Below are 72089 nucleotides of genomic sequence, written 5' to 3'. Positions count from 1 at the left end.
CACATCTGTGGGAGGTGTGGAGTGGAGGTACACCATGGCCATCTTGTGGCCAAACAAGAAAATGACATACCACGAACAGTAGAACTACAGGTCACAGCCAGTCTGCAGATCTGGGGTGGGCAGAGCCTTCCAACCCCCTTACACACAGTATGTCATTCCATTTACAATTGTATTATGCAGGCATATTACCACCTGTCATGACTAGGGATGAGCGAGTATACTCGTTACTACTCGGTACTCGATGAGTAATACGGTATTCGGGCTCCTCGTTACTCCGCGAGTATCCTTGTAATTACTTGTTAGGAGTAGTGAGTAGGGATGGCCAATCCCAAACTATAAAGATAGATAAATCACATTATTAAAAAAACATTTTGATCATACTTACAGATCCCACAACGCGTCCTGCAGACTCTGCCTCCCGGCGCTTATGCCTCCGCGTCCGTCCTTTCATTGCTGTGCTGCCTGGTAACCAGCACTTACTACTAAAGGACCTTTAATGACGTCATAGCCATGTGACTCAGTCACGTGTGAATGTTGTATTACCACATTGGCTACAGACTGGTCACATGACTATGACGTCTCAAAGGTCCTGGTAATTGAACCTTGACTGTCACTGTGCTAGTGTCGCGTCGGCATCACCTGCTATGGCCGCACACTCTCTTGACAGGATAAGTCGGCGCTCATGTCCGGAGAGTGTTAGTCCGTTCGGGGTGATGTCCGTTCGGGGAGACTGCATGAGTTACACGTAAGTGGAACTCCGGCCTTAGTGTCAGCCTGAATCTCACACTGTATAGACTGTGTCTGTACAGAGTGATGTACCAGAGTTGAAATTGCTCATTGCTCTCTCTGCTTCTCACACTGTATAGACTGTCTGAACAGAGTGATTAAGCAGAGTTGACATTGCTCATTGCTCTATCTGCTTCTGACACTGTAAAGACTGTCTGTATAGAGTGATGTAGCTGTAAGGATAATCCTGGGAGTGGACCCACTGGACCATGCACTGGGCTCCCCTGCGATGCCGCCTCTAGCGAACCCCCATACAGGGACTGTTGGGCATAACCGCAGAGGGCCTAGATGCATAAAAGCCAGGATCAGCAAGAGTCACTGGATGCAGGAGCCGATCTGGACCAGCTACAGGTTAACAGAATCAGGCAGAAATCAAGAACTGAGACTGGTGCAGGTTACAGGGAATAGGCTGAAGTGCAGGAGCGGAGACTGGTGCAGGTTAATGGGATTAGGCTGAAGTCCGGAGGCGGAGAATGGTGCAGGTTAATAGGATCAGGCTGAAGTCCAGAACCGCGGAGACTGGTGCAGGTTAACGGGATCAGGCTGAAGTCCAGAACCAGAGACTGGTGCAGGTTACTGGGATCAGGCTGGAGTGTGTGCTCAGAACGGTACTTGGGATCTGCAAGCAGAGACAGAGTTACACCAAGCACAGGCATAGAGGGACCTGAACAACTAGTATAAAAGACAAGCTACAGGGACACGTTGAACAAGCACTGGCCAAGGGGAGGAGCAAGTCTTAAATACCCAAAGTTACTTATTATTGATATTCTGGACAGCTGTGCTGCCCTTTAAGTCAAGGAGAGTGCACGCGCACACCCCCTAATGTGCATGTGTGAGGGCCGCAACCCGGAATTCAGAGCCAAGACCACAGGAGGAGAGGCAGGACGCTGGGGCACAGGTGGCTGCAGTGAGTGAGCGGCGTGGGGCCGGGATCGACTGGGAAAAGGTATAGATGGGGAAGCAGGAGAATGGGCTCGGCGGGGAGCGAGATGCCCAGGGGTTGGAGCGACAGTGGTGAGCGGCGCGGTCGGACCGGGAGAGTGACAGTAGCAGAGTTGACATTGCTCATTGCTCTCTCTGCTTCTCATGCTATGTAGACTCTTTTATTCTATAAACTAGTATTTTCAGAAAATAAATACAAAATTCATTGCTTGGAAATTCGCAGACATGTTGTCAGTAGTTTATAGAATAAAAGAATAATTTACATTTTACTCAAAAATATAACTATAAAGAGAAAAATCTGAAAAATTGAAAATTTTGCAGTGGTCTCTTAATTTTTGCCAGAGCCGTGTAAATATATATATATATATATATATATATATATATATATATATTCTGTAAATACACACACAAAACAGTGGAAGCTCGGTTAACGAGTGACCCAGTTAGCGAGTATTTCGCTTTTCGAGCAAAGCTTGCTGTAAATTTGTAACTCAGTTTACGAGCAAGCTTTGCCGTATGAGCAAATACTCAACGCACACACTTCCGACTTCCGGTTCTGTACTTCCACCGCGCTCTAACCCACTCTTGCAGTCCGCACAAACACACACAAACACACACAAACATGAGCACACATTATATGCTCACCTTACCTTTCATTCCCTTGCTGGCCTCCCGGTTCTTGTAGTTCGGCGCTACAGGATGTGTATCGGGTAACCATTGCGACGAGGGAGGAACTTCCGCTGTCAGCCGCTTCTCAAAGGCAGCGTGCTCACCAATCAGAGGCAAGCAGCTCTTGCCTTTGATGTCAGTGCTCTGGCAGCAGGTCTGGCATTGGTCGCGATGGTTACACGATACACATCTTGTACCGGCGAACTGCAAGAACCAGGAGGCCAGCGATGGAACGGAAGGTAAGGTGAGCATAACATGTGTGTTTGTGTGTGTTTGTGTGTTTGTGTATGTGTGGAATGGGACATTAAACAAGTTGTGGAACGAATTGTCTGCATTCCGATGATTACCTATGGGAAATCTTGCTTTGCTAGATGAATAACTTGGTTTACAAGCACACTCCCAGAACGGATTGTTCTCGTTAACCAAGGTTCCACTGTATATAGTTGTATAAAAATAAATAATTTAAAAAAATGACCTAGCAATTTGCTGTATTTTTGATTCTTAGCGCACATAAAGCAGACGGCTAGGGGCTGCCACCCACATCTGCCTTGCTTTACCTTGGCTGGCAATGAACATACAGGGAAGCCACATTTTTTATTTTTTTTTAGTTATTTAAAAAAAATAATTGAAAAAAAAATGCGTGGGCTCATGCTGCATTTACTATTGCTAAGAGTAAATCAAGCAGCTACTGGCTGTTAACCTTGGCTGCTTGGTGTTACCTTCACTGGCGATGGATAAACCAGGGAAGCCCTTTTTTTAAGTTTTTTGCCAAAAAGCTAAAAAAAAAGACGGGCTTCGCCATATTTTTGTATGCTAGTCAGGTACAGCAGGCAGGTATGGACAGCCCCCAACCCTCAGCTGCCTATTTGTACCTGGCTGGAAACCAAAAATATAGGGAAGTCATTTTTTAATGATTTTATGAAATAATTAAAAAAAAACCAATGTGGGCTTCGCCCAATTTTTGTGCCCAGCCAGGTACAACTAGGCAGCTGGGGACTGGAATCCGCAGCGCAGGGTGGCCAAGCTTTCTGGGCCCCTGCTGCGAATTGTAGTCCACAGCCGTCCCAGAAATTGGCGCTTTCATAGATCGCCATCTTCTGGCGCTTGATCCAACTTTTACAATGGTTTGGTAATAAGGGGTTTGTCACGGGGTCCTTCTCCCATATCACACAATCAAGAGAGCGAGAGATGGCAGTACAATCCAAAGAGCATTTATTCCAAGTAAATCAAGACGATCCATAACATAATCCACAAAACAGAGGGTAAAATATTGTAGAAACACGAATATAGAAAGCGTTAAATAAACGTCCAGTTTCTCTCTGAGAAGCCACAGCTTCCCTCAGAGGTTCAATCCTCTTCCATCAAGTTCTCCAAACAGACTGCCTAAATCTCCCAAGTAAGCAGAGAGTTTACAGTAGGTGGATCTCACGCCCCCTCCTCCAACTTAGGAACAAAAGGCTGGCAGGGGAGGAATTAAACCTGCAAATGGGACAATGTGCACCTAAGGAATACAGAATAGTCAGTGAACCATGCCCAAACATTAACCCACACAAAATAGTACACAATCCATAATATTCCACCATCACAACCTCTCCCTCCTTCTGAATAAGTGAGTATGCCACGAGGTCTACACAGATCTCTGGCCATCTCACTTAAGTCCATGTTTCTCAGCTGTGGACAGTCTATGGTTCTTCTTGTCGGGACAGTCCATTAGCATTCTGGTATTGGCTTCCACGCTTCTATTGGATGAAGAAGCTGTAAATAGTCCCTTGTACATCAGTAGGGTTGGAAGGACAAGCTTTCCTTTGTGTCCTCCTTCACTCAAACTGTGTTTCCTGCACCCACAAATCAACATTGTAGATCTCCCACATCATTTCCTAGGAGAATAACTGCAGGCAGGCCGCTCATCACCCCAACCACACATTGCTTAATCCCAAAGCCAAAGTCCAGATCTACAGTCGCCTTTGGGATAGTCCTCCTTTGTCCTCCAGCCAGTTCAATAACAATCCCTGGTCCATGATGTATCGCCTCTTGCCGAACCATTCGGGGATGAGCTACTGTGAGAAATGCCCCGGAGTCACAAAATCCAATGACTCTCTGTCCATCCAGCACAACCTCCTGTAAGTGCTTACTTTGATGGTAAGAGGAACTCTGGGCTGTGGCTCACACCCCAAAAAAAACCCCTAGTGGTCGACAATGAGTGTCTGAGTCATTGGGCAAGTCAACTTGAAGGGGTGACACCTCTTCCCCCATTGTATTTGGCTGTAGAGAACAAGCAGGCCAATATGGGGCAAAGTCATTCCTCATTAGACCAGCAGGGCAAGTTTTTTGCAAATGCCCAGGTTGCCCACATCGATAACATCTCCTCTGCATCGTACTCCTTCAAGTGTGCATTCTGGAGAAGGCAGTAGGAGAACCTGGTGACAAAGGCCGGAGGCCGTAAACTCCAACAGGGGCATCTATGGTGCAGGGTTCAGCGGTACACTCTGGTGGAGGTGGTGGTAACTCTTCCTCAGGCAGGATGGAATGCACAAAATGTACTGGACGAGATGGAGGTGTGTGGGGCTCCCTCCGAGTCCTTGTGGGACAACTAGATTGCAGGTGCCGAGGTTGTCCGCATCCATAACATCTCCTCTCTGTGATCCCCTCAGGGCGTGGTCGGAACTGTTGGGGCCCAGGATTGTGAGCCATGGTTGTCATCGGCCTGTGGATGGTTGGAGGGGCAGATATAACTGGAGGGGGCCAGGGAGCAGGAGCAGGCTGTGGCTTATTGTCAAGAAGCCCCCTCTATTGCGGTCGGATAGTAAGGGCCTCATCAGCCAGGGCTGCAGCTTCATCCAAGGTGCACGGCGTGCACTCTCTGACCCATTCCCGTATTTCTGAGGGACACTTGTACAGAAATTGTTCTAGAAGAAATACCTGTATAACGTCTTCCACAATGAAAGGCGTCTTCCGCTTCCAGCCATCTCCTACATGCCTGGGACATCTTATGAGCATACATGCTAAACGATCCTCCCATGGTGCATGGGAGGTCTTGGAATTGTGCCCTATGTGAGTCTGGGGTGATGGCATGGTAATCCAAGACAGTCCGCTTTACAATGTTGTAATCCCGGTTCTGCTGTGTGTCAATGGTGCGATAAGCCTCTGCCAGGCTCCTGTTCAGGAGTCCCACTAACAAACGCACCCAGCCAGAGTGGGGAACCTCCATCATGACACACTGTTGCTCAAATCCTTGAAGAACCCATCCACATCTCCGGAAGCTTCATCAAATGGCTTGACTTCCGCCCGGGTGAACCGCACAGGCTCCTGGATCGCTGGGTTTACTCCCCAACTCACATTACTCCCTCTGTCGGACTCCATTGCTTCTTGTCTCCTCTGTGCTCGGCGAGCAGCCTGCTCCTTATATTCCTGAGATACACCAGGGCCAAGAGCTGCTATCTCTTCCTCAAACCACACCACCCACTGGCTTTTTAGGGCAGGGATCCCTGTCCCCAGTGTTTGTCCGTCAGACATCTGGCAGAAGGTGGACTGGCTCTCACCCAAAAGTAGATCAATTAAAGCTTCTTTACTCAGTCCCTGATAGCTCAGGCCCAGACCTTTGGCTCTCTCCTTTAGACTGGAAGCAGTCCAGTTTCTGTACTCACTCTCTTGGTGGATCTCCATTAGGCTGCGCTCTGTTGATCCCACTGCTGCCACCAGTTGTCACGGAGTCCTTCTCCCTTATCACACAATCAACAGAGCGAGAGATGGCGGTACAATCCAAAGAGCATTTATTCCAAGTAAATCAAGACGATCCATAACATAATCCACAAAACAGAGGGTAAAATATTGTAGAAACACGAATATAGTGCAGAAAGCGTTAAATAAATGTCCAGTTTCTCTCTGAGAAGCCACAGCTTCCCTCAAAGGTTCAATCCTCTTCCATCAATTTCTCCAAACAGACTGCCTGAATCTCCCAGGTAAGCATAGAGTTTACAGTAGGTGGATCTCACGTCCCCTCCCTCAACTTAGGAACAAAAGGCTGCCAGGGGAGGAATTAAACCTGCAAATGGGACAATGTACAGTCATATGAACAAGTTTGGGCACCCCTATTAATGTTAACCTTTTTTCTTTATAACAATTTGGGTTTTTGCAACAGCTATTTCAGTTTTATATATCTAATAACTGATGGACTGAGTAATATTTCTGGATTGAAATGAGGTTTATTGTACTAAAAGAAAATGTGCAATCCGCATTTAAACAAAATTTGACCAGTGCAAAAGTATGGGCACCTCAACATAAAAGTGATATTAACATTTTGTAGATCCTCTTTTTGCAAAAATAACAGCCTCTAGTCACTTCCTGTAGCTTTTAATGAGTTCCTGGATCCTGGATGAAGGTATATTTGACCATTTCTGTTTACAAAAAATTTTCAGTTCAGTTAAGTTTGATGGTCGCTGAGCATGGACTGCACGCTTCAAATTATCCCACAGATTTTCAATGATATTAAGGTCGGGGTACTGGGATGGCCATTCCAGAACATTGTAATTGTTCCTCTGCATAAATGCCTGAGTAGATTTGGAGCGGTGTTTTGGATCATTGTCTTGCTGAAATATCCATCCCCTTCGTAACTTCAACTTCGTCAATCATTCTTGCACATTATTGTCAAGAATCTGCTGATACTGAGTTGAATCCATGCGACCCTCAACTTTAACAAGATTCCCGGTGCCGGCATTGGCCACACAGCCCCAAAGCATGATGGAACCTCCACCAGATTTTACTGTGGGTAGCAAGTGCTTTTCTTGAAATGCCGTATTTATTTGCCTCCATGCATAACGTCTTTTTGTATGACCAAACAACTCAATCTTTGTTTCATCAGTCCACAGGACCTTCTTCCAAAATGTAACTGGCTTGTCCAAATGGGCTTTTGCATACCTCAGGCGACTCTGTTTGTGGCGTGCTTGCAGAAACGGCTTCTTTCGCATCACTCTCCCATACAGCTTCTCCTTATGCAACGTGCGCTGTATTGTTGACCGATGCACATTGACACCATCTGCACCAAGATGATGCTGCAGGTCTTTGGAGGTGGTTTGTGGATTGTCCTTGACTGTTCTCACCATTCTTCTTCTCTGCCTTTCTGATATATTTCTTGGCCTGCCACTTCTGGGCTTAACAAGAACTGTACCTGTATTCTTCCATTTCCTTACTATGTTCCTCACAGTGGAAACTGACAGTTTAAATCTCTGAGACAATTTTTTGTATCCTTCCCCTGAACAACTATGTTGAATAATCTTTGTTTTCAGATCATTTGAGAGTTGTTTTGAGGAGCCCATGATGCCACTCTTCATAGGAGATTCAAATAAGAGAACAACTTGCAAGTGGCCACCTTAAATACCTTTTCTCATGATTGGATACACCTGCCTATGAAGTTCAAAGCTCAATGAGGTTACAAAACCAATTTAGTGCTTTAGTTAATCAGTAAAAAGTAGTTAGGAGTGTTCAAATCAAGAAATTGATAAGGGTGCCCATACTTTTGCACCGGTCAAATTTTGTTTAAATGCGGATTGCACATTTTCTGTTAGTACAATAAACCTCATTTCAATCCAGAAATATTTCTCAGTCCATCAGTTATTAGATATATGAAACTGAAATAGCTGTTGCAAAAACCCAAATTGTTATAAAGAAAAAAGGTTAACATTAATAGGGGTGCCCAAACTTTTTCATATGACTGTACATATAAGGAATACAGAATGGTCAGTGAACCACACCCAAACATTAACCCACACAAAATAGTACACAATCCACAATATTCCACCATCACAGGGTTAATACCAGCTTTGTTTTACCAGCTAGTATAAAGCCCGAGATTCTTAATATCAGGCCAAGTTTGACCCGGCCATTAAGAACCTCCAATAAATGGTTAAAAAAGACACCACACAGAGAAAAAATACTTTATTAGAAATAAATACACAGACACACTTAGAGACTCCATCTTTATTACTCCCTCTCACCCCTACACGATCCTGATCTTCAACTCATCTAGCTCTGCTATATCACAAAGCACAGGGGAGGAAGAACGCTGCTGCTCCCCGTGCTGTGTAATAACTCAATGAATGAGCACAGGCTGCGGGATGGTAAACAGTGACGTCAACGCTGCCACCATTGCCATAGTAACCTAACAAGCGGGTTACTATAGCAACGGTGATCTTTGATCACCTGATCCCTGGCGCCGCTGTTCACCAGCTGTGGGATTACAGTGTGTGGCAGCCAATCCCTGCATGTGACTATAAATGCATACAGTTGCACACTGAAAAAGCCAAAAGTGTACAAGGGAAAAAATGGCACTGCATTACTGCAAAAGAGAGATATTTAGTATTTGTATTGGCCAATGCATGTAAGCCCGGAAACCAACGGCAAGGTATATCTCTGTAACCTGGGAACCTAACTTAAATGCCACTATCTAAGTTAAAAACATCCATATCTGGGCAAAGTGCAACTATTTGGACTACAAACCTCCATGTATGGGCAGCTAGGCTCCTGTTATAATGGTTATGAACACAGCCAGGTCTTAGGGTGGAGTGCTCAGTCAGAAAAAGACTGTATGCATTTATAGTTACTATGTTTTTTCTGTTAGCACCTGTTCACATTTGTTGGATGTGCGGGTCAATTTTTTGATATTTCTGGTGAAATCCCTGCATGTTGGCTGACTCTGTAAAGAGTGCCAACATGCAGGGAGGGGGATCTCGCCGGTACATGGTGCTCGCCGAGTATACCGAGAGTACTGAGATGCTCTGGCAAGCACTAAGTACCAGAGAGCATGCTGACACTACAGGACCTTGAATTATGTCATAGTCATGTTACCAGTCTGTAGCCAATGAGATCATACAACATTCACACATAACTGGTCACATGCTAAGACGTCACGAAAGGTACTTTGGCTACTGGGCGGCACAGCGATGATCGTACTTGGAAGCAGAAGTTGCGGGAGACAGAGGCTGCAGGACGCGTCACGGGACCTGTAAGTAGAATGACAATGTTTATTATCAACTGTATTCTTTATTTTACAGCCCCTCCGCAGCCTTATACTCAGCCCCCAGACAATTACTCGCATTTCTCATTGACTTGCATTGGAGTCGCTACTCGTAACGAGTACCTGAGTAATAGGACCTACTCATTACGACTTTAGCGAGTCCGAGTATTTCACTACTCGCTCATCCCTAGTCATGACATATCATTGCTGCTGAAATATTTTTGCTGGTATTTGTTTTTTTCTGGCAACAAATCTTGGAGGGTCTGCTATAACTATATACCTGTTAACCTCCTGTTTTGGGGGTATTTTCCTGTCTGTGTACGACATTTGTTTATTGATTTGTAATATTTGATTCAATAAATAAAATATTTGATTTTTAATATTTGTATTTGCATCACTTTATCCCTTTTGGTATTTTGTTTACCTTTATTTTAAGGGGGTATTTTTGATAAAGGCTGTGTAAAATATATAGGAAACAAGAATACGAAGATTTGGAAATCTCCTGCAGCCATATTTTATTCACAACAGAACTGAGAACACATATTAGAAGTTGAAAGTTAGACATTTATCCATTCCATTTGAAAAAAATGAACTTTTTTAGAAATTGAAGGCAGCAAGACATCTCAAAAAAGTATGGATAGGATTATAAAAAGGGTGGAAAAAAGAAAATGGGACTTATGAAAAACAGCTGGAGGGTCCTTTTTCAACTAAGTCACATGACTTTACACTGTGTGCACAATTAGGCAAGTTAGTATTTTGACCGCAACATGATTTTTATGCATACAGTTAGGTCCAGAAATATTTGGACAGTGACACAATTTTCGCGAGTTGGGCTCTGCATGCCACCACATTGGATTTGAAATGAAACCTCTACAACAGAATTCAAGTGCAGATTGTAACGTTTAATTTAAAGGTTTGAACAAAAATCTGATAGAAATTGTAGGAATTGTACACATTTCTTTACAAACACTCCACATTTTAGGAGGTCAAAAGTAATTGGACAAATAAACCAAACCCAAACAAAATATTTTTATTTTCAATATTTTGTTGCGAATCCTTTGGACGCAATCTCTGCCTTAAGTCTGGAACCCATGGACATCACCAAACGCTGGGTTTCCTCCTTCTTAATGCTTTGCCAGGCCTTTACAGCCGCAGCCTTCAGGTCTTGCTTGTTTGTGGGTCTTTCCGTCTTAAGTCTGGATTTGAGCAAGTGAAATGCATGCTCAATTGGGTTAAGATCTGGTGATTGACTTGGCCATTGCAGAATGTTCCACTTTTTTGCACTCATGAACTCCTGGGTAGCTTTGGCTGTATGCTTGGGGTCATTGTCCATCTGTACTATGAAGCGCCGTCCGATCAACTTTGCGGCATTTGGCTGAATCTGGGCTGAAAGTATATCCCGGTACACTTCAGAATTCATCTGGCTACTCTTGTCTGCTGTTATGTCATCAATAAACACAAGTGACCCAGTGCCATTGAAAGCCATGCATGCCCATGCCGTCACGTTGCCTCCACCATGTTTTACAGAGGATGTGGTGTGCCTTGGATCATGTGCCGTTCCCTTTCTTCTCCAATCTTTTTTCTTCCCATCATTCTGGTACAGGTTGATCTTTGTCTCATCTGTCCATAGAATACTTTTCCAGAACTGAGCTGGCTTCATGAGGTGTTTTTCAGCAAATTTAACTCTGGCCTGTCTATTTTTGGAATTGATGAATGGTTTGCATCTAGATGTGAACCCTTTGTATTTACTTTCATGGAGTCTTCTCTTTACTGTCGACTTAGAGACAGATACACCTACTTCACTGAGAGTGTTCTGGACTTCAGTTGATGTTGTGAACGGGTTCTTCTTAACCAAAGAAAGTATGCGGCGATCATCCACCACTGTTGTCATCCGTGGACGCCCAGGCCATTTTGAGTTCACAAGCTCACCAGTCAATTCCTTTTTTCTCAGAATGTACCCGACTGTTGATTTTGCTACTCCAAGCATGTCTCCTATCTCTCTGATGGATTTTTTATTTTTTTTCAGCCTCAGGATGTTCTGCTTCACCTCAATTGAGAGTTCCTTAGACCGCATGTTGTCTGGTCACAGCAACAGCTTCCAAATGCAAAACCACACACCTGTAATCAACCCCAGACCTTTTAACTACTTCATTGATTACAGGTTAACGAGGGAGACGCCTTCTGAGTTAATTGCAGCCCTTAGAGTCCCTTGTCCAATTACTTTTGGTCCCTTGAAAAAGAGGAGGCTATGCATTACAGAGCTATGATTCCTAAACCCTTTCTCCGATTTGGATGTGAAAACTCTCATATTGCAGCTGGGAGTGTGCACTTTCAGCCCATATTATATATATAATATTTAATAAGTCCTCAAAGATCCCTACCTTTTATTTGCTTCCTAAAATCCACAAAGACCCCGTTAACCCACCGGGGCGTCCTATAGTGTCCAGTATCGAGGGGTTGTGTGAACCAATCTGTTAGCGCATTGATCACTATTTAAAACCACTAGTGGAAACACTCCCCTCGTACGTTAAGGACACTACGGACGTCCTGAACAGGGTGGACGGGATCTTTGTGGAAGAAGACATGCTCATGGTCACGGCCGACGTTGAGAGCCTCTATACTTGCATACGTCATGAAGATGGGTTGGCTGCAGTGCGTCATTTCTTGGGGGTGGACGGTCGGGATGGCACCATGGGTTCACTTATCCTCGAGTTGCTCCACTTTGCCCTCACGCATAATTTTTTTGTTTTTAAGGACCAATTTTACCTTCAGGGGCGTGGCACTGCGATGGGCGTGGCCTGTGCGCCTTCGTACGCCAACTTGTTCCTAGGGTTCTGGGAACGTAACATCTTTGGCGACGGAGGCGTTGGGGCTTGCGCCCATGTGCAGTGCTGGCTAAGGTACATTGACGACGTTTTATTCTTTTCGCAGGGCACGGTGGAGCAACTCGATATGTTCATGGGACTACTTAATGTCAATGACTTTGGCATTAGGCTGACTTATAGGCATAGCAGTAGTAGCATTGATTTTTTAGACATCAAAATAGAGGTTGGAGCTGATCATCTAATACAGACTGATGTCTACCGTAAGAGTACCTCGGTCAATGCCCTGCTGCATGCCTCGTCAGCCCATACACCTGCCACCATTCGTGCTATCCCGACTGGCCAGTTCCTGAGAATGAGACGCATCTGCTCGACCAATGACAAGTTCGAGGCTCAGTCGGCCGACCTAAGTTGCCGCTTCAGAGAGCGTGGCTACAGTGGGAGGATGGTGAAGAAGGGCTATTTGAGGGCCAAAAAAAACCCCAGGGCGCAACTCCTCACCTACAGGCCCAAACAAACGTCTTCTGGTGGTGAACCAAGGTTCATTAGTACATATAATCATGAGTGGGGCACCATGAAGGACATCCTTTACAGGCATTGGCCGGTTTTATTATCTGATCCAATATTATCGGGGATCCTCACGGATGCTCCTCTCATGACAGCGAGACGTGCTAAGAACATCAAGGACCTGTTGGTGAGGAGCCACTATGTCCCAGACATTAAAAATCCCTTCAGTACCCGTGGCCCCACCTTTGGATGTTTTAAGTGCGGTCACTGTTTGGCGTGCAACAACATTGTCCGCACTAAGACATTCTTCTCCTCTGGCCACGTAAAGACCTTTGAGATCCGGAAATACATATCATGTGGCACTACACATGTTGTTTATTTTGCCACTTCCCCGTGCTCTCTGATCTACGTGGGGCTGACTTCACGTGAGCTCCGCGTTAGGGTCAGAGAGCACGTGCATGATATTTCGGCAGCAACATCTGTACAGGATCTCACCCTTCTTAAAACTCTTCCCCGTCACTTCAGGAAGTATCACAATTGTGATCCCACACTTCTTGAGGTGCGTGGAATTGACACAGTTAGTTGTGGTTCCAGGGGGGGAGATATAAAGAAAAAATTGGCCCAATGTGAGGCTCGGTGGATCAGTACTCTCGAAACTCTTGTCCCTAGAGGTCTTAATGAAGTCATTAGTTTCGCATGCTTTCTTTGAGTCATTCTCTCTATGTTCCTCTTTTATGAACACTTTTCGCCACTTTTTTTACTGATTTTTATCATATATATATAATATTTCTTCCTTGTAAATACTTTTAATGTATTCTTATATTTATTTTTAATGCCCTGACCCCCTTTCCCCCACCTCTTTTTTGATCTCTATGCCTCATTACCCTTATTTATTGCATTTTTTATATTCATAAATAGGTGGTGTCTAATGTGAACATATTGGGTATCCATCCCCTGTTGATATCTAGGAATCTTTTGGATCTGTGACCCATTAAGTGAGGTCAGATTATACCCACATCAACTACTTCAGAACCACCTGGATGAGATCCCCATTTCTGGCTACCTATATGGACTGATCATTGATTGTGGCAGAAGATCGCCATTTATATTACCTGGTGCTGCGTCTCCTTTGACACTTTTTTGAACTATATGCCTGCATTGTTTGTATATTTGATTAACCCCGCTCCACCTGGTCACATGATCGGATCCTTCTTTGTCATATTACTGATTTTCCTTTGGTTTCCTGGCCTGCCGCCCTCTAGTACGCGCCGGTTCGCCGGCCCCTCCCCCCTCTCTGACGCGACCGCCGTCTCATTGGACGGGGGCGCGCGTGTGGGATATGGGTGACGCGTCCCTGCTCCCACATGCGCGCTCCAGGTCTGACGGCGCTCCTTCAGTGAGGAGGCATGGCGCAGGCTTCTGTGCGCGTCATTCCGGTGGGCGTCACTTCAGGAAGCCACAACACACAGCGGGCATTATAAATGAGTGAGGCTTCTTACTTTTATCACCCTCGCCTTTCCTCCCTGATGAAGCGGTGCCCACAGGGGTAGTATTTATCCTGCGAAACGTAAGTTGGAGGTTTTAGGGGGCTCTTTCTCATGGGGGTCCTCCTACCTGGGGATTTAGGCCCCTTTTTTCAATCAGCACCTTGTAAGCAGATCTCTGCACATTGCTATATATTGTATCATGTTGATGGCACGTGATAGAGTGGATTCCACACACATATTGTACTCATAGCAGCTTTTTGATTATATGTTTGCACTTGGCACTTTACAATTTTTGTATGCTGCTATATTTTGCACTGTATCCACTTAGGCACTTAGCACTTTATGACCATCTATTTATTACATGCTGTCATGCTGGTATTTTGTTTGTAATAGCTGCCAGTCAGGTTAATACACTGACATTTTTTGATTGTCTTGATATATGCTGCTGCCTTTCCCCTGGGGTTACCATCTACTCCCATCCCCCCATTTTGTGTGTTTTATGTATGGCCATTCCCCCCTTTTTTGTGTCTTGTTCATTTCACATTATTGAATAAAATTTGTCATTGTTTTGCACTATGTATTACTCCATTTGTACGTTTCACATGCAACGACATCACTAACAAGGCCGGATGTGCGTCACGAATTCTGTGACCCCAATGACATATCGTTAGCGATGTCGTTGCATTTAAAACCCCCTTTAGACACCAGCAATGTAGAGGTGGGGTACTGCTAAAGACTAGTATTATTAAAAAGGGGCTAAATGGACCTTTTTGGGTGGAAGATGGATTCAACATCAACTTCAAAACCTACTGTCAATTTTTAGAAGAAAGTTTCTTTAAGCAGTGGTACAGGAAAATATCTGCATTTTTTAGGAAAACCATGTTTTTTTTATTCAGCACAATGCTTCATTACAACCATTAAACTACTACATTAATTAGCTTGCCAGTAAAAGCTATCAAGATTAGAGATGAGCGAACCGGCCGTGGTTCGGCTCAAGTTCGGTTCGCCGAACGGAGGTCTCGTTCGAGTTCGGTTCGGCGAACCCGTTCGGCGAACCACTCGAACTGCATAGGAAACAATGGGAGGCAATCACAAACAAATAAAAACACCTAGAAAACACCCTTAAAGGTGTCCAAAAGGTGACAAGCAACTCACAACACAACACAAACAGATGGGAAAGTGACAAGAACAAATTCTCATGCAAAAACAAAACAGCATTACAAGGAAAAGAGGATGAGACACAGATATACGCATGGCATGCCCTTCTAAAATCATGTAAAACACAACAAGGTTACTCCAAGTGGAGTCTCCCTTTTTTCCAAAAATTTGGCCCCACACACACCCACCCCTTCAGTGGCAGCACTTGTGCCCCAGTTGTACACTTCACAGGTAGATTTGCATCAAGAACATTCCAAATCCACAAGCATTTACTCTCCCCAGGATGACACAGGGGTAGTAAATTCCTTGTGGATCCATGACGTGTTCATTTTGATGAACGTTAGTCTGTCCACATTGTCACTGGACAGGCGCGTGCGCTTATCTGTCAGCACACACCCAGCAGCACTGAAGACACGTTCAGAGACAACGCTGGCATCTGGACACGACAAAATCTCCAAGGCGTAAGTGGAGAGCTCTTGACATTTTTCAAGTTTGAAGCCCAAAATGAGCAAGTCTTTATTTGCAAAGTCCTGACATCAATGTTCATTTGGAGATACTCCTGTATCATCCTCTGCAGCCGTTGACTATGTGTCAGACTTGTTGTCTCTGGTGGCCTTGCAAAGGATGGTCTAAAAAAATTATGAAAAGATTCCATAAAATTGCTGTTACCAGCACCAGATACGGTGCTGCTGGTACGGGTAGACTATTGAAGATGACGAGACCGTCCTATGTTTGTCAAGTTACAAGTGGGAGATTCCCTCCCTGCACCAGGGTTGTTTGGAGGAAAAGCCGAGCTAAGATCGAGTAACAGCTTTTGCTGATACTCCTGCATACGTGCGTCCTTTTCTATGGCTGGAATTATGTCACAAAATTTGGACTTGTACCGGGGATCTAATAGTGTGGCAAGCCAGTAGTCATCATCACTTCTAATTTTGACAGTACGAGGGTCATGTTGGAGGTAGTGCAGCAAGAAGGCGCTCATGTGTCTTGCGCAGCTATGCGGACCAAGTCCACGCTGTGTTTGTGGCATAGAGGTGTTAACCGTTCTTTCTTCCTCTGACATCTCCCCCCAACCTCTTTCAACTGAAATTTGACCAAGGTCTCCCTCATCCGCTGAGTCTTCCATGTCCATGGACAGTTCGTCCTCCATTTCTTCATGTTCTCCTGCACCTTCCTCAACATTTCGCCTGCTCCCCTGCGCCCATGTTGATCCCTGTCCCCCATGGTCCCATGCCTGCCGCGTTGGTGATAATGAACGTCTGGACCTTGGTGATGTTGTTGTCTCTTGCACATATGAATCCTCCTGTAGTTCCTCCCCTTCCTGTTGTCCCACCCCCTGACTCCGAATAGTGTTTAGCGTGTGCTCCAGCAAGTAAATGACTGGAATTGTCATGCTGATAATGGCATTGTCAGCGCTAAAGATATTCATCGCCATGTCGAAACTGTGCAGAAAGGTGCATAGGTCCTTGATCTGAGACCACTCCATCAGTGTCATCTGCCCCACCTCTACATCTCGTTGGCCCAAGGCTATACGGCATAACGTATTGCACCAGGGCTCGACGGTGCTGCCACAGTCACTGTAACATGTGGAGAGTCAAATTCCAGCGTGTCGGCACATCGCATTTCAGGCGATGAACCGGCAGGCCGAAATACGTCTCGAGCGATGCAAGTCACTCAGCAGCGGTGGTTGAACGGCGGACGTGAGCAGACAGTTTTCGTGCCCTGTTCAGAAGGCCATCTAGGCCGGGAGAGTGTGTTAAAAATTGCTGGACAACAAGGTTCAACACGTGAGCCAAACAAGGCACATGTGTCACCTTGCCCAGGCGAAGGGCCGCACCCAGGTTTGCAGCATTGTCGCACACGGCCTTACCAGGCTGCAGGTTGAGTGGAGACAACCATTTACCAAATTCAGTCTCCAGAGCTGCCCACAACTCAGCCGCTGTGTGACTCTTATTTCCAAAACATTTCAAGCTAAAGACCGCCTGATGCCATTGCACTCTGCTGCCAGCATAGTAATAAAGGGTGCGTGATTCCTTCTGCGCAGTTAGAACGCTGGTGGCCTGACCAGGCAGGCTTGGGGCGGAGGTGGAGGACCCAGACGAGGTGGAGGAGGCAGAAGCAGTGACAGAACTTGGACAGACAGAGGATTGACACACAAGTCGTGGGGACAGCAAGACTTGTGCAGCAGACCCGTCACCATCTATCACCATAGTTACCCAGTGCCCAGTCAGCGACATGTAACGTCTCTGTCCATGCTTACTGGTCCAAGTATAGGTGGTGAAATGCACCCGTTCACACACAGAGTTTCTCAAGGAAGCGGTGATGTTGTGTGCGACATTCTGGTGTAGCGCAGGCACACCTTTCTTAGAGAAGTAGTGGCGACTGGGCATCTGGTACTGGGGCACAGCAACAGACATAAGGTGTCTAAAATCCTGTGTGTCCACCAGGCGGAAAGGCAGCATTTCGGTAGCCAAGAGCTTACAGAGGGATAAAGTCAACCTCTTAGCTTTGTCATGGGTCGCAGGAAATGGCTTTTTATTCGTCCACATCTGAGGGACAGAGATCTAGCTGCTGTGTGTAGATGGTGGTGAGTAGGGTGTCCCTGAAAAAATGCAGGTTTGTGAGGAAAGTGCGAGCAGAGACATGATGTTGCCTTCATCCAACGTTGATGCTATCGATGTCTCAGAGATCTGTACACACGCACTTGTTTCCCCTTCCAAACCAAATGACTACCAAGCAAACCGTCTGTTGCGGTTACAGTGGTGGAAGTTGTGAGTGGAAACCCAGGTGTGACAGCTGTTCCACAATCCTAGAAGATGAAGAGCGCGCGGATGCACTCGAAGGGGCAGGCGGTGGAAGGTTCGCTCCGCTAGACCGCATTGCAGCACGGTGAGCTTCCCACTGGGACATATGATATTTATTCATGTGACGATTCATGGAAGAAGTTGTCAAACTCCTGAGGTTTTGCCCTCTACTAACAGAATCACGACAAATTTTACATATCACATGATTTGGGCGATCTTTTTCTATGTCAAAAAAGGTCCAGGCTAGGCAAGGCTTAGAGGGCATGTGACCTGCTGAGCCCCCCGCCGACTAGTGCTCAGAGGCAGAGTGGTGGCTGAGGATGCAGTTGTAGACGTGCTGCCAGCACTACTCCTCTGTCCAGGAAGGCGCAAGGTAACTTCGTCGTCAGTAGCATCCTCCTCCACCGCCTCTGTTGACCTCCTCGAGTGCCTGACTGTGGGTTGACAGTAGGTGGGATCTAGATCTTCCTCATCAAGCATTGTGTTTGCACTCCCCTCACCCTCAGACCGAGCCTCTTCCTGACGTGAACCAATATTTAAGTTGTCATCCCAATCTGGTATCTGCGTCTCATTGTCATCAGTATGTTCCCCATTGTCTATATCAACAGGTGTTACAGTTTGTGAATAAGGGTCAACAATATGCTCAGAAACATGGTCCTCACGGCCTGAATCAGAGTCAGAGCATAGTTTGCTATTAGAATGGCTTAGTAACAATGAGTTTCAGTGTGCAATGCAGAGGTGCCGCAAATAACTTTGCACCAGTGGGACAATAATGAAGTCCAACAGCCACTTTTAGGATGCCACTAAGTTTACTCAGTGTTTGCTAGTATAATGGCTTAGTAACAATGAGTTTGAGTGTGCAATGCAGTGGTGCCGCAAATAGCTTTGCACCAGTGGGACAATAATGGAAGTCCAACAGCCACTTTTAGGATGCCACTAAGTTTCCTCAGTGTTTGCTAGTATAATGGCTTAGTAACAATGAGCTTGAGTGTGCAAAGGGCTGGAGGGTGCAGTGGCAGGGTTGTGGGTCTGTGTAGAGGAAAGGAAGCCTCTCTTTATATCCCTCCTAATGGTGAAATGCAGCGATGAAGTCCCTGACCTTATCTACACAGACGCTCTTATCTGTAGCTGTTAAAATCTGTTTCCACGAACCTGACTGTCACCTATGACTCTGAGCCTGCTGTTATTAGCCCTTACAAGGGCTAAAAGAAACTTCTATCCCTATTCTGTATAGCGCTGTGTATAGAGCGTACACAGCAGTATCGGAGACAGGAGCTGCACCTGCGGTGACTGACACCCAGACGCAGAAGGCAGATAATGGCGTCCTGACGGGCAGATACCCGTTTTTATAATGCAGGGACATGTGACATGGACATCCTATCACACATGCTGTTGCTTCTCTGGCTAAAAGTCCACTTAGCTGTGTGTGTGTCTGGGATTGGCTGACATGCTGGCCCGCCCCACTACACGCGCGCGCTTAGGGAAGGAATACAAGCAAAAAGCCATTATCCCAGCAGCAGTGATCTGAATGCGCTGTTCCCGCACACTATACGCTGAAATTTCATAATAGTGTGAGTCACAGAGTGACTTACACTATTACAGCGGAAAGCCAGCTAGTAATTAGCTTGGCTTTTTGCTGCTAGAACCGTTTTCGAACGTAACTAGAACTATCGAGCTTTAGCAAAAAGCTCAAGTTCTAGTTTGATCTAGAACAGCCCCCAAAATCACTCGAACCGTGAACTGGAGAACCACGAACCGCGCTCAACTCTAATCACGATATACCTTGTTTCCCCAAAAATAAGACACTGTCATAATTTTTTTTTTGCCCTGAAAAAAGTGCTAGGTCTTATATTCGGGGATGGCTTATTCTTGGGGAAACATGATTGGTTAAATGTTTACCCCCTCCAAAAAATGCAGGCCCTCCTTCCCATGATCGTCATACTTACGAGACTCTGGGTGTCTGCGTGGCTCACAGGTCCTCCTGTGGTCTCCGGTGGGTGCTCCCAGCAGGTATGCTCCTCTCTACTTCTTCTGACCAACACTCACACATCAGATCGCATACACACACTCATACACACACTCATGAGATCACACATACAATTGCGCGCATACACTTACCCCATCTGCTGATTCTCTTGTCTCTATAATGCGTTCCACCGCTGTGTCCCCCATGTGTTTCACGCACAGGTCGTGGCAGTCCACTACACAGCATCCCAGGTCCTTAAGCTACCCAGAAACAATCGATATCAATGGATGTGGTGAGTGTGTGTGTGAAATCTGATGTGTGATTGTGTGTATATGTGATCTAATGTGTGTGTGTGTAATCTGATGTGCGTTGGTGTGTGTTAATCCACAGGTCCTTGATGCGTTCCACTGCTCCCGATCGGCGTCTGGTGAGTATGATCGTGGGGTCTTTTGTCTTCTTTCTTTTGAGGGTGTCCTCTGTCTATAATGAAGTGTCCTGCAGTATTATTTAACTTAATAGACACTTCATTATTGAACTGCAACTAGGTTTTATTTATATGGTAGGTCTTATATTTAAGCCTTGATGAAACCTCCTGCTAGGCCATATTTTCTGGGTAGGTCTTATTTTTAGGGAAACACGGTAAGAATAATGACATGGCTCCCTTCTTCACCTGAACTAAAACCTAATAAGAACTTGTGGGAAATTATTAAATAGGAGAGTTACGGTAAAGGAAAACGATGTCCAAGGAGTTGATCACCAACAGATTTACAACTGACAGATTCCATACATGGAAGACTAATGACTGTTATTGAAAAGAAAAGTGGCTATATTGGTCACTGATATTTTTATTTTAAATTCCTGAAATGTATTTTTGTTTATCTTAAGGTGTTTAGTTATTGTTCTTACTTAGATGAAATTAACCAATGAAAATGGGAAAGTTTTCATTTAGTTGCATAATAATTCTGCACACTATTTGATGCTCAATAATTATATTTTCCTTAGACAGACAAAATTTAATTTTTAATTTCTTAAATATTAATGTTTCAAGCTTATTAACTTTTTTACAGCACTGTAATTTTTCAATAATATAATTAATCATCAAAATAAAAAAAATGTCTAAGGACTGTGAACAGAGTACAGTAAAAGAGCATATTAAAGAGGCAGAGTCTCTCATAAGCAAAGATGGTCAGAGGTTCACCAAACTGTGAACTGTCTAAATATTAGGGAACAAGTTCAGAAAAATGCTGCTAATGTAAAACTGCATAAAAAAATGAAAAACACCAAAATATTAAAGAATGATCAAAGGTTATACAGAAAAAAATAAATATATCAGTAAAAACATCACTTTTCCCACAGAGACAGGTGAAGGAGTTTTCCCATGAAGAGTGGGTAAAACTACCTGTTGAAAGGTGTAGAAGTTTAACTGAGACTTATAAAAATTGCTTGTTTGCAGTGATCACTTGAGCAACTAACAAAATATTAACTTAAGACTACCATCATTTTTGTCCAGGCCAATTTTATTTGTCTTTCTTTGGAGACAAAATTCAAAAGCTTCTTCTGATTCTCATTAGTTGATATTAGGTAAATTTAAGTTGAAAACTATTTTTAGTTATTTCAGTGAACATTGTTTGTTTGTTTTATTTTCTTACTACTTAATAGAAGGTTAGCAACAATTTTGTACAAGTGCATAGGACTAATAAAACAGATGTTCAAAAATAGACATGCACAGTTAACTAACTAAATTTTTTTTCAACTGAATTCAACTGTTTCTCTAAAAAATGCATAATAAAAATGCTAGGTATGTACATATTGAAAAGCTAGCACCTGCAACAAGGAGATTTATTAGTGTAGCATGTGTAAATGCAAAATATGACTAACAAAAAAATCAATCAAATATTGTTGGAATAAAAAAAATAAATATTTACCCGGTAGTGCAATAGTGAATACATAATTGTAATCTAATATATAAGGCCTCCAACACACATCTATTAAAAACACGCACATGCTGTGAGACATGTATTTTCTCTGCGTGTTGTGTGTGGTAAGTACGTGTCTCGGGTACGTGCGGTCCACGTGTGTTCTCCATGTGCTATGCACGATAGCACACGGAGAAGCGGTAATTTGCATATGTGGTCCGCGCTGCTGTCCAGGGTTATGATCTTCGGCTCCAGCCCCGCCCACTCCCCGCTGACGCTGCTTCTGGCTGAGCAGGGGGGCGGCACGCCCACCTCCTTTACATGCTCATAATGAGCGGCGGCCGGCAGGAACATTTTGCAGCGGAAGAATCTGCGGGGCTGGTGGAGGTGAGTATGTGTTTTTTTAATTTTTAAATTAATGACACGTGTTCTCCGGCGCGTGTCACACGGAACTGCATCCACACTACAACCGTGTGGTATGGGTGCGGGCCATGTGACACCCGTGCTGCCGGAGAATACGTGGACATGTCAGCGTGAGAAAATCACAGACGCACGTAAGTACGGAACGGACACACGTTCCATTCCAAAATACTTACGTGTGTCCAAACAATAATGAAAACATAGGTCCACGTGTCTCCGTGCCACCGGTACGTGAAAAAACTGCCAAACATGTACCGGCGGCACGGATGTGTGTATTAGACCTAAAGCTCAGTGTACTGTATGTATGTATGTGTGTATGTATGTATGTCCGCTAAAGAAATTTGCACCGTCCCATTTACAATCATGAAATAAATTTTTCACAGATGCCCCATGTGACTTAGGGAACGTCATAGACTATGTTTGGGCCGGAAAATGTAACCCCGTGCTTTCCAGTTACTCAAAGTTACAAAAATCCTGCAGCCATTAAACTGAATGGAGCTGGGAGCTGCAGGCTATAAATAGCAACTGTCAGTGGTTGCTATAGGAACAAAATAAACTGTTAGTATAACAAGCTTATGTGTGAGGTAAAAAGATGTCGGTGGTGAGATGGATAAAGAGAGACAGAGACACAGACAGAGACATCCGGGCAAAGAGACAGCCCTGGAAAGAGACAGCCCTGGAAAGAGACAGCCCAGCAAAGAGACAGCCCTGGAAAGAGACAGCCTTAGAAAGAGATAGCCCTGGAAAGAGACAGCCCTGGAAAGAGACAGCCCGGCAAAGAGACAGCCCTGGAAAGAGACAGCCTTAGAAAGAGATAGCCCTGGAAAGAGACAGCCCTGGAAAGAGACAGACCTAGAAAGAGACAGCCCGGGCAAAGAGACAGCCCTGGCAAAGAGACAGACCGGGCAAAGAGACAGACCGGCAAAGAGACAGACCGGGCAAAGAGACAGACCGGGAAAGAGACAGATCGGGAAAGAGACAGACCAGGAAAGAGGCAGACCGGGCAAAGATACAGCCGGGCAAAGAGACAGCCGGGCAAAGAGATAGCCAGGCAAATAGACAAATGCCCAAAGAGACAGCCCTGGAAAAGGGCCGGCCCTGGAAAGAGACAGCCCTGGAAAGAGAAAGACCGGCAAAGAGACAGCCCTGGAAAGTGACAGCCCTGGAAAGAGACAGCCCTGGAAAGGGACAGCCCTGGAAAGAGACAGCCCTGGAAAGAGACACACCGGCAAAGAGAAAGCCCTGGAAATAGACAGCCCTGGAAAGAGACAGCCCGCGCTTTACAGTTAATCTCAAAAATCCTGCCTCCATTAATCTGAATGGAGCTGGGAGATATGGGCTATTAATAGCAACTGTCAGTGGTTGCTATAGGAACAAAATAAACTGTTAGTATAGGAAGCTTATGTGTGAAGTGAGAGACAGAAAAAGACAGACAGGGAAAGAGACAGAGAGATAGAGACTGAGACAGCCGGGCAAAGAGACAGCCTTGGAAAGAGACAGCCAGGCAAAGAGACAGCCAGGCAACGAGTCAGCCAGGTAAAGAGACAGATGGGCAAAGAGACAGCCTTGGAAAGAGACAGCCCTGGAAAGTGACAGCCCTGGAAAGAGACAGCCCTGGTAAGAGACAGCCGGGCAAAGAGACAGCCGGGAAAGGGGACAGCCCTGGTAAGTGACAGCCGGGCAAATAGACAGCTGGGCAAAGAGACAGCCTTGGAAAGAGACAGACAGGCAAAGAGACAGCCCTGGAAAGAGACAGCCGGGCAGAGAGAGACAGGCAAAGAGACAGACCTGGAAAGAAACAGCCCTGGAAAGAGACAGTCGGGCAAAGAGACAGCCCTGGAAAGAGACAGCTGGGCAATGAGACAGCTGGGGAAAAAGACAAATAAGAAAGCCGCAGAAACACCATCACGTGTTTCTCAACGCTGCCAGGAAACTAGCCAGGTCTTTCACCGGGAAGGAACAACCACGGGAAGGGCAGTCTCCAGTCAAGGAAACCACCTATACCAAACATGGTATCCATCCACAGACAGCCGTTTCAGGGTATTTGCCCCTCATCAGTGTGGAGTAGGAATCTGGCTAGTGGGGGCAATGCCTAGAAAAGACTACTTAAGCAAGCATTGTTGACCTTAGGGAGATCAACATATCCACTGCGGAGACCATCACGTGTTTCTCAACGCAGTGATTCTATAGCAACGCCCCCTGGGAAGTATGCAAATAAGAAAGCCGCGAAGACACCTTCACGTGTTTCTCAACGCTTCCAGGAAACTAGCCAGGTCTTTCACCGGGAAGGAGCAACCACGGGAAGGGCAGTCTCCAGTCAAGGAGACCACCTATACCAAACATGGTATCCATCCACAGACAGCCGTTTCTTTCACCGGGAAGGAACAACTCAGGGGGCGTTGCTCTAGAATCACTGCGTTGAGAAACACATGATGGTGTCTCCAAAGTCTCTCCAAAGAGAGAGACAGACAGACAGAGAAAGAGAGAGACACAGAGATAGAGACAGACAGAGAGACTGATACAAAGACAGACAGAGAAACTGATACAGACAGAGACAGACACACAGAGACAGACAGACAGAGACAGACAGAAACTCGAAGAGAGATAGTTACTATCCCGGGCAACGCCCGGGTACTACAGCTAGTCTAATATATAAAGCTGAGTGAATGCATGTGTATATGTATATGTATGTATGTATGTATGTATGTATGTGTATGTGTGTGTGTGTGTGTGTGTGTGTGTGTCTGCTAAAGGAATCCACACGATTGCATTTACAATCACAAAATTTTGCCTCATGTGACCCAGGGAACATCGTAGACTATGTTTTGACAGGAAAATATAACCCTGCGCTTTACAGGTAGTCTTTAAAGACATGCCTCCATTAAAGTAAATGGAGCCTGGAACTACAGGTTGTTAATAGGAGCTGTGATTGGTTGCTATAGGAACAAAGGACATTGTTAGTATAAGAAGCTTATGTGTGAGGTAAAAAGATGTTGGTGGTGAGATGGATAAAGAGAGACAGAGACACAGACAGAGACAGCCGGGCAAAGAGTGTATGAGGTAATATGATGTTAGTGGGGAGATGGATAGAGTGAGACCGAGAGAGACAAACAAAGAGAGACAGACAGACACAGACAGGAAAAGAGACAGAGAGATAGAGACAGACAGGGAAAGAGATAGACAGAGACAGACGATGAAAGAGACAGACAGAGAGAAATGATGAAAGAGACAGATGGGGAAAGAGACAGACAGAAAGACAGAGACAGACAGGAAAAGAGACAGACAGACCTGGAAAGAGATGGATGGGGAAAGAGACAGATGGGGAAAGAGACAGACAGGCAGACATGGACAGAGACAGGCAGACAGGGACAGAGACAGGCAGACAGGGACAGAGACAGGCAGACAGAGAGACAGACAAAGATGGATGAGGAAAGAGACAGACCTTGATAGAGACAGATTGGGAATGAGACAGACAGACAGGCAGACAGGAACAGAGACAGGCAGACAGGGACAGAGACAGGTAGACAGGGACAGAGACAGGCAGACAGAGAGACAGAGAAAGATAGATGAGGAAAGAGACAGACCTTGATAGAGACAGATGGGGAAAGAGATAGAGAAATAGACAGACAAGGAAAGAGTCAGACAGAGACAGGCAGACAGAGAAAGAGACAAACAAGAAAAGACAAAGAAAAAGAGATGGACAAAGACAGACAGGAAAGAGACAGGAATGGGAAAAACACAGACCTGGAAAGAGACAGATGGGGAAAGAAACATAGAGATAGAGACAGTCAAAGAAAGAGACAGACAGAGACAGGCAGAAAGGGAAAGAGACAGATGGGGAAAGAGACAGACCTGGAAAGAGATAGACCTGGAAAGAGATAGACCTGGATAGAGACATATGGGGAAAGAGACAGATGGGGAAAGAGACAGACCTGGAAAGAGATAGACCTGGAAAGAGATAGACCTGGAAAGAGATAGACCTGGATAGAGACATATGGGGAAAGAGACAGATGGGGAAAGAGACAGACCTTGAAAAATACAGACCTGGAAAGAGACAGATGGGAAAAGAGACAGACGGGGAAAGAGACAGATCTGGAAAGAGATAGACCTGGAAAGAGACAGACGGGGAAAGAGACAGACGGGGAAAGAGACAGATGTGAAAAGAGACAGACCTGGAAAGAGACAGACCTGGAAAGAGACAGACGGGGAAAGATTCAGACAGAGAGACAGACAAAGACAGATGGGGAAAGAGACAGACGAGGAAAGAGACAGACGAGGAAAGAGACAGACGTGGAAAAAGACAGACCTGGAAAGAGACAGACCTGGAAAGAGACAGACTGGGAAAGAGACAGACAGAGAGAAAGGCAAAGACAGACGGGGAAAGAGACAGATGGGGAAAGAGACAGACGAGGAAAGAGACAGACGAGGAAAGGGACAGACAGAGAGACAGAAAAAGACAGATGGGGAAAGAGACAGATGGGGAAAGAGACAGACCTGGAAAGAGACAGATGAAGAAACAGACAGACGGAGCAAGAGAAAGACGGAGCAAGAGACAGACGAGGCAAGAGAGAGACAGACAGACACAGACACAGAGATAGAGACAGATAGACTAATACAAAGACAGACAGAGAGATAGAAACAGACAGACACAGACATAGACTGACGCCACCACTGGAGATCCACACTCCCACCAACGCAGTTGCAGGCTTCCGTTCACTTAATCTCAGCCGGAAGCACTGCCATTCCTCCTCTCTGGAAGCATTCCTGCTCTGCTTGTTATAAGGGAATTTCCCTCAGACAAATTGGATCCCTCTTCTGTAGGGAACTGTTATATGTCTTTCTAACAAAAATCATTACCTACAAACCAGCCATATACCCAGTGATACGCACTTAACAGTGACCGTCAGAGTGCCACTCCACGCCTAATTTTAATGCCCTATCTACCAGCAAGGTTTCCCCTTCTTCGATCACGTTATATAAAGGAATTACATTAATGTTACCCACTCAGTGGCATGATCGGCTTCCCCATCCGACATTGTGTGACTAACATTTATTAGTTCCATTGATCCGGATTCTTCCCTGCTATACACAAGACCACAACACGCTCTTGTTGGACACTCCCCCAGCACTATATCACTAAGTAGAATTACTGAGACCGCTTACGCATCCTTCTGGTACATTTTGATGACCATCTGTACTAATACGATTTGACAACCCGTTTATACCTCAGGTCCCATTGTCCCTGTGAAAGATCCTTTTGGATCGAAACGTTGGACGGACTTTCCTGTACATACACAATAAATCCATGTTTTTTTCAAACCAATTCCAAGATTCCTCTTTCACATAGTGGTGTGCCGGATATATATTTTTTTGTTATAACAGACATAGACACAGACTGACAAGGAAAGAGACAGACAGCAACACACAGACAGAGACTGGGAGAGAGACAGAGAGACAGATATTATCCCGGGCAATGCCCGGGTAGTACAGCTAGTAACTATATAAAACATATGTACTTAGTTGACACTATTTTGATCAAAAGAGTGAAAAAGCCATGTTATCATGATGAGGTGTACCTAATCAGTATGGTTCCTAGACTAATGTTTTAAAGCTTTTTCTTCTTGTCACTATTGTTGATTTTTCAAATGATCACTATCCTAAAATAACACTAAAATTACTTTTAAATTCCCTGCATGGGTTTTTTTTATAGACGCTATAATAGTTCCTCCTTATTGCCTCTGCTATACCATTTGATGTGATAGCCGTAAAAATTATTTTGGAAGCTAAGGTAATGTGAGGTTACATCAGTCTTCTGTGATTGATGCAATCTTTTGCAATGTTTACTAGAGAGACAGGCTTTTTTTTGAGGATGGAGGGTGATTAGAATTGAATCATATGAATTCGCTGGGACTTCAAAATATAATAAAAAAAAAAGCAACTCAAATTATTATTATTATGTATTAATAATTATTTTTTATTATTATAGCGCCATTTATTCCATGGCGCTTTACAAGTGAAAAAGGGTATACATACAACAATCCTTAACAATACAGATATAGCAGAGAAGGAATTGGAACCTCGTTTTTAATTTTGTCAAAACTGGGTGTTTTGGGGGTTAATAAAGGGATGAAAGGGGATGTTTTTTGTATTTTATTTTAAGAAAAGGATTTTTAAGGTGTTTTTGTTTGATTCTTTTCCCTTACAGATTAGTAATGTGGGGTGCAGTGAATATCATTGGAGATGGTGCTGTTCCCAGGAGTGTTTCTGGGCTCCCTCTGGTGGCTAGTGCTGGTAGTGAGTCTGATTCTGCATCTGTGGCTTAGACAGGTCTTGGAGATGATTGAACAAATTTTCATAGAGAAAAAGGGGTATAACGTGCTGTAATAATACATGTCAGGCAACTGTCATCTGACTACAGTAATCCCCATAGATAGGATTTAAATATAGAAGGAACATTCCAATCTAACTTCAAAATATGTGAGACCACACAATGGAATGATTTATCCAAATTTTATTCATTAAATGTACACACAAGATAAAACAGGAGTGCACACACATACTCCTGGTTACTAGTAATCATCAGTTATGAGGACATTATAACCTCACCAACGTGGGGACCAAGACCGGACAAGAGGTGTATACACTATGCCTGGGAAAATATAAGGCTGATTGCCACTCGAAATAACCCCTAGGTTATCCCCAAGCATAGCAAGTGAACTCCCTCCACCTGGCTCAGATGCCGGGTAATGCAAATACTAACCCGGGATGCTCAAGGCAAAACCGAGTCAAAATAGTGTTAAGGGTACATACCGGAGATCGAAGCAAGTAAGGGAGCCGGTCCAGGGTCCACGCCCGACGCGCGTTTCGGGTACCTTTTTCAGGGGCACCACACGCTGTCATGGACTCCTTTCCCTCTCCCTTAAGTACCCCGTAGCCTCCAGGTGATGTCCATCTGTCCGTCCGCCGTGCGCACGCGTACATCGCGTCATGGGGAAGTCGTATGCAAACCGGCGGACATCACCTGGAGGCTACGGGGTACTTAAGGGAGAGGGAAAGGAGTCCATGACAGCGTGTGGTGCCCCTGAAAAAGGTACCCGAAACGCGCGTCGGGCGTGGACCCTGGACCGGCTCCCTTACTTGCTTCGATCTCCGGTATGTACCCTTAACACTATTTTGACTCAGTTTTGCCTTGAGCATCCCGGGTTAGTATTTGCATTACCCGGCATCTGAGCCAGGTGGAGGGAGTTCACTTGCTATGCTTGGGGATAACCTAGGGGTTATTTCGAGTGGCAATCAGCCTTATATTTTCCCAGGCATAGTGTATACACCTCTTGTCCGGTCTTGGTCCCCACGTTGGTGAGGTTATAATGTCCTCATAACTGATGATTACTAGTAACCAGGAGTATGTGTGTGCACTCCTGTTTTATCTTGTGTGTACATTTAATGAATAAAATTTGGATAAATCATTCCATTGTGTGGTCTCACATATTTTGAAGTTAGATTGGAATGTTCCTTCTATATTTAAATCCTATCTATGGGGATTACTGTAGTCAGATGACAGTTGCCTGACATGTATTATTACAGCACGTTATACCCCTTTTTCTCTATGAAAATTTGTTCAATTGTTATTTCTGTGTTATTCACAGTTCTATTTTCTAGATCCATGGATTTTAGGGCACGCGATAACACGTGGCGGTCCCATATTAATGAGGCGTTTAAAGAGGACCTCACCTGTGGTTTTAATAGCAAGCCCGATAATCAGGCGGATATGCAAAGATTGAAGCAACTCTTACATAAGAGAACAAAACTCTGGTGGAATAAAGGTTTTTTGGAGCAATATGTCGCCAGGGGATTAATACCACGCGGTCTACGCATTCAGGTTTTTCCCTCCTTCCCCATCCAGGAAGAGTGGTTTATTAATGCATGGGAGAAGTGTGCAGACACGTGCTCCAAACAGTTTATGGAGCTATTAATTAAATTAAATGAGGCTAATGTGGGGGAATTGGAGGTTGAGATTGAGACCATACAAGAAAAACTCAAAAAAGATCTAACGGAGGAGCAACTGACCAAATTCAATAAAGAAGTTGATGGGGAATTTGTAAAATGGGAGAACGAGATAAGGACAACTAAAACCAAGAAACTCCAAAGAGACATTAATGATCAGGCTAACAAGCAAATGTATAGATGGAGAAAAGGCCGGGCACACCAACCCAATCATAATAGACCCAGATCCATTTCTATTTCATCCCGTACCTCGGGGGATAGTACGGAGGTGGAGGAAAAAGAGGAGAACCATGTATCTTTGAATAGCAATAATAAAAAATTTAATGGAGGCCCCAGACAGACCCGAGGAGCTACTCAGGGGAAGAGAAAGGGCATCTCTCCCACAACATCACAGGAGCAACCGAAAAATAAAAAAAGTCCACTGGAGGTAATTAACCTGTCTACCCATTCTCTGACCAAAGCCCAGGTGCAGGTCCTTCAGCTGGGATTGTCATTCGTGCCCACGGGCACCTTTGACCTTTTTACTGCTGTTAAGGACCTCCACCTGTTCGCCCGAAAATTGGTTCTACATAAACTCCATCACAAGGTCGATAAAGGGGAGGAGTCACTGACAGAGAGGGAGAGGGAGGCTATCGCCACTCTGGAGGAGCTGGAGAGAGAGGCTGACGGCGGCTTATCTATGACTTTCCCGAGGCAAATATTGCCGAGATCAACCACATTTCCCCCTCTGTCCATCTGCCCGCAAATTGAGATCTTTGTCAGGCTAGTCACAAAGGAGTTTGAAAAGATCCCGAGGTACAGCTCTGGTGACAACCTGACCAGGCAACAGCGTACTGCTATACAAGAACTACGCAGTATGACTGATATAGTAATAAAAAACGCGGACAAAGGGGGAAATGTGGTCCTTTGGCCTACAGTAAAATATGAACGTGAAGCGTTCAAACAGTTAAATAATCAGGAGACATATACGAAGCTTACCACAAATCCAACTCCTGTGTATAAAATGGAACTGATGTCCATTTTAGAGGAGGCCTTACTAGAGGGGATTATTACATCAAAAATTAGGGATGGTCTCCTGGTCAAAAATCCCCGGTTACCAACTTTCTATTTGTTACCCAAGGTTCACAAGGATGCCGCCAATCCCCCGGGACGCCCCATCGTCTCGGGGATTGGTGGCCTTTGTGAACCTATCTGCACCTATGTGGATTTTTATTTAAAACCACTAGTGCAGAATTTACCATCATACCTACGGGACACAAATGACCTACTGAGGAAATTAGACGGGGTACATATGGAGGACGACATGTGGCTGGTCACAGCGGACGTAGAGTCCCTGTACACCTGCATCTCACACGAACAGGGTATTGAGGCATCCAGATATTTTCTGTCCTGTAGCTCATGGGGAGGACCTTTGTGTGGATTCATCTTAGCATTATTGGACTTCATCCTCCACCATAACGTTTTCACTTTCAAGGACCGGTATTTCCTGCAGAGACGTGGTACCGCCATGGGGGCAGCATGCGCACCGTCGTATGCGGGGCTGTTTCTGGGCAGGTGGGAGCAGACGGTCTTACACGAGCTGCCACTTGCCCAGAATATAGTGTGCTGGTATAGGTACATCGACGATGTGCTGCTCCTGTGGCAGGGGACACGATCTCTGCTGGATGTGTTTATGGAGGAGGTAAACCGGAATGAGTTCAATATTAAATTGACTTATAAGGCAGATCAACACAAAATGGAATTTTTGGACGTTATGGTGGAGGTTGGAGAGGGGGGCATAATTGAGACGGATCTATTTAGAAAGACCACTTCCGTAAATGCATTATTACATGCCTCGTCTGCACACCAGAGGTCAACTATTCGAGCTATCCCTGCTGGCCAATTTTTGAGGGCCAAAAGGATATGCTCTACACCCCAAAAATTTGAATACCAGGCCAACGAGCTTCGTGTGAGATTCAGGGAGAGGGGGTACGGTATCCGCGGAATTAAGCAAGGGTATATGAGAGCCAAGCATACATCCAGAGAACATCTCCTGTATGGGCACAACATAAGGTCACTGGATGGTGGTGTGAATCATACTCGATTTATCTCCACTTACAACGGTCAGTGGAGACGGATCGGGGATGCACTATCCAGACACTGGCCCGTGTTACAGACGGACGCAGTTCTGGCCAGTGACCTGCCGGGGGTCCCGTTGCTAACCTCAAGGAAGGGTAGGAGTCTGCGTGACCTCCTGGTGGATAGCCATTATGTGACCAAGACATCTGGGGGCCTTTTTGGACACAATACCCCAAGGACGGGAAGTTTCACATGCGGTGACTGTATCACATGTAAGTCGGGCAACATCATCAGGGGCAAGGATTTTACCTCGGCTGACGGTAAACAACGTTTCCGTATTAAGAAGTATATTTCGTGCAGTAGCACGCACGTAATATACTATGCTAAGTGCCCCTGCGATTTAGTGTATGTGGGCCTGACCACAAGACAATTCCGCATTCGTATACGCGAGCATGTTCGCGACATTTTGAAGGCGCCTGCCGTGACGGACCTATCGCTGTTGAGGACTCTCCCCTGACACTTCAAGGTCCACCATAATTGTGACCCTGGTGGGCTGAGGGTGGTGGGGATAGACCTCGTCGGCGGTGGGATCCGTGGGGGTGACCTCAAGATGGCCCTTTTGAGATTGGAAAGTAGGTGGATCTTCTCCCTGGGGACCCTTGCTCCGGCGGGGTTGAATGAACAACTTAGTTTTGCTCCATTTTTGAATACCTAGACCCCCTGGATGGGGAACCTTTGCCATTTAATCTGTTATAAGGGTTAAGCTTTTCTAATTTCGTCCTAGGGACGACTATGATGCATTATCTTCTGATTGTCGTGCTGCTTTTTAATTGCATGTTGTTTTATTCCAGTAATTGTTCATCTGAGGAATTGTGGACTCCCTGTTTCCCCTTCTCCTTTCTCGTGTGTCCTCCTGGCGATGGGATATGACCTTGGAACCAAGTACAAGGATGAAAAGACCTGATGGCTGCCTTATGAAGCACTTTTGGACATTATTATTATTACACCCAATGTGGCTTTGCGGTGTCGCTTACCTATGCATCAGCATTTATGATGATAATTAAATTCGCAAGTGATATGTCAAGAAGATATTCATAATGCTGAATGCGAGTATTACCTTTAGAGGGCAAAGAGTGACTCATTGTCGCTAGTGATTGGAAGTCTAATATGGATTTGCGGCCGTTTCACTTTGGTTTAATGTAATTGGATGTGGCCATGTCGGGACCTCTGACTTTGTCTGGAGGTGTCTGACTGTGGCCGCGCCCACATATAGGGATCAATATATATGGATCCAACTATGGATGTTGTTTTGTGATCCAACATGGAAGTGCAATCCTGTCACCCTGTGCGTTGATGTTTGGTTGGATGTATGGGGGCGTGGCCATGTTGGGACTTCTTGGCTGTGGCCGGGGGTGCCGGTATGTGGTCACGCCCACACGCATGCATGAGTTGTATATGGTCCTTATCCTGGATGTTGATTTACAACCCAATAGGGACGTGCAGCCTTTTCGTCTTGTGCCCTGATGTGGATGTGGCCATTTCGGGACTTCTGGCGGTGTCTGGGGGCTCCTGATTGTGGTCACGTCCGCGTGCATGGACTTGATGTATAGGTACACTGACCCGTTAACATGATGAGTCTCTTGATTATTGTGAGACCGTGCAGTTCCTTTGGTTAAAATAACTCTTTTCACATGCCAGTATATTTATGGGTCCATCCGAATGTATACATGCCCATATGGTGGAGACGTGATTCTTATATGGTTCAGCCGTGTGGATGTGTCCCCGATGTGACTGTGACATTCAGCTGAGCCGGCATGTATTTATCATGTGAGATGTCACACGGCTGTCTAATTATGGATACAGTCCTTGCATGTGATTAGCGTACATACGTTTATAACCGCTGCGTGCACAGCCTATAGTTATGCATAATTAATAAGGTGATCTATTTGACTTGATGAAGGCTGTGCCCTATACTGCGGATAGGGCACGCCTGAGTTCTGAGTTACCAACACTATGCGCAATATGTGACATATCTGTTACCTTGGACCGCCCATCTGTGATGTCCTTTCTGGCCCTCCCAGCGCACCGTCCAGACGAGAGTCTTGGGTGTATGCACCCGGCGGCATCTTAAGCGGCCATGTGCATGCGTCAATGACGTCATCGGAGAATTTTCTCCAACGCATGCGCATTTGGGTCGCCGCTGACCGCCGGTTTGCATACGACTTCCCCATGACGCGATGTACGCGTGCGCACGGCGGACGGACAGATGGACATCACCTGGAGGCTACGGGGTACTTAAGGGAGAGGGAAAGGAGTCCATGACAGCGTGTGGTGCCCCTGAAAAAGGTACCCGAAACGCGCGTCGGGCGTGGACCCTGGACCGGCTCCCTTACTTGCTTCGATCTCCGGTATGTACCCTAACACTATTTTGGCTCGGTTTTGCCTTGAGCATCCCGGGTTAGTATTTGCATTACCCGGCATCTGAGCCAGGTGGAGGGAGTTCACTTGCTATGCTTGGGGATAACCTAGGGGTTATTTCGAGTGGCAATCAGCCTTATATTTTCCCAGGCATAGTGTATACACCTCTTGTCCGGTCTTGGTCCCCACGTTGGTGAGGTTATAATGTCCTCATAACTGATGATTACTAGTAACCAGGAGTATGTGTGTGCACTCCTGTTTTATCTTGTGTGTACATTTAATGAATAAAATTTGGATAAATCATTCCATTGTGTGGTCTCACATATTTTGAGGTCTTGGAGATGATTGCTGTTTCAGGAACCCTATGGAGTCCAGCCTATGGGGCTATAGGAAGGCAGTCTCTGTCTAACCTTTTCCGGTGATAATTGTTTCTGCTCCATGTGAAGATGTCCTGAAGTTTGTCCTCCAGTCTTTAGGCTTTTTGCCTTTCCCTGTGGTTCTGTTTTTGCTTTTTTCTGCTCTTTTTTGGATTCTCCAGGAATGATTTCTACAGCGTTTTTTCATTCCTTTGCATCGGTTTTGTTTCCATGTCATCCTGAGTCTGCAGCTATGCCTGATAAGTATTTTGTTCTCTTAGACGGGCTTTGCACGTTGCGACATCGCAAGCCGATGCTGCGATGTCGCACGCGATAGTCCCCGCCCCCGTCGCAGGTACGATATCTTGTGATAGCTGGCGTAGTGAAAATTATCGCTACGCCAGCTTCACATGCACTCACCTGCCCTGCGACCATCGCTCTGGCCGGTGACACGCCTCCTTCCTAAGGGGGCGGGTCGTGAGTCGTCATAGCGACATCACACGGCAGGCGGCCAATAGCGGCGGAGGGGCGGAGATGAGCAAGATGTAAACATCCCGCCCACCTTCTTCCTTCCGTATAGCTGCCGGCGGCAGGTAAGGAGATGTTCCTCGCTCCTGCGGCTTTACACTCAGCGATGTGTGCTGCTGCAGGAACGAGGAACAGCATCGTACCTGTCGCGGCAGCGTAATTATGAAAAAGTCGGAGACTGCACCGATGATACGATAACGACGCTTTTTCACACATTAATCGTATCATCTAGGATTTACGCACAACGATGTCAAAAGTGACGCCGGATGTGCGTCACTTTCGATTTGACCCCACCGACATCGCACGTGCGATGTTGCAACGTGCAAAGCCGCCCTTAGTCTGGTCTTGGTTAAAGGCTGAATTTGCACTGAAGGGTGTTTCTGCTTAATCTAAGTCTTTTTCTAAATCATATGTTTGAGAATATTCCCTTTTGTTTCTTGCATGTGAATAAAAGCCCCTCATGCACTATTTTTGAAGGACGATTTATTCCAAGCAAGAAAGGGAGTTTTGCTCCTTGTCTGATCTGGAGTTTGTATTTTTGTATCTCATGTGTTTTTTATGGTAAAGATCTTTTCTATTATATTTTCATTTTCTATATAAATGTATTTGCACAAGAGTTCCTCATATAGTGGGAGGAAAGATTCTGTGATATTTTAAGGGAATTTTTTGATTATCAGGTGTTGGTTTTTTTTGTAGGGTTTTTACTGGCTGCAACCAGCAATCTATCCTATACTTTTGTATCTTCCTAGCAGGGCCTCACTTTGCTTAATTCTATATCTACTATCTGTGTGTTGTTTTTTCTTACATCACCGTCGTTATATGTTGAGGGATTTTGACTATCCTTTGGGGCTCCTCTGAGGCAAGTCAGGATTCCCCATTCCATCTTTGAGGTTAGTTAGTTCTCTGGCGGTAACAAGCCATCTACGTTTAGTAGGAACGCTCCACCGCTACTTCTAGTTGTGTTTGTGTAGTCAGTGGATTGCAGCCAGCTAAGTTTCCAACTACTTTTGTGTGTTATCTTCTACCATTTTTTATGGGATTTTTGCAAGATGTTATGCGGTCTCCTCACCATAACAGTTGGGTCTCATAGACACCTCCCATTACTAATCTAGGGCTTAGTGGCATCTGTGAGCTGTTATTAAGTCCTTATTACCCTAATTGCCACTGCATCATGGCAATTGGTATGAGCCGGGTAATGTTCCGGGATTATCGCATCTAATGGATGTAACAATCGTAGGCAGCTACAGGCTGCTTTTTTTAGGCTGGGAGGGCCCAATAAGCATGGATCTCCCCAGCCTGAAAATACCAGGCCCCAGCTGTCGGGCTTTATCATGGCTGGGTATGAAAACTGGGGGGGACTGCATAATGTTTTTTATAATTATTTATTTAAATAATTTAAAATATGCCACATGCAGTTCCTCTTATTTTGATACATAGCGAAGATAACGTGCATGGCTTGGGGCTGCAGCCTGAAGCCGTATGCTTTATTTGTGCTGGATATCATAATATGAGGGGACCATATGACTATTTATTTATTTTAAAACTAATCCAGAGCTGCAGACACGGTCTTCGATTGCAATCAGTCAGACACACTGTCACACAGGGTGGGGGCGCATCTGACTGCAACCCTTCACAGATGCCAGTACTTCCAGTGGACGGGGGAAGCAGTGAATATTTATGAGTGATAATGAGCGGCCCTGGAAGTAGTGTTAGAGCCATTTGAAGATTGGCAAGTTTAAAACGCCTGATCCAACCCCCTATCCCTTCCATCACCATTTTTAAGCAGCGGATACTTTTCCCCATAGACATATGGGGACGGCATACGGCCAGATATGTGGGATCAATGGGATCAGTAGAAGGGTCATAATCTGTTCTTTCTGGGAAATTACAATATGCTATTGACTGTTGGTGACCAAATAAAGTCCTACCGGATTGTAGTACATTCACCCTATATTGTCTGTGTAGTGTTTTGCCCATGAGGAAGAAGTACTGGCCTTCAGTAGGATGAGCCCTGGTCCATTTGGCCTTTCTAAAGACTAGAGTTGAGCGCGGATCGCGGTTCGAGGTTCTCCAGTTCTAGGCTCGAGTGATTTTGGTTTGGGGCCTGTTCTAGATCGAACTAGAACTCGAGCTTTTTGCAAAAGCTCGATAGTTCTAGAAACGTTCGAGAACGGTTCTAGTAGCAAAAAAACAGCTAATTCCTAGCTTGGTTTCCGCTGTAATAGTGTAAGTCACTCTGTGAATCACACTATTATGATTATATTCAGTGTATAGTGTGCGGGAACAGCGCCTTCAGATCACTGCTGTTTCTATAATGGCAATCGCCTTTTTTTTTTTTTTTTTCCTTGTCTTCCTTCCCTAAGCGCGCGCGTGTAGTGGGGCGGGCCAGCATGTCAGCCAATCCCAGACACACACACAGCTAAGTGGACTTTTAGCCAGAGAAGCAACGGCATGTGTGATAGGATGTCCATGTCACATGTCCCTGCATTATAAAACCGGACATTTTCCTCCAGGACGCCATTATCTGCCTTCTGCGTCCTTGGTGTCAGACATCACTGGCGCAGCTCCGTCCTTTGTCCTATCGCTGATACAGCTGTATGCGCTCCATACACAGCGCTGGACAGCTTAGGGAGAGCACTTTCTAGCAGTCCTTTTAAGGGCTCAAACCGGCAGGGTCAGAGCCATAGGTGACAGGTCCTGAAAACAGCGACAGCGTCTGTGTAGCCAAGGTCAGGGATTTCCTCCCTGCATTTCCCTATTAGGAGGGAATAGAAAGGCAGGCTTCCATTCCTCTACCCAGAGCCCCACAATCCTGGCACTGTACCCTCCTGTCCTCTGCACACTCCAACTCATTATAACTAAGCCATTATACTAGCAAACACTCAGTGTACCTAGTGGCATCCTAAACGTGGCTATTGGACTTTGCTATAGTCCTACTAGTGCAAAGACATTTGCAGAGCACGTCTGCCTGCATTGCACACTCCAACTCATTATAACTAAGCCATTATACTAGCAAACACTCAGTGTACCTAGTGGCATCCTAAACGTGGCTATTGGACTTTGCTATAGTCACACTAGTGCAAAGACATTTGCAGCACCTCTACCTGCATTGCACACTCCAACTCATTATAACTAAGCCATTATACTAGCAAACACTCAGTGTACCTAGTGGAATCCTAAACGTGACTATTGGACATTTGTCTAGTCACACTAGTGGAAAGACATTTGCAGAGCACGTCTGCCTGCATTGCACACTCCAACTCATTATAACTAAGCCATTATACTAGCAAACACTCAGTGTACCTAGTGGCATCCTAAACGTGGCTATTGGACTTTGCTATAGTCACACTAGTGCAAAGACATTTGCAGAGCACCTCTGCCTGCATTGCATACTCCAACTCATTATAACTAAGCCATTATACTAGCAAACACTCAAGGTACCTAGTGGCATCCTAAACGTGGCTATTGGACTTTGCTATAGTCACACTAGTGCAAAGACATTTGCAGAGCACCTCTGCCTGCATTGCACACTCCAACTCATTATAACTAAGCCATTATACTAGCAAACACTCAGTGTACCTAGTGGCATCCTAAACGTGGCTATTGGACTTTGCTATAGTCCCACTAGTGCAAAGACATTTGCAGCACGTCTGCCTGCATTGCACACTCCAACTCATTATAACTAAGCCATTATACTAGCAAACACTCAGTGTACCTAGTGGCATCCTAAACGTGGCTATTGGACTTTGCTATAGTCCCACTAGTGCAAAGACATTTGCAGCACCTCTACCTGCATTGCACACTCCAACTCATTATAACTAAGCCATTATACTAGCAAACACTCAGTGTACCTAGTGGCATCCTAAACGTGGCTATTGGACTTTGCTATAGTCCCACTAGTGCAAAGACATTTGCAGCACCTCTACCTGCATTGCACACTCCAACTCATTAGAACTAAGCCATTATACTAGCAAACACTCAGTGTACCTAGTGGCATCCTAAACGTGGCTATTGGACATTTGTCTAGTCACACTAGTGCAAAGACATTTGCAGCACCTCTACCTGCATTGCACACTCCAACTCATTATAACTAAGCCATTATACTAGCAAACACTCAGTGTACCTAGTGGCATCCTAAACGTGGCTATAGGACTTTGCTATAGTCCCACTAGTGCAAAGACATTTGCAGCACGTCTGCCTGCATTGCACACTCCAACTCATTATAACTAAGCCATTATACTAGCAAACACTCAGTGTACCTAGTGGCATCATAAACGTGGCTATTGGACTTTGCTATAGTCCCACTAGTGCAAAGACATTTGCAGCACCTCTACCTGCATTGCACACTCCAACTCATTATAACTAAGCCATTATACTAGCAAACACTCAGTGTACCTAGTGGCATCCTAAACGTGGCTATTGGACATTTGTCTAGTCACACTAGTGCAAAGACATTTGCAGAGCACCTCTGCCTGCATTGCACACTCCAACTCATTATAACTAAGCCATTATACTAGCAAACACTCAGTGTACCTAGTGGCATCCTAAACGTGGCTATTGGACTTTGCTATAGTCCCACTAGTGCAAAGACATTTGCAGCACCTCTACCTGCATTGCACACTCCAATTCATTATAACTAAGCCATTATACTAGCAAACACTCAGTGTACCTAGTGGCATCCTAAACGTGGCTATTGGACTTTGCTATAGTCCCACTAGTGCAAAGACATTTGCAGCACCTCTACCTGCATTGCACACTCCAACTCATTATAACTAAGCCATTATACTAGCAAACACTCAGTGTACCAAGTGGCATCCTAAACGTGGCTATTGGACATTTGTCTAGTCACACTAGTGCAAAGACATTTGCAGAGCACCTCTGCTTGCATTGCACACTCCAACTCATTATAACTAAGCCATTATACTAGCAAACACTCAGTGTACCTAGTGGCATCCTAAACGTGGCTATTGGACATTTGTCTAGTCACACTAGTGCAAAGACATTTGCAGCACCTCTACCTGCAATGCACACTCCAACTCATTATAACTAAGCCATTATACTAGCAAACACTCAGTGTACCTAGTGGCATCCTAAACGTGGCTATTGTACTTTGCTATAGTCCCACTAGTGCAAAGACATTTGCAGCACGTCTGCCTGCATTGCACACTCCAACTCATTATAACTAAGCCATTATACTAGCAAACACTCAGTGTACCTAGTGGCATCCTAAACGTGGCTATTGGACTTTGCTATAGTCACACTAGTGCAAAGACATTTGCAGAGCACCTCTGCCTGCATTGCACACTCCAACTCATTATAACTAAGCCATTATACTAGCAAACACTCAGTGTACCTAGTGGCATCCTAAACGTGGCTATTAGACATTTGTCTAGTCACACTAGTGCAAAGACATTTGCAGCACCTCTACCTGCATTGCACACTCCAACTCATTATAACTAAGCCATTATACTAGCAAACACTCAGTGTACCTAGTGGCATCCTAAACGTGGCTATTGGACTTTGCTATAGTCCCACTAGTGCAAAGACATTTGCAGCACGTCTGCCTGCATTGCACACTCCAACTCATTATAACTAAGCCATTATACTAGCAAACACTCAGTGTACCTAGTGGCATCCTAAACGTGGCTATTGGACATTTGTCTAGTCACACTAGTGCAAAGACATTTGCAGAGCACCTCTGCCTGCATTGCACACTCCAACTCATTATAACTAAGCCATTATACTAGCAAACACTCAGTGTACCTAGTGGCATCCTAAACGTGGCTATTGGACTTTGCTATAGTCCCACTAGTGCAAAGACATTTGCAGCACCTCTACCTGCATTGCACACTCCAACTCATTATAACTAAGCCATTATACTAGCAAACACTCAGTGTACCTAGTGGCATCCTAAACGTGGCTATTGGACATTTGTCTAGTCCCACTAGTGCAAAGACATTTGCAGCACCTCTACCTGCATTGCACACTCCAACTCATTAGAACTAAGCCATTATACTAGCAAACACTCAGTGTACCTAGTGGCATCCTAAACGTGGCTATTGGACTTTGCTATAGTCCCACTAGTGCAAAGACATTTGCAGCACGTCTGCCTGCATTGCACACTCCAACTCATTATAACTAAGCCATTATACTAGCAAACACTCAGTGTACCTAGTGGCATCCTAAACGTGGCTATTGGACTTTGCTATAGTCACACTAGTGCAAAGACATTTGCAGCACGTCTACCTGCATCGCACACTCCAACTCATTATAACTAAGCCATTATACTAGCAAACACTCAGTGTACCTAGTGGCATCCTAAACGTGGCTATTGGACTTTGCTATAGTCCCACTAGTGCAAAGACATTTGCAGAGCACGTCTGCCTGCATTGCACACTCCAACTCATTATAACTAAGCCATTATACTAGCAAACACTCAGTGTACCTAGTGGCATCCTAAACGGGGCTATTGGACTTTGCTATAGTCCCACTAGTGCAAAGACATTTGCAGAGCATGTCTGCCTGCATTGCACACTCCAACTCATTATAACTAAGCCATTATACTAGCAAACACTCAGTGTACCTAGTGGCATCCTAAACGTGACTATTGGACTTTGCTATAGTCACACTAGTGCAAAGACATTTGCAGCACCTCTACCTGCATTGCACACTCCAACTCATTATAACTAAGCCATTATACTAGCAAACACTCAGTGTACCTAGTGGCATCCTAAACGTGGCTATTGGACATTTGTCTAGTCACACTAGTGCAAAGACATTTGCAGAGCACGTCTGCCTGCATTGCACACTCCAACTCATTATAACTAAGCCATTATACTAGCAAACACTCAGTGTACCTAGTGGCATCCTAAACGTGGCTATTGGACATTTGTCTAGTCACACTAGTGCAAAGACATTTGCAGCACCTCTACCTGCATTGCACACTCCAACTCATTATAACTAAGCCATTATACTAGCAAACACTCAGTGTACCTAGTGGCATCCTAAACGTGGCTATTGGACATTTGTCTAGTCACACTAGTGCAAAGACATTTGCAGAGCACGTCTGCCTGCATTGCACACTCCAACTCATTATAACTAAGCCATTATACTAGCAAACACTCAGTGTACCTAGTGGCATCCTAAACGTGACTATTGGACTTTGCTATAGTCACACTAGTGCAAAGACATTTGCAGCACCTCTACCTGCATTGCACACTCCAACTCATTATAACTAAGCCATTATACTAGCAAACACTCAGTGTACCTAGTGGCATCCTAAACGTGGCTATTGGACATTTGTCTAGTCACACTAGTGCAAAGACATTTGCAGAGCACGTCTGCCTGCATTGCACACTCCAACTCATTATAACTAAGCCATTATACTAGCAAACACTCAGTGTACCTAGTGGCATCCTAAACGTGGCTATTGGACATTTGTCTAGTCACACTAGTGCAAAGACATTTGCAGCACCTCTACCTGCATTGCACACTCCAACTCATTATAACTAAGCCATTATACTAGCAAACACTCAGTGTACCTAGTGGCATCCTAAACGTGGCTATTGGACATTTGTCTAGTCACACTAGTGCAAAGACATTTGCAGAGCACGTCTGCCTGCATTGCACACTCCAACTCATTATAACTAAGCCATTATACTAGCAAACACTCAGTGTACCTAGTGGCATCCTAAACGTGGCTATTGGACTTTGCTATAGTCACACTAGTGCAAAGACATTTGCAGAGCACCTCTGCCTGCATTGCACACTCCAACTCATTATAACTAAGCCATTATACTAGCAAACACTCAGTGTACCTAGTGGCATCCTAAACGTGGCTATTGGACTTTGCTATAGTCACACTAGTGCAAAGACATTTGCAGAGCACCTCTGCCTGCATTGCACACTCCAACTCATTATAACTAAGCCATTATACTAGCAAACACTCAGTGTACCTAGTGGCATCCTAAACGTGGCTATTGGACTTTGCTATAGTCCCACTAGTGCAAAGACATTTGCAGCACGTCTGCCTGCATTGCACACTCCAACTCATTATAACTAAGCCATTATACTAGCAAACACTCAGTGTACCTAGTGGCATCATAAACGTGGCTATTGGACTTTGCTATAGTCCCACTAGTGCAAAGACATTTGCAGCACGTCTACCTGCATCGCACACTCCAACTCATTATAACTAAGCCATTATACTAGCAAACACTCAGTGTACCTAGTGGCATCCTAAACGTGGCTATTGGACTTTGCTATAGTCCCACTAGTGCAAAGACATTTGCAGAGCACGTCTGCCTGCATTGCACACTCCAACTCATTATAACTAAGCCATTATACTAGCAAACACTCAGTGTACCTAGTGGCATCCTAAACGGGGCTATTGGACTTTGCTATAGTCCCACTAGTGCAAAGACATTTGCAGAGCATGTCTGCCTGCATTGCACACTCCAACTCATTATAACTAAGCCATTATACTAGCAAACACTCAGTGTACCTAGTGGCATCCTAAACGTGGCTATTGGACTTTGCTATAGTCACACTAGTGCAAAGACATTTGCAGCACGTCTGCCTGCATTGCACACTCCAACTCATTATAACTAAGCCATTATACTAGCAAACACTCAGTGTACCTAGTGGCATCCTAAACGTGGCTATTGGACATTTGTCTAGTCACACTAGTGCAAAGACATTTGCAGCACCTCTACCTGCATTGCACACTCCAACTCATTATAACTAAGCCATTATACTAGCAAACACTCAGTGTACCTAGTGGCATCCTAAACGTGGCTATTGGACATTTGTCTAGTCAGACTAGTGCAAAGACATTTGCAGAGCACGTCTGCCTGCATTGCACACTCCAACTCATTATAACTAAGCCATTATACTAGCAAACACTCAGTGTACCTAGTGGCATCCTAAACGTGGCTATTGGACTTTGCTATAGTCACACTAGTGCAAAGACATTTGCAGAGCACCTCTGCCTGCATTGCACACTCCAACTCATTATAACTAAGCCATTATACTAGCAAACACTCAGTGTACCTAGTGGCATCCTAAACGTGGCTATTGGACTTTGCTATAGTCACACTAGTGCAAAGACATTTGCAGAGCACCTCTGCCTGCATTGCACACTCCAACTCATTATAACTAAGCCATTATACTAGCAAACACTCAGTGTACCTAGTGGCATCCTAAACGTGGCTATTGGACTTTGCTATAGTCCCACTAGTGCAAAGACATTTGCAGCACGTCTGCCTGCATTGCACACTCCAACTCATTATAACTAAGCCATTATACTAGCAAACACTCAGTGTACCTAGTGGCATCCTAAACGTGGCTATTGGACTTTGCTATAGTCCCACTAGTGCAAAGACATTTGCAGCACCTCTACCTGCATTGCACACTCCAACTCATTATAACTAAGCCATTATACTAGCAAACACTCAGTGTACCTAGTGGCATCCTAAACGTGGCTATTGGACTTTGCTATAGTCCCACTAGTGCAAAGACATTTGCAGCACCTCTACCTGCATTGCACACTCCAACTCATTATAACTAAGCCATTATACTAGCAAACACTCAGTGTACCTAGTGGCATCCTAAACGTGGCTATTGGACTTTGCTATAGTCACACTAGTGCAAAGACATTTGCAGAGCACCTCTGCCTGCATTGCACACTCCAACTCATTATAACTAAGCCATTATACTAGCAAACACTCAGTGTACCTAGTGGCATCCTAAACGTGGCTATTGGACTTTGCTATAGTCCCACTAGTGAAAAGACATTTGCAGCACGTCTGCCTGCATTTCACACTCCAACTCATTATAACTAACCCATTATACTAGCAAACACTCAGTGTACCTAGTGGCATCCTAAACGTGGCTATTGGACTTTGCTATAGTCCCACTAGTGCAAAGACATTTGCAGCACCTCTACCTGCATTGCACACTCCAACTCATTATAACTAAGCCATTATACTAGCAAACACTCAGTGTACCTAGTGGCATCCTAAACGTGGCTATTGGACTTTGCTATAGTCCCACTAGTGCAAAGACATTTGCAGCACGTCTGCCTGCATTGCACACTCCAACTCATTATAACTAAGCCATTATACTAGCAAACACTCAGTGTACCTAGTGGCATCCTAAACGTGGCTATTGGACTTTGCTATAGTCCCACTAGTGCAAAGACATTTGCAGCACCTCTACCTGCATTGCACACTCCAACTCATTATAACTAAGCCATTATACTAGCAAACACTCAGTGTACCTAGTGGCATCCTAAACGTGGCTATTGGACTTTGCTATAGTCCCACTAGTGCAAAGACATTTGCAGCACCTCTACCTGCATTGCACACTCCAACTCATTAGAACTAAGCCATTATACTAGCAAACACTCAGTGTACCTAGTGGCATCCTAAACGTGGCTATTGGACATTTGTCTAGTCACACTAGTGCAAAGACATTTGCAGCACCTCTACCTGCATTGCACACTCCAACTCATTATAACTAAGCCATTATACTAGCAAACACTCAGTGTACCTAGTGGCATCCTAAACGTGGCTATAGGACTTTGCTATAGTCCCACTAGTGCAAAGACATTTGCAGCACGTCTGCCTGCATTGCACACTCCAACTCATTATAACTAAGCCATTATACTAGCAAACACTCAGTGTACCTAGTGGCATCATAAACGTGGCTATTGGACTTTGCTATAGTCCCACTAGTGCAAAGACATTTGCAGCACCTCTACCTGCATTGCACACTCCAACTCATTATAACTAAGCCATTATACTAGCAAACACTCAGTGTACCTAGTGGCATCCTAAACGTGGCTATTGGACATTTGTCTAGTCACACTAGTGCAAAGACATTTGCAGAGCACCTCTGCCTGCATTGCACACTCCAACTCATTATAACTAAGCCATTATACTAGCAAACACTCAGTGTACCTAGTGGCATCCTAAACGTGGCTATTGGACTTTGCTATAGTCCCACTAGTGCAAAGACATTTGCAGCACCTCTACCTGCATTGCACACTCCAATTCATTATAACTAAGCCATTATACTAGCAAACACTCAGTGTACCTAGTGGCATCCTAAACGTGGCTATTGGACTTTGCTATAGTCCCACTAGTGCAAAGACATTTGCAGCACCTCTACCTGCATTGCACACTCCAACTCATTATAACTAAGCCATTATACTAGCAAACACTCAGTGTACCAAGTGGCATCCTAAACGTGGCTATTGGACATTTGTCTAGTCACACTAGTGCAAAGACATTTGCAGAGCACCTCTGCTTGCATTGCACACTCCAACTCATTATAACTAAGCCATTATACTAGCAAACACTCAGTGTACCTAGTGGCATCCTAAACGTGGCTATTGGACATTTGTCTAGTCACACTAGTGCAAAGACATTTGCAGCACCTCTACCTGCAATGCACACTCCAACTCATTATAACTAAGCCATTATACTAGCAAACACTCAGTGTACCTAGTGGCATCCTAAACGTGGCTATTGTACTTTGCTATAGTCCCACTAGTGCAAAGACATTTGCAGCACGTCTGCCTGCATTGCACACTCCAACTCATTATAACTAAGCCATTATACTAGCAAACACTCAGTGTACCTAGTGGCATCCTAAACGTGGCTATTGGACTTTGCTATAGTCACACTAGTGCAAAGACATTTGCAGAGCACCTCTGCCTGCATTGCACACTCCAACTCATTATAACTAAGCCATTATACTAGCAAACACTCAGTGTACCTAGTGGCATCCTAAACGTGGCTATTAGACATTTGTCTAGTCACACTAGTGCAAAGACATTTGCAGCACCTCTACCTGCATTGCACACTCCAACTCATTATAACTAAGCCATTATACTAGCAAACACTCAGTGTACCTAGTGGCATCCTAAACGTGGCTATTGGACTTTGCTATAGTCCCACTAGTGCAAAGACATTTGCAGCACGTCTGCCTGCATTGCACACTCCAACTCATTATAACTAAGCCATTATACTAGCAAACACTCAGTGTACCTAGTGGCATCCTAAACGTGGCTATTGGACATTTGTCTAGTCACACTAGTGCAAAGACATTTGCAGAGCACCTCTGCCTGCATTGCACACTCCAACTCATTATAACTAAGCCATTATACTAGCAAACACTCAGTGTACCTAGTGGCATCCTAAACGTGGCTATTGGACTTTGCTATAGTCCCACTAGTGCAAAGACATTTGCAGCACCTCTACCTGCATTGCACACTCCAACTCATTATAACTAAGCCATTATACTAGCAAACACTCAGTGTACCTAGTGGCATCCTAAACGTGGCTATTGGACATTTGTCTAGTCCCACTAGTGCAAAGACATTTGCAGCACCTCTACCTGCATTGCACACTCCAACTCATTAGAACTAAGCCATTATACTAGCAAACACTCAGTGTACCTAGTGGCATCCTAAACGTGGCTATTGGACTTTGCTATAGTCCCACTAGTGCAAAGACATTTGCAGCACGTCTGCCTGCATTGCACACTCCAACTCATTATAACTAAGCCATTATACTAGCAAACACTCAGTGTACCTAGTGGCATCCTAAACGTGGCTATTGGACTTTGCTATAGTCACACTAGTGCAAAGACATTTGCAGCACGTCTACCTGCATCGCACACTCCAACTCATTATAACTAAGCCATTATACTAGCAAACACTCAGTGTACCTAGTGGCATCCTAAACGTGGCTATTGGACTTTGCTATAGTCCCACTAGTGCAAAGACATTTGCAGAGCACGTCTGCCTGCATTGCACACTCCAACTCATTATAACTAAGCCATTATACTAGCAAACACTCAGTGTACCTAGTGGCATCCTAAACGGGGCTATTGGACTTTGCTATAGTCCCACTAGTGCAAAGACATTTGCAGAGCATGTCTGCCTGCATTGCACACTCCAACTCATTATAACTAAGCCATTATACTAGCAAACACTCAGTGTACCTAGTGGCATCCTAAACGTGACTATTGGACTTTGCTATAGTCACACTAGTGCAAAGACATTTGCAGCACCTCTACCTGCATTGCACACTCCAACTCATTATAACTAAGCCATTATACTAGCAAACACTCAGTGTACCTAGTGGCATCCTAAACGTGGCTATTGGACATTTGTCTAGTCACACTAGTGCAAAGACATTTGCAGAGCACGTCTGCCTGCATTGCACACTCCAACTCATTATAACTAAGCCATTATACTAGCAAACACTCAGTGTACCTAGTGGCATCCTAAACGTGGCTATTGGACATTTGTCTAGTCACACTAGTGCAAAGACATTTGCAGCACCTCTACCTGCATTGCACACTCCAACTCATTATAACTAAGCCATTATACTAGCAAACACTCAGTGTACCTAGTGGCATCCTAAACGTGGCTATTGGACATTTGTCTAGTCACACTAGTGCAAAGACATTTGCAGAGCACGTCTGCCTGCATTGCACACTCCAACTCATTATAACTAAGCCATTATACTAGCAAACACTCAGTGTACCTAGTGGCATCCTAAACGTGACTATTGGACTTTGCTATAGTCACACTAGTGCAAAGACATTTGCAGCACCTCTACCTGCATTGCACACTCCAACTCATTATAACTAAGCCATTATACTAGCAAACACTCAGTGTACCTAGTGGCATCCTAAACGTGGCTATTGGACATTTGTCTAGTCACACTAGTGCAAAGACATTTGCAGAGCACGTCTGCCTGCATTGCACACTCCAACTCATTATAACTAAGCCATTATACTAGCAAACACTCAGTGTACCTAGTGGCATCCTAAACGTGGCTATTGGACATTTGTCTAGTCACACTAGTGCAAAGACATTTGCAGCACCTCTACCTGCATTGCACACTCCAACTCATTATAACTAAGCCATTATACTAGCAAACACTCAGTGTACCTAGTGGCATCCTAAACGTGGCTATTGGACATTTGTCTAGTCACACTAGTGCAAAGACATTTGCAGAGCACGTCTGCCTGCATTGCACACTCCAACTCATTATAACTAAGCCATTATACTAGCAAACACTCAGTGTACCTAGTGGCATCCTAAACGTGGCTATTGGACTTTGCTATAGTCACACTAGTGCAAAGACATTTGCAGAGCACCTCTGCCTGCATTGCACACTCCAACTCATTATGACTAAGCCATTATACTAGCAAACACTCAGTGTACCTAGTGGCATCCTAAACGTGGCTATTGGACTTTGCTATAGTCACACTAGTGCAAAGACATTTGCAGAGCACCTCTGCCTGCATTGCACACTCCAACTCATTATAACTAAGCCATTATACTAGCAAACACTCAGTGTACCTAGTGGCATCCTAAACGTGGCTATTGGACTTTGCTATAGTCCCACTAGTGCAAAGACATTTGCAGCACGTCTGCCTGCATTGCACACTCCAACTCATTATAACTAAGCCATTATACTAGCAAACACTCAGTGTACCTAGTGGCATCATAAACGTGGCTATTGGACTTTGCTATAGTCCCACTAGTGCAAAGACATTTGCAGCACGTCTACCTGCATCGCACACTCCAACTCATTATAACTAAGCCATTATACTAGCAAACACTCAGTGTACCTAGTGGCATCCTAAACGTGGCTATTGGACTTTGCTATAGTCCCACTAGTGCAAAGACATTTGCAGAGCACGTCTGCCTGCATTGCACACTCCAACTCATTATAACTAAGCCATTATACTAGCAAACACTCAGTGTACCTAGTGGCATCCTAAACGGGGCTATTGGACTTTGCTATAGTCCCACTAGTGCAAAGACATTTGCAGAGCATGTCTGCCTGCATTGCACACTCCAACTCATTATAACTAAGCCATTATACTAGCAAACACTCAGTGTACCTAGTGGCATCCTAAACGTGGCTATTGGACTTTGCTATAGTCACACTAGTGCAAAGACATTTGCAGCACGTCTGCCTGCATTGCACACTCCAACTCATTATAACTAAGCCATTATACTAGCAAACACTCAGTGTACCTAGTGGCATCCTAAACGTGGCTATTGGACATTTGTCTAGTCACACTAGTGCAAAGACATTTGCAGCACCTCTACCTGCATTGCACACTCCAACTCATTATAACTAAGCCATTATACTAGCAAACACTCAGTGTACCTAGTGGCATCCTAAACGTGGCTATTGGACATTTGTCTAGTCAGACTAGTGCAAAGACATTTGCAGAGCACGTCTGCCTGCATTGCACACTCCAACTCATTATAACTAAGCCATTATACTAGCAAACACTCAGTGTACCTAGTGGCATCCTAAACGTGGCTATTGGACTTTGCTATAGTCACACTAGTGCAAAGACATTTGCAGAGCACCTCTGCCTGCATTGCACACTCCAACTCATTATAACTAAGCCATTATACTAGCAAACACTCAGTGTACCTAGTGGCATCCTAAACGTGGCTATTGGACTTTGCTATAGTCACACTAGTGCAAAGACATTTGCAGAGCACCTCTGCCTGCATTGCACACTCCAACTCATTATAACTAAGCCATTATACTAGCAAACACTCAGTGTACCTAGTGGCATCCTAAACGTGGCTATTGGACTTTGCTATAGTCCCACTAGTGCAAAGACATTTGCAGCACGTCTGCCTGCATTGCACACTCCAACTCATTATAACTAAGCCATTATACTAGCAAACACTCAGTGTACCTAGTGGCATCCTAAACGTGGCTATTGGACTTTGCTATAGTCCCACTAGTGCAAAGACATTTGCAGCACCTCTACCTGCATTGCACACTCCAACTCATTATAACTAAGCCATTATACTAGCAAACACTCAGTGTACCTAGTGGCATCCTAAACGTGGCTATTGGACTTTGCTATAGTCCCACTAGTGCAAAGACATTTGCAGCACCTCTACCTGCATTGCACACTCCAACTCATTATAACTAAGCCATTATACTAGCAAACACTCAGTGTACCTAGTGGCATCCTAAACGTGGCTATTGGACTTTGCTATAGTCACACTAGTGCAAAGACATTTGCAGAGCACCTCTGCCTGCATTGCACACTCCAACTCATTATAACTAAGCCATTATACTAGCAAACACTCAGTGTACCTAGTGGCATCCTAAACGTGGCTATTGGACTTTGCTATAGTCCCACTAGTGAAAAGACATTTGCAGCACGTCTGCCTGCATTTCACACTCCAACTCATTATAACTAACCCATTATACTAGCAAACACTCAGTGTACCTAGTGGCATCCTAAACGTGGCTATTGGACTTTGCTATAGTCCCACTAGTGCAAAGACATTTGCAGCACCTCTACCTGCATTGCACACTCCAACTCATTATAACTAAGCCATTATACTAGCAAACACTCAGTGTACCTAGTGGCATCCTAAATGTGGCTATCGGACATTTGTCTAGTCACACTAGTGCAAAGACATTTGCAGAGCACCTCTGCCTGCATTGCACACTCCAATTCATTATAACTAAGCCATTATACTAGCAAACACTCAGTGTACCTAGTGGCATCCTAAACGTGGCTATTGGACTTTGCTATAGTCCCACTAGTGCAAAGACATTTGCAGCACCTCTACCTGCATTGCACACTCCAACTCATTATAACTAAGCCATTATACTAGCAAACACTCAGTGTACCTAGTGGCATCCTAAACGTGGCTATTGGACATTTGTCTAGTCACACTAGTGCAAAGACATTTGCAGAGCACCTCTGCCTGCATTGCACACTCCAACTCATTATAACTAAGCCATTATACTAGCAAACACTCAGTGTACCTACTGGCATCCTAAACGTGGCTATTGGACATTTGTCTAGTCACACTAGTGCAAAGACATTTGCAGCACCTCTACCTGCAATGCGCACTCCAACTCATTATAACTAAGCCATTATACTAGCAAACACTCAGTGTACCTAGTGGCATCCTAAACGTGGCTATTGTACTTTGCTATAGTCCCACTAGTGCAAAGACATTTGCAGCACGTCTGCCTGCATTGCACACTCCAACTCATTATAACTAAGCCATTATACTAGCAAACACTCAGTGTACCTAGTGGCTTCCTAAACGTGGCTATTGGACTTTGCTATAGTCACACTAGTGCAAAGACATTTGCAGAGCACCTCTGCCTGCATTGCACACTCCAACTCATTATAACTAAGCCATTATACTAGCAAACACTCAGTGTACCTAGTGGAATCCTAAACGTGGCTATTGGACTTTGCTATAGTCCCACTAGTGCAAAGACATTTGCAGCACGTCTGCCTGCATTGCACACTCCAACTCATTATAACTAAGCCATTATACTAGCAAACACTCGGTGTACCTAGTGGCATCCTAAACGTGGCTATTGGACATTTGTCTAGTCACACTAGTGCAAAGACATTTGCAGCACCTCTACCTGCATTGCACACTCCAACTCATTATAACTAAGCCATTATACTAGCAAACACTCAGTGTACCTAGTGGCATCCTAAACGTGGCTATTGGACTTTGCTATAGTCCCACTAGTGCAAAGACATTTGCAGCACGTCTGCCTGCATTGCACACTCCAACTCATTATAACTAAGCCATTATACTAGCAAACACTCAGTGTACCTAGTGGCATCCTAAACGTGGCTATTGGAAATTTGTCTAGTCACACTAGTGCAAAGACATTTGCAGAGCACCTCTGCCTGCATTGCACACTCCAACTCATTATAACTAAGCAATTATACTAGCAAACACTCAGTGTACCTAGTGGCATCCTAAACGTGGCTATTGGACTTTGCTATAGTCCCACTAGTGCAAAGACATTTGCAGCACCTCTACCTGCATTGCACACTCCAACTCATTATAACTAAGCCATTATACTAGCAAACACTCAGTGTACCTAGTGGCATCCTAAACGTGGCTATTGGACATTTGTCTAGTCCCACTAGTGCAAAGACATTTGCAGCACCTCTACCTGCATTGCACACTCCAACTCATTAGAACTAAGCCATTATACTAGCAAACACTCAGTGTACCTAGTGGCATCCTAAACGTGGCTATTGGACTTTGCTATAGTCCCACTAGTGCAAAGACATTTGCAGCACGTCTGCCTGCATTGCACACTCCAACTCATTATAACTAAGCCATTATACTAGCAAACACTCAGTGTACCTAGTGGCATCCTAAACGTGGCTATTGGACTTTGCTATAGTCCCACTAGTGCAAAGACATTTGCAGCACGTCTGCCTGCATTGCACACTCCAACTCATTATAACTAAGCCATTATACTAGCAAACACTCAGTGTACCTAGTGGAATCCTAAACGTGGCTATTGGACTTTGCTAAAGTCACACTAGTGCAAAGACATTTGCAGAGCACCTCTGCCTGCATTGCACACTCCAACTCATTATAACTAAGCCATTATACTAGCAAACACTCAGTGTACCTAGTGGCATCCTAAACGTGGCTATTGGACTTTGCTATAGTCACACTAGTGCAAAGACATTTGCAGAGCACGTCTGCCTGCATTGCACACTCCAACTCTTTATAACTAAGCCATTATACTAGCAAACACTCAGTGTACCTAGTGGCATCCTAAACGTGACTATTGGACTTTGCTATAGTCACACTAGTGCAAAGACATTTGCAGAGCACCTCTGCCTGCATTGCACACTCCAACTCATTATAACTAAGCCATTATACTAGCAAACACTCAGTGTACCTAGTGGCATCCTAAACATGGCTATTGGACATTTGTCTAGTCACACTAGTGCAAAGACATTTGCAGAGCACGTCTGCCTGCATTGCACACTCCAACTCTTTATAACTAAGCCATTATACTAGCAAACACTCAGTGTACCTAGTGGCATCCTAAACGTGGCTATTGGACTTTGCTATAGTCACACTAGTGCAAAGACATTTGCAGAGCACCTCTGCCTGCATTGCACACTCCAACTCATTATAACTAAGTCATTATACTAGCAAACACTCAGTGTACCTAGTGGCATCCTAAACGTGGCTATTGGACTTTGCTATAGTCCCACTAGTGCAAAAACATTTGCAGCACGTCTGCCTGCATTGCACACTCCAACTCATTATAACTAAGCCATTATACTAGCAAACACTCAGTGTACCTAGTGGAATCCTAAACGTGGCTATTGGACTTTGCTATAGTCCCACTAGTGCAAAGACATTTGCAGCACCTCTACCTGCATTGCACACTCCAACTCATTATAACTAAGCCATTATACTAGCAAACACTCAGTGTACCTAGTGGCATCCTAAACGTGGCTATTGGACATTTGTCTAGTCACACTAGTGCAAAGACATTTGCAGAGCGCGTCTGCCTGCATTGCACACTCCAACTCATTATAACTAAGCCATTATACTAGCAAACACTCAGTGTACCTAGTGGCATCCTAAACGTGGCTATTGGATTTTGCTATAGTCCCACTAGTGCAAAGACATTTGCAGCACCTCTACCTGCATTGCACACTCCAACTCATTATAACTAAGCCATTATACTAGAAAACACTCAGTGTACCTAGTGGCATCCTAAACGTGGCTATTGGACATTTGTCTAGTCACACTAGTGCAAAGACATTTGCAGCACCTCTACCTGCATTGCACACTCCAACTCATTATAACTAAGCCATTATACTAGCAAACACTCAGTGTACCTAGTGGCATCCTAAACGTGGCTATTGGACTTTGCTATAGTCCCACTAGTGCAAAGACATTTGCAGCACGTCTGCCTGCATTGCACACTCCAACTCATTATAACTAAGCCATTATACTAGCAAACACTCAGTGTACCTAGTGGCATCCTAAACGTGGCTATTGGACTTTGCTATAGTCACACTAGTGCAAAGACATTTGCAGCACGTCTGCCTGCATCGCACACTCCAACTCATTATAACTAAGCCATTATACTAGCAAACACTCAGTGTACCTAGTGGCATCCTAAACGTGGCTATTGGACTTTGCTATAGTCACACTAGTGCAAAGACATTTGCAGAGCACCTCTGCCTGCATTGCACACTCCAACTCATTATAACTAAGCCATTATACTAGCAAACACTCAGTGTACCTAGTGGCATCCTAAACGTGGCTATTGGACTTTGCTATAGTCCCACTAGTGCAAAGACATTTGCAGCACCTCTACCTGCATTGCACACTCCAACTCATTATAACTAAGCCATTATACTAGCAAACACTCAGTGTACCTAGTGGCATCCTAAACGTGGCTATTGGACTGTTGTCTAGTCCCACTAGTGCAAACACATTTGCAGCACCTCTGCCTGCATTGCACACTCCAACTCATTATAACTAAGCCATTATACTAGCAAACACTCAGTGTACCTAGTGGCATCCTAAACGTGGCTATTGGACTTTGCTATAGTCCCACTAGTGCAAAGACATTTGCAGCACCTCTACCTGCATTGCACACTACAACTCATTATAACTAAGCCATTATACTAGCAAACACTCAGTGTACCTAGTGGCATCCTAAACGTGGCTATTGGACATTTGTCTAGTCACACTAGTGCAAAGACATTTGCAGCACCTCTACCTGCATTGCACACTCCAACTCATTATAACTAAGCCATTATACTAGCAAACACTCAGTGTACCTAGTGGCATCCTAAACGTGGCTATTGGACTTTGCTATAGTCCCACTAGTGCAAAGACATTTGCAGCACGTCTGCCTGCATTGCACACTCCAACTCATTATAACTAAGCCATTATACTAGCAAACACTCAGTGTACCTAGTGGCATCCTAACCGTGGCTATTGGACTTTGCTATAGTCACACTAGTGCAAAGACATTTGCAGCACGTCTGCCTGCATCGCACACTCCAACTCATTATAACTAAGCCATTATACTAGCAAACACTCAGTGTACCTAGTGGCATCCTAAACGTGGCTATTGGACTTTGCTATAGTCCCACTAGTGCAAAGACATTTGCAGCACGTCTGCCTGCATTGCACACTCCAACTCATTATAACTAAGCCATTATACTAGCAAACACTCAGTGTACCTAGTGGCATCCTAAACGTGACTATTGGACTTTGCTATAGTCACACTAGTGCAAAGACATTTGCAGAGCACCTCTGCCTGCATTGCACACTCCAACTCATTATAACTAAGCCATTATACTAGCAAACACTCAGTGTACCTAGTGGCATCCTAAACGTGGCTATTGTACTTTGCTATAGTCCCACTAGTGCAAAGACATTTGCAGCACCTCTGCCTGCATTGCACACTCCAACTCATTATAACTAAGCCATTATACTAGCAAACACTCAGTGTACCTAGTGGCATCCTAAACGTGGCTATTGGACATTTGTCTAGTCACACTAGTGCAAAGACATTTGCTGAGCACCTCTGCCTGCATTGCACACTCCAACTCATTATAACTAAGCCATTATTCTAGCAAACACTCAGTGTACCTAGTGGCATCCTAAACGTGGCTATTGGACTTCTCTATAGTCCCCCTAGTGCAAAGACATTTGCAGGACCTCTACCTGCATTGCACACTCCAACTCATTATAACTAAGCCATTATACTAGCAAACACTCAGTGTACCTAGTGGCATCCTAAACGTGGCTATTGGACATTTGTCTAGTCACACTAGTGCAAAGACATTTGCAGCACCTCTACCTGCATTGCACACTCCAATTCATTATAACTAAGCCATTATACTAGCAAACACTCAGTGTACCTAGTGGCATCCTAAACGTGGCTATTGGACTTTGCTATAGTCCCACTAGTGCAAAGACATTTTGCAGCACGTCTGCCTGCATTGCACACTCCAACTCATTATAACTAAGCCATTATACTAGCAAACACTCAGTGTACCTAGTGGCATCCTAAACGTGGCTATTGGATTTTGCTATAGTCACACTAGTGCAAAGAGATTTGCAGCACGTCTGCCTGCATCGCACACTCCAACTCATTATAACTAAGCCATTATACTAGCAAACACTCAGTGTACCTAGTGGCATCCTAAACGTGGCTATTGGACTTTGCTATAGTCCCACTAGTGCAAAGACATTTGCAGCACGTCTGCCTGCATTGCACACTCCAACTCATTATAACTAAGCCATTATACTAGCAAACACTCAGTGTACCTAGTGGCATCCTAAACGTGGCTATTGGACTTTGCTATAGTCACACTAGTGCAAAGACATTTGCAGAGCACCTCTGCCTGCATTGCACACTCCAACTCATTATAACTAAGCCATTATACTAGCAAACATTCAGTGTACCTAGTGGCATCCTAAACGTGGCTATTGGACATTTGTCTAGTCACACTAGTACAAAGACATTTGCAGAGCACCTCTGCCTGCATTGCACACTCCAACTCATTATAACTAAGCCATTATTCTAGCAAACACTCAGTGTACCTAGTGGCATCCTAAACGTGGCTATTGGATATTTGTCTAGTCACACTAGTGCAAAGACATTTGCAGCACCTCTACCTGCATTGCACACTCCAACTCATTATAACTAAGCCATTATACTAGCAAACACTCAGTGTACCTAGTGGCATCCTAAACGTGGCTATTGGACATTTGTCTAGTAACACTAGTGCAAAGACATTTGCAGCACCTCTACCTGCATTGCACACTCCAACTCATTATAACTAAGCCATTATACTAGCAAACACTCAGTGTACCTAGTGGCATCCTAAACGTGGCTATTGGACTTTGCTATAGTCCCACTAGTGCAAAGACATTTGCAGCACGTCTGCCTGCATTGCACACTCCAACTCATTATAACTAAGCCATTATACTAGCAAACACTCAGTGTACCTAGTGGCATCCTAAATGTGGCTATTGGACTTTGCTATAGTCCCACTAGTGCAAAGACATTTGCAGCACGTCTGCCTGCATTGCACACTCCAACTCATTATAACTAAGCCATTATACTAGCAATTTTTGCTGCCAGTTTAAGGGCCGTAGTTGCATTGTCAGGGATATTTATTCTTTATTATTCTGCTGTTAATAAAGCTAGACCATCACTGCAATCTTCACCACCTATCAATTTTTACTACCACATTTTCAGTCCACAATCTTGTCGCAATCAACATGAGTGGCAAAATGACAGATGCTGGTGGAAAGGGGAAGAGGCGTGGTGGAAAAGGCAAAAAAGGTTTTGTCCGTGGGGAAGGTGGCAAAGCTCCATTATCATCTGCTGAAGATAGACCATCTACCAGCAAAAGTAAGATGTCTACTACTTACCGTGGACAATCCGATGTGCTCCCTTTTTTACGGACACGAACAACAGGAACAAAGGTAGATGATGGGCAAAAAAGGAAAATGCTTGAATGGATCTCAAGTGGTCCAACAAGTGCCCTCTCAGCCACTTCAAGTACCGCATCCAAAAAACACCAGTCCTCTGAGTTGTCATCCAAATCAAACTTGCTTTCTCCCAGCTCTGAAGTCTCCATCAGCCCTGCACAGTATGGTGGAACTGAGATGGCTGAGTCTGCAGAGCTGTTCAGTCACACTATAGCCTGGGAATCAGAGGTCTGCTCTCAAGCTACAGTGAGTACAGAACAGGAAATGGTCTGCAGTGATGCCCAGAACCTTTGTGACTCTGATTCAGGTGAGGACCAAGTTTCTGAGTATAATGTTGACCCTTTGTCACAAACTGTAACACCTTTGGTTATAGACAATGAGGAACATACTGATGAAGATGAGACTCAGATACCCGATTGGGATGACAACTTAAATATTCGGTCAGGGCAAGAAGAGGCTCGGTCTGAGGGGGAGGGGAGTGCAAACACAACAATTGATGATGAAGTTCTAGATCCCACCTACTGTCAACCCACAGTCAGGCACTCGAGGAGGTCAACAGAGGTGGTGGAGGAGGGTGCAACTGATGACGAAGTTACCTTGCGCCTTCCTGGACACAGTCGGAGTACTGGTAGCACGTCTACAACTGCATCCTCAGCCACCACTCTGCCTCTGAGCATTATTCGGGGTGGATCAACAGGTCGCATGGCCTCTAAGCCTTGCCTAGCCTGGTCCTTTTTTGACATAGAAAAAGATCGCCCAAATTATGTGATCTGTAAAATTTGTCATGGTTCTCTTAGTAGAGGTCAAAACCTCAGCAGTTTGACAACTTCTTCCATGAATCGTCACATGAATAAATATCATATGGCCCGGTGGGAAGCTCACCGTGCTGCAATGCGGCCTAGCGGAGCGAACCATCCACCGCCTGCCCCTTCCAGTGCATCCGCGCGCTCGTCATCTTCTAGGACTGTGGGGACAGCTGTCACACCTGTTTTTCCACCCACAACTTCCACCACTGTAACCGCAACAGGCAGTTTGCTTGGTAGGTCGTCAGTTGTTTTGGAAGGGGAAACAAGTGAGTGTGTACAGCTCTCTCAGACATCGATAGCACCAACTTTGGATGAAGGCAACATCATGTCTCCGCCTGCACTTTCCTCACAAACGTGCATTTTTCCAGGGACACCCTACTCAACACCGTCTACACACAGCAGCCAGATCTCTGTCCCTCAGATGTGGACAAATAAAAGGCCATTTCCTGCGACCCATGACAAAGCTAAGAGGTTGACTCTATCCCTCTGTAAGCTGTTGGCTACAGAAATGCTGCCTTTCCGCCTAGTGGACACACAGGATTTTAGAGACCTTATGTCTGTCGCTGTGCCCCAGTACCAGATGCCTAGTCGCCACTACTTCTCTAAGAAAGGTGTGCCCGCGCTACACCAGCATGTCGCACACCATATCACCGCTTCCTTGAGAAACTCTGTGTGTGAACGGGTGCATTTCACCACCGATACTTGGACCAGTAAGCATGGACAGGGACGTTACATGTCGCTGACTGGGCACTGGGTAACTATGGTGATAGATGGTGAAGGGTCTGCTGCACAAGTCTTGCCATCCCCACGACTTGTGTGTCAATCCTCTGTCTGTCCAAGTTCCGCCACTGCTTCTGCATCCTCCACCTCATTTGGGTCCTCCACCTCCGCCCCAAGCCTGCCTGGTCAGGCCACCAGCGTTCTCACTGCGCAGAAGGAATCACGCACCCCTCATTACTATGCTGGCAGCAGAGCGCAACGGCATCAGGCGGTCTTTAGCTTGACATGTCTTGGGAATAAGAGTCACACAGCTGAGGAGTTGTGGTCAGCTCTGCGGTCCGAGTTTAATAAATGGTTGTCTCCACTCAACCTGCAGCCTGGTAAGGCCGTGTGCGACAATGCTGCAAACCTGGGTGCGGCCCTTCGCCTGGGCAAGGTGACACACGTACCTTGTATGGCTCACGTGTTGAACCTTGTCGTGCAGCAATTTTTAACACAGTATCCCGGCCTAGATGGCCTTCTGAACAGGGCACGAAAACTGTCTGCTCACTTCCGCCGTTCAACCGCCGCAGCTGAGCGACTTGCATCGCTCCAGAAGTCTTTCGGCCTGCCGATTCATCGCCTGAAATGCGATGTGGCGACACGCTGGAATTCAACTCTCCACATGTTACAGCGACTGTGGCAGCACCGCCGTGCCATGGTGCAATACGTCATGACGTATAGCCTGGGCCAACGAGATGCAGAGGTGGGGCAGATCACCCTGATGGAGTGGTCTCAGATCAAGGACCTATGCACCTTTCTGCACAGTTTCGACATGGCGACGAATATGTTTAGCGCTGACAATGCCATTATCAGCATGACGATTACAGTCATTTACATGCTGGAACACACGCTAAACACTATTCGGAGTCAGGGGGTGGGACAACAGGAAGGGGATGAACTACAGGAGGATTCATATGCGCAAGACACAACAATATCACCAAGGTCCAGACGTTCATCATCACCAAGGCGCCAGGCATGGGAGCATGGGGGACAGGGATCAACAAGGGCGCATGGTAGCAGGCGAGATGTTGAGGAAGGTGCAGGAGGACATGAAGAAATGGAGGACGAACTGTCCATGGACATGGAAGACTCAGCAGATGAGGGAGACCTTGGTCAAATTTCAGTTGAAAGAGGTTGGGGGGAGATGTCAGAGGAAGAAAGAACGGTTAGCACCTCTATGCCCCAAACACAGCGTGGACTTGGTCCGCATGGCTGCGCAAGACACATGAGTGCCTTCTTGTTGCACTACCTCCAACATGACCCTCGTATTGTCAAAATTAGAAGTGATGATGACTACTGGCTTGCCACACTATTAGATCCCCGGTACAAGTCCAAATTTTGTGACATAATTCCAGCCATAGAAAGGGACGCACGTATGCAGGAGTATCAGCAGAAGCTGTTACTCGATCTTAGATCCGCTTTTCCACCAAACAACCGTGCAGGTGCAGGGAGTGAATCTCCCAGTTGTAACTTGACAAACATGGGACGGTCTCGTCATCTTCAACAGTCTACCCGTACCAGTAGGACCGTATCTGGTGCTGGTAACAGCAATTTTATGGCATCTTTTCATAATTTTTTTAGACCCTCCTTTGCAAGGCCACCAGAGACAACAAGTCTGACACATAGTCAACGGCTGGAGAGGATGATACAGGAGTATCTCCAAATGAACATCGATGCCATGACTTTGCAAATGGAGCCTTGCTCCTTTTGGGCTTCAAACCTAGAAAAATGGCCAGAGCTCTCAACTAACGCCTTGGAGATTTTGTCGTGTCCAGCTGCCAGCGTTGTCTCTGAACGTGTCTTCAGTGCTGCTGGGTGTGTGCTGACAGATAAGCGCACGCGTCTGTCCAGTGACAATGTGGACAGACTGACGTTCATCAAAATGAACAAGTCATGGATCCAGAAGGAATTTACAACCCCGGTGTCATCCTGGGGAGAGTAAATGCTTGTAGATTTGGAATGTGCTTGATGCAAATCTAGCTGTGAAGTGTACAACTAGGGCACAAGTGCTGCCACTGAATGGGTGGGTGTGTGTGGGGCACAATTTTTGGAAAAAAAGGGAGACTCCGCTTGGAGTAACCCTTGCTTACATTGTTTTTAAAAGAAGCCAAGATGAACAAGTCATGGTTCAGCAAAGACTTTATCTACCTACCCCGGTGTCATGCTGGGGACGGTTAATTATGGCGTATTTTTGAATGTGCTTGATGCAAATCAAAACATCCTGTTTGCAACTAGGGCCCAAGTGCTGCCACTGATGGGGTGGGTGTCTGTGTGGCCCAATTTTTGGAAAAAAGGGAGACTCCGCTTGGAGTAACCCTTGCTTGCTGTGTTTTTAAAAGAAGCCAAGATGAACAGAGCTGGGATCAGGAAAGACTTTGCTACCTACCCCGGTGTCATCCTGGGGACGGATAAGAACGGCGTATTTTGGAATGTGCTTGATGCAAATCTAGCTGTGAAGTGTACAACTAGGGCACAAGTGCTGCCACTGAATAGGTGGGTGTGTGTGGGGCACAATTTTTGGAAAAAAAGGGAGACTCCGCTTGGAGTAACCCTTGCTTACATTGTTTTTAAAAGAAGCCAAGATGAACAAGTCATGGTTCAGCAAAGACTTTATCTACCTACCCCGGTGTCATGCTGGGGACGGTTAATTATGGCGTATTTTTGAATGTGCTTGATGCAAATCAAAACATCCTGTTTGCAACTAGGGCCCAAGTGCTGCCACTGATGGGGTGGGTGTCTGTGTGGCCCAATTTTTGGAAAAAAGGGAGACTCCGCTTGGAGTAACCCTTGCTTGCTGTGTTTTTAAAAGAAGCCAAGATGAACAGAGCTGGGATCAGGAAAGACTTTGCTACCTACCCTGGTGTCATCCTGGGGACGGTTAATTATGGCGTATTTTTGAATGTGCTTGATGCAAATCTAACTGTGAAGTGTACAACTAGGGCACAAGTGCTGCCACTGAATGGGTGGGTGTGTGTGGGGCACAATTTTTGGAAAAAAAGGGAGACTCCGCTTGGAGTAACCCTTGCTTACATTGTTTTTAAAAGAAGCCAAGATGAACAAGTCATGGTTCAGCAAAGACTTTATCTACCTACCCCGGTGTCATGCTGGGGACGGTTAATTATGGCGTATTTTTGAATGTGCTTGATGCAAATCAAAACATCCTGTTTGCAACTAGGGCCCAAGTGCTGCCACTGATGGGGTGGGTGTCTGTGTGGCCCAATTTTTGGAAAAAAGGGAGACTCCGCTTGGAGTAACCCTTGCTTGCTGTGTTTTTAAAAGAAGCCAAGATGAACAGAGCTGGGATCAGGAAAGACTTTGCTACCTACCCCGGTGTCATCCTGGGGACGGTTAATTATGGCGTATATTTGAATGTGCTTGATGCAAATTTAGCTGTGAAGTGTATAACTAGGGCACAAGTGCTGCCACTGAATGGGTGGGTGTGCGTGGGGCACAATTTTTGGAAAAAAAGGGAGACTCCGCTTGGAGTAACCCTTGCTTGCTGTGTTTTTAAAAGAAGCCAAGATGAACAGAGCTGGGATCAGGAAAGACTTTGCTACCTACCCCGGTGTCATCCTGGGGACGGATAAGAACGGCGTATTTTGGAATGTGCTTGATGCAAATCTAGCTGTGAAGTGTACAACTAGGGCACAAGTGCTGCCAGTGAATGGGTGGGTGTGTGTGGCCCAATTTTTGGAAAAAAAGGGAGACTCCGCTTGGAGTAACCCTTGCTTGCTGTGTTTTTAAAAGAAGCCAAGATGAACAGAGCTGGGATCAGGAAAGACTTTGCTACCTACCCTGGTGTCATCCTGGGGACGGTTAATTATGGCGTATTTTTGAATGTGCTTGATGCAAATCTAGCTGTGAAGTGTACAACTGGGGCACAAGTGCTGCCACTGAATGGGTGGGTGTGTGTGGGGCCCAATTTTTGGAAAAAAGGGAGACTCCGCTTGGAGTCACCTTGCGGTGTTTTACATGACAATAGAAGGGCGTGCCATGCCTATATCTGTGTCTCCTCCTCTTTTTCCTTGTCCAGCTGTTTTGTTTTCGCATGAGTATATGTCCTTGTCACTTTCCCATGTGTTGTTTGTCACCTTTTGGACACCTTTGAGGGTGTTTTCTAGGTGTTTTTATGTGTTTGTGATTGCCTGCCATTGTTTCCTATGCAGTTCGAGTTCGGTTCATCGAACGTTCGACGAGCCGAACTCGAACGGGACCTCCGTTCGGCGAACCGACCTCGAGCCGAACCGGGACCGGTTCGCTCATCTCTACTAAAGACAGCCAGTCCAGTGCATGAGAGTACGCACTGACCCACATGTATCCACATACTTAACAGTACAACATCTATAGGATGTGTGTTTAGTTTTTTGTGCTATCCTGGTACTATTCCTACCACTGTCTATTGAAACAGTTGTCATGTGACAGTACACCTGTTTCAATATGGCAGAATTATTTTGGACACTTTGAGCTAGGGATTATGTTATTTATTACATGTTGTAATATGTGTACACTGAGGATTGATAAATGTGCATTAATCCTTGTACTTTGTTGCCATCTACTAGTTGATGTATGCATATAAAAGTTAGGTATTCGGCCTCGTCACTACAAGCTGCCATAGAAATTGCTGACAGGAGCCTCCCAACTCAGTGCTGAGACTCTTCCTATAATCTGGAACAAACCAACCTCAGACTAGTCAAGAGAGAGGGAGGATATACTACTGCTCCCAGAAACTCTATTCCAGTCCATGCCGAAGGGACATCATTTTTCATATTATTGCCCCCACAATGGAATGAAGCTTCATACAGTCAGGAGAGATAAAGCTGAACATGTGCTCTCTTCCATACTGGATTTTTTTTTGTATGCCTCAGGTGGGAACCAGTGGTATGTGACTACTATGCCACAAACTCTCTCTTCCCTACCTTCTGCAATAGGGAATGGCAGTGCCCAAAACCATATACTATTAGTTTGTCACCATGGGGAAGCCAACTCATGAAATTCCCTCCATCAGTGAAGCAATACCTGGACTGTGCACAATATTTCCTCCTATAGCAAGTGAAGAGAACTGTTTTCCAGCTGCTTTGAGAGACATGAAACTTGTTTGTTTCATAGGGATCAAGCATTTATAAAACAAAATCCCCAGCCACACACATTGTACAGAAACCTATGGTTCAATAATAAATAAACTGAATGATGTCAGATATGTCTATTCAAATAGGGGGGGGTGATGCTATCATCCTTATCACAATCCAAATCCCTGACAGTTACTGAAAAATATAATAATGACCATAGGGAAATTCATCAATATGTAAAAAGAAATGTCCAGACTTAATATTTTATGCGGCCGGGCATTACAACCACATGTCCAAGCAGTGCTGTTTTTGTAATCAATTATGTATAATACCCGTCCCATTTATCTATAATACCTGTCTTTTTGCAATATTGAGTGCTCTACTGGCCATTGTTTCTCCCCTGATGAGTCCAACGAAATGCGTCAGGAGGTCAAGGAGCTTGGATGATTGAGGTCAGAGTGTTGCCACCTGGGAGAGTATGGTGTGGCTGTGATAGTAGCCCCCCTCTGGTGTACGGTAGTAACACCTTTTCTTTATCATTACGTTTTGCATATTGATGAATTTCCCTATGGTCATTATTATATTTGTCAGTAACTGTCTGTGGTTTGGATTGTGATAAGGATAATAGTATCACCCCCTATTTGAATAGACATATCTAACATCATTCAGTTTATTTATTGTTGAGCCATAGGTGTCTGCACAATGTGTGTGGCTGGGATTTTGTTTTATAAATACTTTGAATGTATTTTCTTGCTTATGTTATCCTAAGATTTAGTAATTTTTCAAGTCACCCATTTAGCATGGTTAGATACTAATTGCACTCCACATTCATTAACATGCTCTTTCTCTGCAATGTCTAACAACTGTCTGGCTAACTACTAGAGTTGAGCGCGGTTCGCGGTTCAAGGTTCTCCAGTTCGCGGCTCAAGTGATTTTGGGGGCTGTTCTAGATCGAACTAGAACTCGAGCTTTTTGCTAAAGCTCGATAGTTCTAGATACGTTCGAGAACGGTTCTAGCAGCAAAAAGACAAGCTAATTACTAGCTGGCTTTCCGCTGTAATAGTGTAAGTCACTCTGTGACTCCCACTATTATGAAATTTCAGCGTATAGTGTGTGGGAACAGCACATTCAGATCACTGCTGTTTGGATAATGGTGATCGCCATTTTTTTTTTTCCTTGTCTTCCTTCCTAAGCGCGCGCGTGTAGTGGGGCGGGCCAGCATGTCAGCCAATCCCAGACACACACAGCTAAGTGGACTTTTAGCCAGAGAAGCAACGGCATGTGTGATAGGATGTCCATGTCACATGTCCATGCATTATAAAAACAGACATTTTCCTCCAGCACGCCATTATCTGTCTTCTGCGTCTTGGTGTCAGTCACCGCTGGCGTAGCTCCTGTCTCCGATACTGCTGTGTACGCTCTGTACAAAGCGCTATACAGGATAGGGATAGAAGTTTCTATCAGTCCTTGTAAGGGCTAATACCGGCAGGGTCAGAGCCATAGGTGACAGGTTCGTGAAAACAGATTTTAACAGCTACACAAGATGACAGCGTCTGTGTAGCTAAAGTCAGGGATATCCTCACTGCATTTCCCCATTAGGAGGAATAGAAAGGGAGGCTTCCTTTCCTCTACCCAGACCCACAACCCTGCCACTGTACCCTCCTGCCCTTTGCACACTCAAACTCATTGTTACTAAGCCATTATATTAGCAAAAACTGAGGAAACTTAGTGGCATCCTAAAAGTGGCTGTTGGACTTCCATTAGTGTCCCACTGGTGCAAACCTATGTGCAGCAACTCTGAATTGCACACTCAAACTCATTGTTACTAAGCCATTATACTAGCAAACACTGAGTAAACTTAGTGGCATCCTAAAAGTGGCTGTTGGACTTCCATTAGTGTCCCACTGGTGCAAACCTATGTGCAGCACCTCTGCATTGCACACTCAAACTCATTGTTACTAAGCCATTATACTAGCAAACACTGAGTAAACTTAGTTACATCCTAAAAGTGGCTGTTGGACTTCCATTAGTGTCCCACTGGTGCAAACCTATGTGCAGCACCTCTGCATTGCACACTCAAACTCATTGTTACTAAGCCATTATACTAGCAAACACTGAGTAAACTTAGTGGCATCCTAAAAGTGGCTGTTGGACTTAAATTAGTGTCCCACTGGTGCAAACCTATGTGCAGCACCTCTGCATTGCACACTCAAACTCATTGTTACTAAGCCATTATACTAGCAAACACTGAGTAAGCTTAGTGGCATCCTAAAAGTGGCTGTTGGACTTCCATTAGTGTCCCACTGGTGCAAACCTATGTGCAGCACCTCTGCATTGCACACTCAAACTCATTGTTACTAAGCCATTATATTAGCAAACTATGCTGCCAGTTTAAGGGCCGTAGTTGCATTGTCAGGGATAATTATTGTTGTTTATTCTGCTGTTAATAAAGATAGACCACCACTGCAATCTACACAACCTCTCAATTTTTACTACCACATTTTAAGTGCACAATCTTGTCGCAATCAAAATGAGTGGCAAAATGACAGATGCTGGTGGAAAGGGGAAGAGGCGTGTTGGAAAAGGAAAAAAAGGGTTTGTCCGTGGGGAAGGTGGCAAAGCTCCATTATCATCTGCTGAAGATAGACCATCTACCAGCAAAAGTAAGATGTCTACTACTTACCGTGGACAATCCGATGTGCTCCCTTTTTTACGGACACGAACAACTGGAACAAAGGTAGATGATGGCCAAAAAAAGAGAATGCTTGAATTGATCTGAAGTGGTCCAACAAGTGCCCTCTCCTCCACCTCAACTACCGCATCCAAAAAACACCAGTCGTCTGAGTTGTCATCCCAATCACACTTGCTTTCTCCCAGCTCTGAAGTCTCCATCCGCCCTGCACAGTATGGTGGAACTGAGATGGCTGAGTCTGGAGAGCTGTTCAGTCACACTATAGCCTGGGAATCAGAGGTTTGCTCCCAAGCTACAGTGAGTACAGGCCAGGAAATGGTCTGCAGTGATGCCCAGAACCTTTGTAACTCAGATTCAGGCCATGATGACCAAGTTTCTGAGCATAATGTTGACCCTTATTCACAAACTGAAACACCTGTTGTAATAGACAATGAGGAACATACTGTTGACGATGAGACGCAGATACCAGATTGGGATGACAACTTAAATATTCGGTCAGGGCAAGAAGAGGCTCGGTGTGAGGCTGAGGGGAGTGCAAACACAACAATTGATGATGAAGTTCTAGATCCCACCTACTGTCAACCCACAGTCAGGCACTCGAGGAGGTCAACAGAGGTGGTGGAGGAGGATGCAACCGACAACGAAGTTACCTTGCGCCTTCCTGGACAAAGTCGGAGCACTGGTAGCACGTCTACAACTGCATCCTCAGCCACCACTGTGCCTCTGAGCACTAGTCGGGGTGGATCAGCAGGTCACATTCCCTTTAAGCCTTGCCTAGCCTGGTCCTTTTTTGACATAGCAAAAAATCGCCCAAATTATGTGATCTGTAAAATTTGTCGTGATTCTGTTAGTAGAGGGCAAAACCTTAGCAGTTTGACAACTTCTTCCATGAATCGTCACATGAATAAATATCATATGTCCCAGTGGGAAGCTCACCGTGCTGCAATGCGGCCTAGCGGAGCAAACCATCCACCACCTGCCCCTTCCAGTGCATCCGCGCGCTCTTCATCTTCTAGGACTGTGAGGACAGCTGTCACACCTGGTTTTCCACGCACAACTTCCACCACTGTAACCGCAACAGCAAGTTTGCTTGGTAGGTCGTCAGTTGGATTGGAAGGGGAAACAAGTGCGTGTGTACAGCTCTCTCAGTCATCGATAGCACCAACGTTGGATGAAGGCAACATCATGTCTACGCCTGCACTTTCCTCACAAACCAGCATTTTTCCAGGGACACCCTACTCAACACCGTCTACACACAGCAGCCAGATCTCTGTCCCTCAGATGTGGACAAATAAAAGGCCATTTCCTGCGACCCATGACAAAGCTAAGAGGTTGACTTTATCCCTCTGCAAGCTCTTGGCTACCGAAATGCTGCCTTTCTGCCTGGTGGACACACAGGATTTTAGAGACCTTATGTCTGTCGCTGTGCCCCAGTACCAGATGCCCAGTCGCCACTACTTCTCTAAGAAAGGTGTGCCCGCGCTACACCAGCATGTCGCACACAACATCACCGCTTCCTTGAGAAACTCTGTGAGTGAACGGGTGCATTTCACCACCGATACTTGGACCAGTAAGCATATACAGGGACGTTACATGTCGCTGACTCGGCACTGGGTAACTATGGTGATAGATGGTGAAGGGTCTGCTGCACAAGTCTTGCCATCCCCACGACTTGTGTGTCAATCCTCTGTCTGTCCAAGTTCCGCCACTGCTTCTGCCTCCTCCACTTCATCTGGGTCCTCCACCTCCGCCCCAAGCCTGCCTGGTCAGGCAACTAGCGTTCTCACTGCGCAGAAGGAATCACGCACCCCTCATTACTATGCTGGCAGCAGAGCGCAACGGCATCAGGCGGTCTTTAGCTTGACATGTCTTGGAAATAGGAGTCACACAGCGGATGAGTTGTGGGCAGCTCTGGAGACTGAGTTTAATAAATGGTTGTCTCCACTCAGCCTGCAGGCTGGTAAGGCCGTGTGCGACAATGCTGCAAACCTGGGTGCGGTCCTTCGCCTGGGCAAGGTGGCACACGTGCCTTGTATGGCTCACGTGTTGAACCTTGTTGTCCAGCAATTTTTAACACACTATCCCGGCCTAGATGGCCTTCTGAACAGGGCACGAAAACTGTCTGCTCACTTCCGCCGTTCAACCACCGCTGCAGAGCGACTTGTATCGCTCCAGACGTCTTTCGGCCTGCCGGTTCATCGCATGAAATGCGATGTGGCGACACACTGGAATTCGACTCTCCACATGTTACAGCGACTGTGGCAGCACCGCCGAGCCCTGGTGTAATACGTCATGACGTATAGCCTGGGCCAACGAGATGCAGAGGTGGGTAAGATCACCCTGATGGAGTGGTCTCCGATTAAGGACCTATGCACCCTTCTGCACAGTTTCGACATGGCGACGAATATCTTTAGTAGAGTTGAGCGCGGTTCGTGGTTCGTGGTTCTCCAGTTCGCGGCTCGAGTGATTTTGGGGCATGTTCTAGATCGAACTAGAACTCGAGCTTTTTGCAAAAGCTCGGTAGTTCTAGAAACGTTCGAGAACGGTTCTAGCAGCCAAAAAACAGCTAAATCATAGCTTGGTTTCTGCTGTAATAGTGTAAGTCACTCTGTGAATCAAACTATTATCACATTTCAGTGTATAGTGTGCGTGAACAGCGCCTTCAGATCACTGCTGTTTCTATAATGGCGATCGCCATTTTTTTTTTTTTTTTTTCTTGTCTTCCTTCCCTAAGCGCGCGCGTCTTGTGGGGCGGGCCAGCATGTCAGCCAATCCCAGACACACACACAGCTAAGTGGACTTTGAGCCAGAGAAGCAACGGCATGTGTGATAGGATCTGCATGTCACATGTCCCTGCATTATAAAACCGGACATTTTCTTCACGGACGCCATTATCTGCCTTCTGCGTCTTTGGTGTCAGACATCACTGTCGCAGCTCCGTCTTCCTGAGTCCTATAGCCGATACAGCTGTATGCGCTGCATACACAGCGTTAGACAGCTTAGGGAGAGCACTTTATAGCAGTCCTTTTAAGGGCTCCAACCGGCAGGGTCAGAGAGCCATAGGTGACAGGTCCTGCAAACAGCAACAGCGTCTGTGTAGCCCAGGTCAGGGATTTCCTACCTGCATTTCACCATTAGGAGGGAATAGAAAGGCAGTCTTCCATTCCTCTACCCAGAGCACCACAATCCTGCCACTGTACCCTCTTGTCCTCTGCACACTCCAACTGATAACTAAGCCATTATACTAGCAAACACTCAGTGTACCTAGTGGCATCCTATACGTGGCTATTGGACTTTGCTATAGTCCCACTAGTGCAAAGACATTTGCAGAGCGCGTCTGCCTGCATTGCACACTACAACTCATTCTAACCAAGCCATTATACTAGCAAACACTCAGTGTACCTAGTGGCATCCTATACGTGGCTATTGGACTTTGCTATAGTCCCACTAGTGCAAAGACATTTGCAGAGCGCGTCTGCCTGCGTTGCACACTACAACTCATTCTAACCAAGCCATTATACTAGCAAACACTCAGTGTACCTAGTGGCATCCTATACGTGGCTATT

This window comes from Anomaloglossus baeobatrachus, chromosome 4 (genome assembly GCF_048569485.1).
Source record: "Anomaloglossus baeobatrachus isolate aAnoBae1 chromosome 4, aAnoBae1.hap1, whole genome shotgun sequence".
NCBI classification, from domain to species: Eukaryota; Metazoa; Chordata; class Amphibia; order Anura; family Aromobatidae; genus Anomaloglossus; species Anomaloglossus baeobatrachus.
The sequence above is the reverse complement of the archived record's forward strand: the minus strand, read 5'-3'. Positions refer to the sequence as shown.